The 60,948-nt window shown below is 42.9% G+C and overlaps 2 protein-coding genes and 1 long non-coding RNA gene across 4 annotated transcripts; all 3 read left to right on the top strand.

Annotated features, from left to right (window-relative positions):
* Positions 1-248: 248 nt before the first annotated feature.
* LOC311125829 (uncharacterized protein) lies at positions 249-30,512 on the top strand. The gene is made up of 9 exons (XM_084199858.1): positions 249-353; positions 14,153-14,437; positions 14,609-14,881; positions 25,715-26,010; positions 26,087-26,429; positions 27,653-27,937; positions 28,145-28,417; positions 29,712-29,993; positions 30,152-30,512. The coding sequence occupies exons 1-9, from the start codon at positions 287-289 to the stop codon at positions 30,475-30,477; spliced, it is 2,430 nt and encodes an 809-aa protein (XP_084055984.1). The 5' UTR covers positions 249-286; the 3' UTR covers positions 30,478-30,512.
* A 56-nt stretch (positions 30,513-30,568) lies between these two features.
* Positions 30,569-36,142, top strand: LOC311125827. Its single transcript, XR_014612916.1, has 3 exons — positions 30,569-30,650; positions 35,546-35,572; positions 36,082-36,142. It is a non-coding gene; the product is annotated as an uncharacterized lncRNA (long non-coding RNA).
* Positions 36,143-41,141: 4,999 nt separating this feature from the next.
* Positions 41,142-47,014, top strand: LOC311125832 (uncharacterized protein). Of its 2 annotated transcripts, XM_084199860.1 has the most exons (11): positions 41,142-41,509; positions 42,234-42,521; positions 42,632-42,886; positions 43,072-43,170; positions 43,271-43,291; positions 43,638-43,658; positions 43,863-43,895; positions 43,981-44,016; positions 44,314-44,370; positions 44,636-44,701; positions 44,831-47,014. In XM_084199860.1, the coding sequence occupies exons 1-10, from the start codon at positions 41,452-41,454 to the stop codon at positions 44,695-44,697; spliced, it is 930 nt and encodes a 309-aa protein (XP_084055986.1). In that variant the 5' UTR covers positions 41,142-41,451; the 3' UTR covers positions 44,698-44,701; positions 44,831-47,014. The 2 variants fall into 2 exon arrangements, 1 of the variants encoding a protein (XP_084055986.1); XR_014612917.1 differs by lacking the exon at positions 44,831-47,014 and having other exon boundaries at positions 43,271-43,658; positions 43,863-44,016; positions 44,314-44,382; positions 44,636-44,699.
* Positions 47,015-60,948: the final 13,934 nt, after the last annotated feature.

Raw genomic sequence — 60,948 nt, 5'->3', positions numbered from 1 at the left:
TGTTATTATAGCATATAAACTTAATGCCAGTTGTAGGTATACAGTGTGATTGTATTGCAGCCATTAAACATTATTTACAAGTCAAATGGAACATAATTTGTCTTCTCCAGCAAGAGGTCATGACTCATGCAGAGGGAGGAACTAAACCACATTTTACTTTCATGTTCACAGCCTCTGGAAATAAAGATCAGAAAGTAGGCTAGGCTGTGAACCACACAGTGTTTCAGCATATCTCATTTTAACTTACTTTTATTTATTATCTAAACACCCTAACTAACTAGCAAATATGCCGAAACTAACGCTCATCAGATTGTGCTTCTGGCTTTGTCTGGCGCGAATGGTGGTCTATGGAGGTAAGTTGAACCAACTGGCCCAGCTGAATGTAGTGTTTGGCATACCTAATATTTGTTAGGCTACTTGTTTGCTATTGTGTGCTAATTGTATAGCCTAGCCTACAACATCACATCATAATCCCCACCAAAAATCTCAAATTTGGACTCATCAGACCAAAGGACAAATTTCCACTCGTCTAATGTCCATTGCTCGTGTTTCTTAGCCCAAGCAAGTCTCTTCTTCTTATTGGTGTCCTTTAGTAGAGGTTTCTTTGCAGCAATTTGACCATGAAGGCCTTATTCACACAGTCTCCTCTGAACAGTTGATGTTGAGATGTGTCTGTTACTTGAACTTTGTGAAGCATTTATTTGGGCTGCAATTTCTGAGGCTGGTAACTCTAATGAATTTATCCTCTGCAGCAGAGGTACTCTGGGTCTTCCATTCCTGTAGTGGTCCTCATGAGAGCCAGTTTCATCATAGCGCTTGATGGTTTTTGCGACTGCACTTGAAGAAACTATCAAAGTTCTTGAAATATTCAGTATTGACTGACCTTCATGTCTTAAAGTAACGATGGAATGTTCTTTCACTTTGCTTATTTGCGCTGTTCTTACCATAATATGGAGCCAGTTTCATCATAGCCCTTGATGGTTTTTGCGACTGCACTTGAAGAAACGTTCAAAGTTCTTGAAATATTCAGTATTGACTGACCTTCATGTCTTAAAGTAACGATGGACTGTTATTTCTCTTTGCTTATATGAGCTGTTCTTGCCATAATATGGACTTGGTCCTTGATTTCTATTTGCCATATCTTTTTAAACTGTGCTGTGATGTTTCACAAAAGTTCTGAACCTTTCTATTCTCATAGATTTTACAGATTGTAAAATATATATATGTTTTGCTTTGAGTATTATTATATTATTGATCGATTGACTATGACTTTTGAAATCACCCTATTTGCAGAGGGGGACATAACTTGGCAGGGGGTCTGGGTGTCCTTCCATTGTTGGGGGCATCTAAAGCACATTTCCTGCATTTCTACACAATCTAATATGACCCATGGCCCTTCTAGATGTCTATTTAGAACAACAAAAAGTAAGCAAAAATGTCCACAGTCATCAAGCTAGGTAAGACATTATTAAATATGTTTAAGTGATTGATAAGACTGAACTAGATCCATGATAATTCAATAATCAATATTGTGTTGCACCTTTAACCAATAGCCTAACAAATGAACAACTCTTACAAATAAAGTACAGTCTTAACTTTTGATTGTCTTTAAGACATCCTCTATATCAAATTTCAGCCAGACCGCCTAGACAACCCGAGCTGCCTACACGCCCGACTCCCACCAGTCTAGTCAATAACCTCAACTCTCTCCAACACAACTTCCTTCCCATCTTTTTTTTTTGTCTCAAGGGAAATATTTGGATGAATGAAAACACACATACACCTACACATTAACACACAGAAAGGGTACCCCCTCCATATAATTCATATCTTAGGCCTAATAGTACTGTAGAGCTCTTTCTACTTGCACACAATATAGCTGGGTCACCCCGTCCTGTCCCTAATAACATACTCTTTGCCAGAATTCAGCCAGCCTTCACAAGACCACAACATATGCAAATATGTCCCCTTTTGTGCTTTACACCTCCAGCAGAATAATACAATGTCTTAGTGCATGATATTCAATTTCACTGGCATATAGTACGTTCTATGGATGGTCTTAAACTGCAGGAATTTATGTCTGAGATTATATGAACATGACTGGGCATTCTAACATATCTGTATCCATTCATCATCATCAATAGCGTCTCCCCAATCTCCTGTTTTGTGTCATTGGGAAAAGCCTCTATCAACCCTTGATACAGTTTGGAAATCAACTTTGGAGGTTTGTCAGACTACCTTAAAATAGCATCTGGCTTGTCCAGTGTTTGCTGGACAGAGGAAATAAAGTGTTGTATCTGCAACAATTCACCTCACCTCTGTCACAGACTGGTCTTCCCTGGCTGCCTGACCCTGCTGAGACCCCTGTCACCATCTGATCCTCCTAAAATGAGGCATGACAAATAATTACCTTGGTGTACATTTGTACATTATATTATCCAATAATAGAATAAATGGTTCAATAATTGAAATGACCATTATTCCCAGATCCCAGACTGTAGCTTTAAGCTTAAGCTGCTGTCATGTAGCTACTGTAGGTCTACCCATCAAATCAAGATGGAACTTTGCATCATTCACTGAATATACTGCAAAATTCACCTGAGCTCCATAGACTGGTCTTCCCTGGCTGTCTGACCCTGCTGGGAATCTTCCCACTCCTAAAAGGCACAGTAGGCTATAAAAATAGCTCAAGAGAAAGTGCAAGTCTCTCCAACTTCAAACTACATCAAGCATATTGGCTGATATAGCCCAGTAATACAATGTAAGGGCCATGTGAGAATCTCTGGTAATTTAACCTATTTCTTAAGTTATTTTTGCGCATTTGATATTGCCTATAGGGCGGAGAATTGCTGGGACCATGGCTGGCAATGAGTTGCGTCACATACGCCTAAAATAACATTGCGGGACTGCGGTTGGGTTTGGGACCAGTTCTTGTGGTAGCGGGTGGGAGTCGGACAGAAATCCAGCGGGTGCGGGATGAAGAAATCGGTCCCGCACAGACCTCTACTGTGCCCCATGACAGTGAAGCCTGTAACGTTAGAGCTGTTTATTACTTACTGTGTCAGTGTGAAAGTAGGGATTTGCTATGGAAACTGACAGATCAATGAAGTCACATTGCCATACTGACTAATACAACTCACATTGCAATGAAAAAACGTCAGAATATCAATCTTCAATCGTTTGGCCGATGGTTTCATCATTTGGTTCAGGTCTAGTTTGATTGAGGCAGAAATAATAGCTAATGTAAGCCATATTTTGCCCAGCTCTCTCTCTAACAGTACATCAACTGGCGAAAGCTTGCCAAGTTCATTTACTTCTGAAACAGGAGAAAACAACGGCTACAAAACATTTCCATACAAACAACTGCTTTTAGATAGTAATAATAGCCACCTCATATTGCTATCTGACAGATAACTAGAGGCTAGAGCTGACCTGGCTGTGGTAGCTACTCACTAGCGTAGCTTATTAATTCACCTCAGTCGAGAGGGGATGAAACATTAGCTAACATTACATGTCAGTTACAATACTAGCTCAGCACTGCGAATAAACACTAGTTTCATTTTTTTCCCGATTAAGTTAAACAGCAGTTACCTTGCCAGCTATATCAGTCAACTAAAGAGTAGCCAATTTATGTTCTGCTACCTTTTACAACTCGGTGAAAGACCGCAACACGAACACACTGAATCATGCTCAACTTTCCCGTGCTGGTCCAGCCAGCCTACCAGAAGCTTTGCCTTCACAGCCTGTCAGCCCGCTCTGTGGTGTCCGCGCAGTCCTAAATCCAGTCGGCTAAACACTCCAAACAGCCTACCCGACCGCTCGGAGGCGTCCGCATGGTCCTAAAGCACACTGTTGACGCATTTTGTATCACATTCCAATACTAAAACTGGGGGGGGGGGGACAAAAGTGCAATTTCAGAATGTGGGGGGGACATGTCCCCCTGTCCCCAGTGAAAGTTGCGCCCCTGTATATATGTAAGATAATGTGCCATATGAACACTATGTGCGCTGCAACTTCAAGTTAGAAGCGCAGCAGCCGAGTCGGAATGATTTTAAATGACGTCTATGTGGGTTTCGTTGCGAAATAAGGACCGCACCCTTCTTATTCCGTTTAGCTACACACAGAGCCAACTTCAGGAAGTTATCGGATATTGAGTCCTGGCCTAACCAAGGCTCAAACCTACAGAAGGGTCTGCATGATCATGGCAGGGCTGGCGTTATGGGCGGGCCATAGGGGGGCTGGCCCGCTCTACCTTACCTTCTTGCCCAGCCAAATAAAATATTGAAATATTGATCATTTATTTGACTGAGACGCGCACCGACAGAAAGACCCATCAAGCTCAGATAAAGAATCCGAGTGAGCGAAACAGCGCCCATCTGTCTCAGTATGTGTAAACAATGTATCTGATTCTGTCTGGACCAAAAGAGTATGGCATGTCATACTATTTCTGTCCAGACAGCATCAGATACATGGGCTATATATAGGATGCTGGCTTCCCCTAAAGTATTTACTAGGGATCCCCATTAGCTGCAGCTACTCTTCCTGGGGTCCAAACACATTAAGGCACTTACATTACACATAAAACAGAAGATAAATCAGTACATCATATAATATTATTACACCACTGTATATCTACAATACAAAATGTATAATACCACCATACAACAATATTACAATGTACGTGCGTGTAGTGAGTGTGCTAGCTTTTGTGTGTGTATGCGTGTTTCTGTACCTGTGTGTGTGTCTCTTCACTGTACCCGCTGTTCCATAAGGTGTATTTTTTTATATTTGTTATATCTGATTCTACTGCTTGCATTAGTTACATGATGTGGAATAGAGTTCCATGTAGTCATGGCTCTATGTAGTACTGTGTGCCTCCCTTAGTCTGTTCTGGACTTGGGGATTGTGAAGAGACCTCTGGTGGCATGTCTTGTGGGGTATGCATGGGTGTCCGAGCTGTGTGCTATTAGTCTCAACAGTCAGCTCGGTGCATTCAGCTTGTCAACACTTACAAAATCAAGTAGTGATGAAGTCAATCTCTCCTCCACTTTGAGCCATGAGACATTGACATGAATATCATTAATGTTAGCTTTCTGTCTACATTTAAGAGCCAGCATTGCTGCCCTGTTCTGAGCCAATTGTAATTTTCCTAAGTCCCTCTTTGTGGCACATGACCACACGACTGAACAGAGTGTTTTGCCACAATTATATAATTACTCCTGTCTAAATAAAAACATTTAAAATACTTCAACAGAGAGCATGACTTAGCCACAGAGGATCAATAAAATACTTCACCAGAGAGCATGACTTAGCCACAGAGGATCATTAAAATACTTCACCAGAGAGCATGACTTAGTCACAGAGGATCATTAGAATACTTCACCAGAGAGCATGACTTAGCCACAGAATATCATTAAAATACTTCACCAGAGAGCATGACCTAGCCACAGAGGATCATTAAAATACTTCACCAGAGAGCATGACTTAGCCACAGAGGGTCATTAAAATACTTCACCAGAGAGCATGACCTAGCCACAGAGGATCATTAAAATACTTCACCAGAGAGCATGACTTAGCCACAGAGGATCATTAAAATACTTCACCAGAAGCATGACTTAGCCATAGAGGATCATTAAAATACTTCACCAGAGAGCATGACTTAGCCATAGAGGATCATTAAAATACTTCACCAGAGAGCATGGCTTAGCCACAGAGTATCATTAGCTTATTAAAAAGAAAATATCTGTGGATTGCCTATGCCTATTTTGGAATCCCACAATTTGGGCAGTGGGCGTGGCAATATGTCTAGCTGATTGAGTTGCGGCTGTCAGTGAAAAGCATCAAAAATATGTGTTAAGAGAATGTGTCTTAAGTATAATTTTTAATGTGTTGCAACAAGAAGAAGGGGAGGGTTGTGCCGATTCATTGTTTCATTGTGTGAATTGTTTGCCCTTTAATTGTTTATTTTTTTAAAATAAATTCCTCATTACATAAAGTATTCAGACCTCTTGACTTTTTTTACATTTTGTTACGTTATAGCCTTATTCTAAAATTGATTTAAGAAAAACAAAATCCTCATCAATCTACACACAATACCCCAGAATGTCAAAGCAACAACAGGTTAGTAGATATTGTTGCTAATTTATATATAAAAAAAAAAATCCCATGCTGCCACCTCCATGCTTCACTGTTGGGATGGTGCCAGGTTTCCTCCAGTTGTGACGCTTGGCATTCAGGCCAAATAGTTCAATGTTGGTTTCATCAGACCAGAGAATCTTGTTTCTCATGGTCTGAGAGTCCTTTAGGTGTCTTTTGGTAAATTCCAAGCGGGCTGTCATGTGCCTTTTACTGAGGAGTGGATTCCGTCTGGCCACTCTACCATAAAGGCCTGATTGGTGGAGTGCTGCAGAGATGGTTGTCCTTCTGGAAGGTTCTCCCATCTCCACAGAGGAACTCTGGATTCTCTGTCAGAGTGACCACCGAGTTCTTGGTCACCTCCCTGACCAAGGCCCTTCTCCCCCGATTGCTCAGTTTGGCCGGGCGGAAGAGTCTTTGGTGGTTCCAAACTTCTTCCATTTAAGAATGATGGAGGCCACTGTGTTCTTGGGGACCTTCAATGCTGCAGACATTTTTTGGTACCCTTCCCCGGACCTCGACACAATCCTGTCTCGGAGCTCTACGGACAATTCCTTCGACCTCATGTCTTGGTTTTTGCTCTGACATGCACTGTCAACTGTGGGACCTTATATAGACGTGTGTGCCTTTCCAAATCATGTCCAATCAATTGAATTGACCACAGGTGGACTCCAATCAAGTTGTAGAAACATCTCAAGGATGACCAATGGAAACAGGATGCACCTGAGCTTAATTTCGAGTCTCATAGCAAAGCTCTGACTACTTATGTAAATAAGGTATTTCTGTTTTTCATTTTTTATAAATTTGCAAAAAAATCTAAAAACCTGTTTTTGTTTTGTCATTACTGGGTATTGTGGGTAGATTGATGAGGTTGGAAAAATAACAATTTAATCCATTTTAGAATAAGGCTGTAACCTAACAAAATGTGGAAAAAGTGAAGTGGTCTGAATACTTTCCGAATGCAGTGGGGTATTGTTTTTTTTTAAACAATCAAAATGGCAAAGAATTCACACAATGTAACAATGAATAAGCAAGAATTCAATTGATTAGTTCTAAGCAAGCTCCCTCAACGTTATCAGGACAGAGAAACCACACACATGCTCATAACTCACATGGCAAAAAACAATGAAAAAATGTACAACTCCTAAATGATGGTTATGAAATAAACCAAAACTTGTTTCTCACAAGTGTAGGAGGTTGTAATTTTTGAAAACAACGTTTCCACTCCGAGAATGAGAACGGTAAATGACTGTAATACATAATTAACAGTAATGAATGTAACCAAAGAGGGATTAACGGTACATTTACTAGGCCTACTGGTTGCATGTAATTGGGAATTTATAAAAAGTAAACAATCAAAAAGCAAACAATTCACACAATGAAACAATCAATGGGCAAGGATTGGTGGGAGACTGCTAAGTGCATTCTGGAGAGCTGAGTGCATTCTGGAGAGAGATGCCCATATCTTCGACACACACCCCTCCGCTTCTTCTTGTCTCAACATTTTAAGTTATTCTCAAGACACATTACCTTCACACATTTTAGATGCTTTTCACTGACAGCCGCAACTCAATAATCAGCTAGACATACTGCCGCGCGGACTGCCCAAATTGCTGGCTTCCCAAATAGGCATAGGCCTATGCACTTGTGATTTGAAACAATCCACAGATATATTTTTTAAAGAAGCTCTGTCGCTTAGCCAAGCTCTCTGTTATAGTATTTTGAATGATTTTATTTAGACAGGAGTAATTATATAATTTTGGCTAAACATACATTTACTTTAGGGGAAGCCAGCATTCGAACAGTGCACTGTGCACCCTCCAACTTTCCTTTCTAATTCATAAGTGGCTGAAACCAGAAATCGGTACATAATGACGAGATACTCATGTCTCCGCCCGTGCAATGCAAGTCACTGTCCCAAAGGCGGGAATGCAGGCGACACGCTTATGTCTGCATGTTTTTCCCATGAAAACGCATTGGGCTTATTCAGGACAGATTTTGGCGAGAGTGAGCCCTCTTGCTTCGCCACTTCCTCTCTGCTGAAACTAGCGAGAGAAACAGTGCCCCTCTGATTTGCTATATGTAGCCCTGATGCTGTCTGGCCAGAAAAGGTATGACATGCCATACTCCTTTTGTCCAGACAGCATCAGATACATGGTCTACACTTAACTAGACAGAGGGGCGCTGTTTTGCTCGCTCGGACTCTTTGTCTGAGATTGATGCGTCTTTCTGTCGGTACGCATCTCGGTCAAATAAATGATCAACATTTCAATATTTTATTTGGACGGGCAAGGAGGTACGGTAGGACGGGCCAGGCCCTCTAAGTCCCGGCCCATAACGCCTGCCCTGCTTTTTGGCAAATATTGATATAATAACCATCATATCGAAGTACATTTGGAGTCACGCGATGATATGTTGTGTGGTCCTCACACTACGACTCGGGAAAGCATGCAGTTTATTAGGCTACAGATTAAATAAATGATGATGAACTTCACAGGGTGGTGAAAGTGTAAGGTGATACATTTGATGCTCCTTTCCAATAAATATTGACAGTCTTATTCCGGTGACATGATAATATCAAATACAAATACAAATACAAATACAAATGACAAATAATATCGATAATAATCTCATAATGTAGATAATTTACCCACAATGTAGCTGCAAGCTGTTGGCTAGAGCGCATGTGCCAATACCAGAGTGGGCAGATTTGCTATATAACACAACAGTCTATGTAACACAGTCTATATAACACAACAGTCTATATAACACAACAGTCTATATAAAACTGTCTATATATCACAACAGTCTATATATCACAACAGTCTATATAACACAACAGTCTATATAACACAACAGTCTATATAACACAACAGTCTATATAACACAACAGTCTATATAACACAACAGTCTATATAACACAACAGTCTATATAACTGTTATGATGAGTTTCTGGTATTGAGAAGTTCATGATGCAAGAGAATATGGGACACAGATGGAGAGTTAATACAGACATCATTTAATGGTTACAATAATGGATTCAATGACAGGCGGTACGGACGTAGCCTCCTGCCATCTGAATGAATTCCATACAAAATCTCTCAGTTTATATAATGCTCTCCCGATCTACTTCTTGATTTATATTATCTGTCACTCATCTACCACAGTAGTATCCCCGTACTTGATATTGTGTCACCCTAGCCAGGCCATTCCCTCACGTACACCTTCTAAGATTATCACAAGTGGCCCCCAATCTATCTTGGCACGCATACCTTCTGTCCCTCACCAGTGACCTCTATAACCCATGACGTGTCGTTGTCCTCTCTCCTACATGCAGCTTAGGAGTTTACCAACATTAAGAATCTTGTATCAAAAGTCATTATAACAATAACACAACAGTCTATATAACCCAACAGTCTATATAACAAAGTCTATATAACACAACAGTCTATATAACACAACAGTCTATATATCACAACAGTCTGTATAACACAACAGTCTATATATCACAACAGTGTATATATCACAACAGTCTATATAACACAGCAGTCTATATATCACAACAGTCTATATAACACAACAGTCTATATATCACAACAGTCTACACTACCGTTCAAAAGTTTGGGGTCACTTAGAAATGTCCTTGTTTTCCATGAAAACATACATGAAATGAGTTTGAATAGGACAGCAAAATGCATAGGAAATGTAGTCATTGACAAGGTTAGAAATAATGATTTTTAATACAAAATAATAATTGTGTCCTTCAAACATTGCTTTCGTCAAAGAATCCTCCATTTGCAGCAATTACAGCCTTGCAGACCTTTGGCATTCTAGTTGTCAATTTGTTGAGGTAATCTGAAGAGATTTCACCCCATGCTTCCTGAAGCACCTCCCACAAGTTGGATTGGCTTGATGGGCACTTCTTACGTACCATACGGTCAAGCTGCTCCCACAACAGCTCAATAGGGATGAGATCCGGTGACTGTGCTCTCCACTCCACTATAGACAGAATACCAGCTGACTGCTTCTTCCCTAAAAAGTTATTTCATAGTTTAGCGCTGTGCTTTGGGTCATTATCCTGTTGTAGGAGGAAATTGGCTCCAATCAAGCGCCATCCACAGGGTATGGCATGGCGTTGCAAAATGGAGTGATAGCCTTCCTTCTTCAAGATCCATTTTACCCTGTACAAATCTCCCACTTTACCACCACCAAAGCACCCCCAGACCATCACATTGCCTCCACCATGCTTGACAGATGGCATCAAGCACTCCTCCAGCATCTTTTCATTTGGTCTGCGTCTCTCAAATGTTCCTCTTTGTGATCCGAACACCTCAAACTTCAATTCGTCTGTCCATAACACTTTCTTTCCAATCTTCCTCTGTCCAGTGTCTGTGTTCATTTGCCCATCTTAATATTTTCTTTTTATTGGCCAGTCTGAGATATAGCTTTTTCTTTGCAACTCTGCTTAGGTCAGCAACCCGGAGTCACCTCTTCACTGTTGACGTTGAGACTGGTGTTTTGCGTGTACTATTTAATGAAGCTGCCAGTTGAGGACCTGTGAGGCGTCTGTTTCTCAAACTAGACACTCTAATGTATTTGTTCTCTTGCTCAGTTGTGCACCGGGGCCTCCCACTCCTCTTTCTATTCTGGTTAGAGCCAGTTTGCGCTGTTCTGTGAAGGGAGTAGTACACAGCGTTGTACGAGATCTTCAGATTCTTGGCAATTTCTCGCATGGAATAGCCTTCATTTCTCAAAACAAGAATAGACTGACGAGTTTCAGAAGAAAGTTATTTGTTTCTGGCCATTTTGAGCCTGTAATCGAACCCACAATTGCTGATGCTGTATAACATAGCAGTCTATATAACACAGTCAATATAACACAACAGTCTATATAACACAACAGTCTATATAACCCAACAGTCTATATAACACAACAGTCTATATAACACAACAGTCTATATAACACAACAGTCTATATATCACAACAGTCTATATAACACAACAGTCTATATATCACTGCTTTAGCAGACATATACATTATGTTATCAGTAAGTGTTTCTGTGTGTGTGTGTACGTGTGTGTGTGTGTACATGTGTGTTTACGTGTGTGTGTGAAACAACATTTTTCGGTAAACTTTCCAAATGTCGACAAAACAAAAGGTGGGATCTTTTTGTGTCGGTAAAATTAATTGCGCTTTTATGCGCAAATATGGTTATAATAACCATCATATCGAAATAAACTTGGTCACGCGATGACATGTTGTGTGGTCCTCCTACTACGACTCGGGATAGCATGCAGTTTATTAGGCTACAGATTAAACAAATGATGATGAACTTCACAGGGTGGTGAATGTGCAAGGTGATGAGTTTGATGCTCCTTTCCAATAAATATTGACGTTCTTATTCTGGTGACATCAGTGGCGGCTCCTGAAAAAATTCTCAGGGGGGGCAATTTTTCTGATGATTTAGGTGACCTACACACATTTTTTAAAAGATATGTCCAGCAACAACATGAAGACAGGGGCAGCATATAAGTCAATACCAGAAGCATTTATTGACTGATCTCAAAAGTGTTGGCTTACAAAAGCAAAATAAGTTATCACAGTAAAAATAATCAAGGGTGTTCTTTCACATTCCTCAACACTGCATAAACAATATGTATGGCTTTGTAAAAATGAACAACCATATTCTGGCCAATTGTATAGATTTGTAAATATGAACAACCATATTCTGGCCAATTGTATAGATTTGTAAAAATGAACATGAACAGATTTTTTATTTTTTTGAATGGCAGTACATGTCTGCTTGCAGTAAGGTGGCACTCACAAGGTGGCCAGAGAAAGAGAACCTTTCTTTGGTGTGATCCAGGATGGTGTTGCAGACCTCTTCAGACAGCCTCTGCTTCTCCTCTTCTCTCAAAGCTGTTCTGGGTCTTTTGGCTCCTGTTGCTTCTTGCAGCTGCTGTTGAGAGGAGTCCCTGAAGGCAAACAGACCAATGTGTTTGTTGGCTTTGTACAGTATTGTTGTCTATGTGATGCACAGGTATATGCAATGTATCCATGTATAGTACAAATACTTCAGTTCCACTTAAAATGGGCAGGGATGCATAAAGTCTTTAGTGTTTAAGTTAGCCTTTGTGTCTCACATAGCCTGGATGTTCAGCACAGTATACAGTGGTGCTCATAAGCTTATGATCCCATGCTAAAGTTGACTAAAAAGAGGAATAAAAAAGAAAAGAAAATTGGTGTCCTTAAAGGTTGGATTTTCCAACTTTTTTAATTAAGTCATTAAGATCAATTTCCAAAAGATGATTTTTTTATTTTTTTATACCTCTTTTTAGTCAGCTTTAGAATGTGTTCATACACTTATGAGCACCACTGTACAGTACACATAGTATATAAAATAAGATAGATTACACCACTGGCCATATATAATGAGAATAATGTAATTTCAAACACAAATGCAGTCTCCTTTCATGCATACATTTTCAAATAAAGCTCTGCTTTGAGAAAGATCGAATGATATTGTTTAATCTTTATCTTACCTTATGGCCTGCACACTGCTTGCGAAGCTGTCGAGGGCACGTTTGATAAAGACAGCATCGATGTCCTTCTTCTGTAGCTTCTGGTACGGTGGGCTGGTCAAATGAACCCAATGAACCCGTCCGGATGGCTTCAAAACATTCTATGAGGTCGTCTCGATTCTCGTAGACAGTGTTCACGACTCTGCTGTTGCTAACCTCATCGTTGTGGCGGCGGACAGCTAGCCTGTATCCCTCATCCAGTTGAGTGGCAATATTCACTCTCCCCAAAGCAGACAATCTCAAACAGCTATCAATGTGGGTCTTTGACAGCTCATTTTTCTTAATCTTTTCTGAAAGATGGTGCATGTCGGTTACACCAGTCGCTGTCCAAGCGGTGCTGTCTGCCGTGCCGCCTTCAGGGTGAAAGAGTAGTTTCTTAGTTACGTTCATGGTTACGTTACGTTACGTATGACGAAAGCGCGTAAGTGCAAGCCCTCAGAAACCCATAGAGATTGTATTGAAAGCTCTGAAATTTGAAAAAAAAATATTTTACATTAGAGGCTAATAGAGACTTCTGGGCGATTTTCAACCTGACTGAAATCGCCCCAAAACGGGCGGGGACATTTGAAGCACGACTTTAGCCTGATTGGACATTTAGTGGCTGGCAGATCAGACATCTAGATTAGAACACTGAACTACTGTTGCCGTGATATAATTGATTAGAAAAAAAATCCCTTCCTTTTCCCGTTTGGCAGTGCGTCGCCCATATCGCCCTATTGAACACACCGCCCCTGGGTGACATGATGATCGATGCTTTGTTGCAATTTGATAAATACAAATAATTTCGCTCTTATCCATAATAATCTCATAATGTAGATACCTTAGCTGTAGATAACAGTTATGTAGATAACAGTCTATATAACACAACAGTCTATATAACGCAAAAGATTTGGACAAACCATCAGTAGAGTGTAAAATGCGATGGAAACCCAATTAAACTTGTATTTTTTATTCTGTACATGGGAATTTAATGGCATAATTTGTATTTTCACTACGTCATCATACAGCCTTTTATCCGCAAAAACTCAGTTGAATGGAAACATATCTCTGGTGGGAAAATGTGCATATTGTTTTAATGCAGATTTTTGAATATTCACATGAAAATCAGTCGCAAATTGGATGGAAACCTAGCTGGTGATATAATAGTGGACAGCCTCAGAGGCATGGTGTAGACAAAGATTTTCATCTATGGTGTAGCGTAGATACATTTCCGCTCCAGTGGTGGTGGTGAGGGGGCAAATACTGGCAAAGTGGGCAGACTAGATAGGCCAGGTACGCCCAGCAAGCAGAATTCTTGACATAAAAAGTAAAGGTTCATAATAATGTCACTTTCAATGCCAATAAGGTTAGGACCACATATTCATACCCTAACCATAATGTGTTACCCTGGATACATTGATACTCTTTTACATGTATGAAATGTCTGCTTTTCCAGATGATCTTTATCATAAAGTGGGAGGTGAGCTCGTGTTGAAGCCAGACAAGTCTACAGTGCCTGGCCCCATCACAGGCATCATATGGAAGCATGGGAAGAACAAGGTGGCAGAGTGGGACAAGGATTTTGGTATGGAAATCTATGCTCCCTTCAATGGCCGCACAACCCTGGACCAGACTACTGGAGAGCTGAGAATCAGTGGATTGACGAAAACAGACAGTGGAGTTTATTCTGTGGAGTTCAACAGCAAACTGCTTGACAAGACATATAAACTGTCTGTTATCAGTAAGTGTTTATGTGTGTGTGTGTGTGTGTGTGTGTGTGTGTGTGTGTGCATACATCTGTGTGTATGTACATGTGTGTATGTGTGCGCGTGGTCGTGCACGAAACAGCAGGTTATTCAGTGCCTCACAAGCATTTTCCCAAATTATTCCTGTTTCTTTCCTCTATTTACAGAAGCAGTCCCGAAACCCACAATCACTTCATCCTGTACCCCAGACAAAACCTCCTGCACTCTGACCTGTGAAGGTGACACCACTGATGCTGAACCCATCACCTACAGCTGGAAAATGGGAGAGGGGGAGTGGGAGGTCTTAGATAAACAGATGAATGTCTTTAAGAGCGACACTGGCAAACCAACCAATGGTTACAAGTACATCTGCAAGCTGAAGAATTCTGTTAGTGGGGAAGGGGAAGTCAGCGAGACAGTTGGAGAGGTGTTTGGCTCAGGTGAGTGGACACTCATAAGTGTGCTACTGTCTTATGTATTGATATGTCAGTAACACTGCCAGTGTTGTAGGACATTTTGAATGCTGCACTATGTTGAAAACAATCAGTGAGGTTTATTATGTGGAGTTCAACAGCAAACAAACTGCTTTAGCGGACATATACATTATTACATTTACATTTACATTTTAGTCATTTAGCAGACGCTCTTATCCAGAGCGACTTACAGGAGCAATTAGGGTTAAGTGCCTTGCTCAAGGGCACATTTACGTCATTTAGCAGACGCTCTTATCCAGAGCGACTCACAAATTGGTGCATTCACCCTATAGCCAGTGGGATAACCACTTTACAATTTTTTTTTGGGGGGTAGAAGGATTACTTTATCCTATCCCAGGTATTCCTTAAAGAGGTGGGGTTTCAAATGTCTCCGGAAGGTGGTGAGTGACTCCGCTGTCCTGGCGTCGTGAGGGAGCTTGTTCCACCATTGGGGTGCCAGAGCAGCGAACAGTTTTGACTGGGCTGAGCGGGAACTATGCTTCCACAGAGGAAGGGGAGCCAGCAGGCCAGAGGTGGATGAACGCAATGCCCTCGGTTGGGTGTAGGGACTGATCAGAGCCCGAAGGTACAGAGGTGCCGTTCCCCTCACTGCTCCATAGGCAAGCACCATGGTCTTGTAACGGATGCGAGCTTCAACTGGAAGCCAGTGGAGTGTGCGGAGGAGGGGGGTGACGTGAGAGAACTTGGGAAGGTTGAACACCAGACGGGCTGCGGCATTCTGGATGAGTTGTAGGGGTTTAATGGCACAGGCAGGGAGGCCAGCCAACAGCGAGTTGCAGTAATCCAGACGGGAGATGACAAGTGCCTGGATTAGGACCTGTGCCGCTTCCTGTGTAAGGCAGGGTCGTACTCTCCGAATGTTGTAGAGCATGAACCTGCAGGAGCGGGTCACCGCCTTGATGTTAGCGGAGAACGACAGGGTGTTGTCCAGGGTCACGCCAAGGCTCTTCGCACTCTGGGAGGAGGACACAACGGAGTTGTCAACTGTGATGGCGAGATCATGGAACGGGCAGTCCTTCCCCGGGAGGAAGAGCAGCTCCGTCTTGCCAGGGTTCAGCTTGAGGTGGTGATCTGTCATCCATACTGATATGTCTGCCAGACATGCAGAGATGCGATTCGCCACCTGGTTATCAGAAGGGGGAAAGGAGAAGATTAGTTGTGTATCGTCAGCGTAGCAATGATAGGAGAGACCATGTGAGGATATGACAGAGCCAAGTGACTTGGTGTATAGGGAGAAAAGGAGAGGGCCTAGAACTGAGCCCTGGGGGACACCAGTGGTGAGAGCACGTGGTGCGGAGACAGCTTCTCGCCACGCCACTTGGTAGGAGCGACCGGTCAGGTAGGACGCAATCCAGGAGTGAGCCGCGCCGGAGATGCCCAGCTCGGAGAGGGTGGAGAGGAGGATCTGATGGTTCACAGTATCAAAGGCAGCAGACAGGTCTAGAAGGACAAGAGCAGAGGAGAGAGAGTTAGCTTTAGCAGTGCGGAGAGCCTCCGTGACACAGAGAAGAGCAGTCTCAGTTGAATGACCAGTCCTGAAACCTGACTGGTTTGGATCAAGAAGGTCATTCTGAGAGAGATAGCAAGAGAGTTGGCTAAAGACGGCACACTCAATAGTTTTGGAAAGAAAAGAAAGAAGGGATACTGGTCTGTAGTTGTTGACATCAGTGGGATCGAGTGTTGGTTTTTTGAGAAGGGGAGCAACTCTCGCTCTCTTGAAGACGGAAGGGACATGGCCAGCGGTCAAGGATGAGTTGATCAGCGAGGTGAGGTAGGGGAGAAGGTCAGCGGAGATGGTCTGGAGAAGAGAGGAGGGTATGGGGTCAAGCGGGCAGGTTGTTGGGCGGCCTGCAGTCACAAGTCGCAGGATTTTATCTGGAGAGAGAGGGGAGAAAGAAGTCAAAGCATAGGGTAGGGCAGTGTGAGTAGGACCAGCAGTGTCATTAGACTTAACAAACGAGGATCGGATGTCGTCAACCTTCTTTTCAAAGTGGTTGGAGAGAGAGGAGGGGGGGGGGGGGGGATTCAGCAGGGAGGAAAATGTGGCAAAGAGCTTCCTAGGGTTAGAGGCAGATGCTTGGAATTTAGAGTGGTAGAAAGTGGCCTTAGCAGCAGAAACAGATGAAGAAAATGTAGAGAGGAGGGAGTGAAAAGATGCCAGGTCGGCAGGGAGTTTAGTTTTCTTCCATTTCCGCTCCGCTGCCCGGAGCTCTGTTCTGTGAGCTCGCAATGAGTCATCAAGCCACGGAGCTGGAGGGGAGGACCGAGCCGGCCGGGAGGATAGGGGACACAGAGAGTCAAAGGATGCAGAAAGGGAGGAGAGGAGGGTTGAGGAGGCAGAATCAGGAGATTGGAGGGAGAAGGATTGAGCAGAGGGAAGAGATGATAGGATGGAAGAGGAGAGAGTAGTGGGAGAGAGAGAGCGAAGGTTGCGGCGGCACATTACCATCTGTGTAGGGGCAGAGTGAGTAGTGTTGGAGGAGAGCGAGAGAGAAAAGGAAACAAAGTAGTGGTCGGAGACATGGAGGGGAGTTGCAGTGAGATTAGTAGAAGAGCAGCATCTAGTAAAGATGAGGTCAAGCGTATTGCCTGCCTTGTGAGTAGGGGGGGACGGTGAGAGGGTGAGGTCAAAAGAGGAGAGGAGTGGAAAGAAGGAGGCAGAGAGAAATGAGTCAAATGTGGACATAGGGAGGTTGAAATCCCCCAAAACTGTGAGGGGTGAGCCATCCTCAGGAAAGGAACTTATCAAGGCGTCAAGCTCATTGATGAACTCTCCAAGGGAACCTGGAGGGCGATAGATGACAAGGATATTAAGCTTAAATGGGCTAGTGACTGTGACAGCATGGAATTCAAATGAGGAGATAGACAGATGGGTTAGGGGAAAAATTGAGAATGTCCACTTGGGAGAGATGAGGATTCCTGTGCCACCACCCCTCTGACCAGATGCTCTCGGGGTATGCGAGAACACATGGTCAGACGAGGAGAGAGCAGTAGGAGTAGCAGTGTTTTCAGTGGTAATCCATGTTTCCGTCAGCGCCAGGAAGTCGAGGGACTGGAGGTTAGCATAGGCTGGGATGAAGTCAGCTTTGTTGGCAGCAGAACGGCAGTTCCAGAGGCTGCCTGAGACCTGGAACTCCAGGTGTGGGGTGCGTGCAGGGACCACCAGGTTAGAGAGGCAGCAGCCACGCGGTGTGAGGCGTTTGTGTAGCCTGTGCAGAGAGGAGAGAACAGGGATAGGCAGAGGCATAGTTGACAGGCTGTAGCAAATGGCTACAATAATGCAGAGGAGATCGGAATGAAATGAACTAAACATCTGGGAGAGGAGAGAGCAGGGCCTCCCTCACCAAAACTTCCACCTCAGAAACTATAATTGTTTCACTGAACCACCCGAACAAAAACTCTCCCAACTTCCACCTTTAGAAATCAGAATTCTTGTGAACCACAGCGGTTCAATGTTTAAAGGAATAGACTCAACCCACTTTATTCAGCTAGCTAACTATGACACCATAGCTAACTAGCATGCTAGCATCCAATAACACACAGTTTAGCACCAACACTTGGTGTCACGGTTTCGGCCGAGACTGCTCCTCCTCCTGGTTCGGGCAGGCTTCGGCGGTCGTCGTCCCCGGAGTACTAGCTGCCACCGATCTATGTTTCATGTTCGTTTGGTTTTGTCTGGATGTTGTACACCTGTGTCTTGTTAGTCCTCGTTAGTGTCCTATTTAGTTCTCATTGTGTGTGCTTGTCGTTGTGTGTGATTGCGCTTCTGTTTCGTGTTTGGAGCTACATTTTTCCCTCCAGTGTTTTGTAGAGGGTTGTTTGCACATGTTTGTGCGTCATTCGTTTTGTCGCCTGTGTGCGTCGTGCTTTTTGCCTTCGGGCTTATTGTGCTTCTGTTGTATATATATAATATATATTGCACTAAAGCCTTTGGACTGAGCCTCTGCGTCCTGCGCATGATTCCTACACCACACCCACCTTCAGCACGCCTTGACAGAATCACACACCATATAATGGAATCAGCAGGATCGGCAGTGACGCCTGTGTCGCTCGAGGAGCATCTCCGTGGGCAAGAGGACCAGATCCGACAACTGGAGACCGCTCTACAGGAGGTAATCAACATCATGCACCGATGGGAGGCCAGCAGGGTACCCACACCTCCACCTACCCTGTCCATTCCATCGGTCGGTCCACCAGTCCCAGGTTCGGAACCCAGGGGGATTCGGCTCTCGCTCCCGAGGGCGTATGACGGAACAGCTGCCGGGTGTCAGGGGTTCCTCCTGCAGGTGGAGCTCTACCTGGCCACTGTACACCCGGTGCCCTCGGGATACGAGAGCGTTTCCGCCCTCATCTCCTGTCTCACGGGCAAGGCGTTGGAGTGGCTAACGCCGAGTGGAGGAAGATGGACGCCAACACCATCACCTACGCTGAGTTCTCCCGCCGCTTCAAGGCCGTGTTCGACCATCCACCTGAGGGCAAAGCGGCGGGGGAGCGTCTAGTCCATTTGAGACAGGGGAGGAGGGATACCCATCTTGCAGGGATACCCATCTTACCTTCGACCAGTTGGTCGATATGTCCATCCGTCTGGACACCCTGCTGGCCACCCGTGGACGTCCCGAGGGGAGTCCGTCCATTCCGCCCTCCGGCACCTCCGAGCCGAGCCCTATGGAGCTCGGGGGTGCCGGCGCTAGAGAACGGAGTAGGAAGAGCCCGAGGGGGCCTGTCTCCTGCACCAAGTGCGGTCGTGGAGGGGAAACTACGGCCAGGTGCGGGGGAGGGTTCTCCGGGAGTAACGACAACAGGCCACGCACTGGGGGGGCCTCCCAGGTAAGTAGACGTCCCACTTACCCAGAGCTTTCTGTTGCACACTTTTGTATACCTGTTTGTTTTCCACAGGTTGCACCTCATTCCCAGCATAAGGCGCTAGTAGATTCAGGCGCAGCTGGGAATTTTGTTGATCGTAAGTTTTGTTTTGAGTTAGGGATCCCTCTCCTACCTGTTAACAAACCTTTTCCCGTTCATGCCTTAGACAGCCGCCCGTTGGGGTCGGGGTTGATCAGGGAGATCACAGCGCCACTTCGGATGTGTGCGCAGGGGGGTCATGAGGAGACTATACAGTTGTATCTGATCGACTCTCCTGCGTACCCAGTGGTGCTGGGGATTCCCTGGTTAAGCACCCATAACCCTGCTATTTCCTGGCAACAGAGGGCTCTCGATGGGTGGTCTGCTCAGTGCGAGGGGCGATGTCTGGGTGTTTCCGTGGGGGCGACTTCGGTGGAAAGTCCAAACCAAGTGCCCGCACTGCACATTCCGCCTGAATATGGGGATTTAGCACTCGTGTTTAGCAAAACTAGGGCGACGCAGTTGCCTCCTCATAGACAGGGGGATTGTGCGATTGATCTCCAGGCAGGAGCAGCACTCCCACGGAGCCATGTGTATCCTTTGTCTCAAGAGGAGAGAAAAGCTATGGAGACTTATATAGCCGAATCTTTGAGACAAGGATACATTCGGCCCTCCACTTCTCCCGCCTCCTCGAGCTTCTTTTTTGTGAAAAAGAAAGATGGAGGGTTGCGCCCGTGCATTGATTACCGTGGTCTCAATCAGATTACTGTGAAATACAGTTATCCACTCCCTCTGATTGCGACCATGACGGAGTCATTGCATGGAGAGCGGTTTTTCACAAAACTGGATCTCAGGAGCGCGTATAACTTGGTGCGCATTAGGGAGGGTGACGAATGGAAGACAGCGTTTAGTACCACGTCAGGTCATTTCGAATATCTCGTCATGCCATATGGGTTGATGAATGCTCCATCAGTCTTCAAATCCTTCGTAGATAACATTTTCCGGGATATGCAGGGACAAGGGGTGGTCGTGTACATTGATGACATTCTGGTGTACTCGTCTACCCGAGCCGAGCATATAACCCTGGTGCGTCGTGTATTGAGGAGGCTGTTGGAGCACGACCTATATGTCAAGGCAGAGAAATGTCTGTTTTTCCAGGAGTCGGTCTCCTTTTTGGGTTATCGGTTGTCCGCGTCAGGGGTGAGAATGGAGGTGGATCGTGTGTCCGCTGTGCGTAATTGGCAAACCCCAACTACTGTAAAAGAGGTGCAGCAGTTTTTGGGCTTTGCGAATTACTACCGGAGGTTTATCCGGGGTTTTGGACAGGTGGCAGCTCCCATCACGTCCCTTCTGAAGGGGGGTCCGGTGCGCCTGCAGTGGTCAGCCGATGCGGACAGGGCCTTTAGGAGACTGAAGGACCTGTTTACGTCGGCTCCGGTGCTAGCGCATCCGGATCCCGCATTACCCTTTCAGGTCGAGGTAGACGCGTCTGAGGCTGGTATAGGGGCCGTTCTCTCTCAACGGTCCGGCACGCCACCTAAACTCCGCCCCTGTGCCTTTTACTCTAAGAAGCTCAGCCCGGCGGAGCGTAACTATGACGTTGGGGACAGGGAGCTGTTAGCTGTAGTTCAAGCCCTTAAGGTGTGGAGGCATTGGCTTGAGGGGGCTCAACACCCTTTCCTCATTTTGACTGACCATCGGAACCTGGAGTACATCCGGGCAGCGAGGAGACTGAACCCTCGCCAGGCTCGATGGAGTATGTTTCTCACCAGGTTCGTATTTAAAATCACGTACATCCCTGGGTCCCAGAATGGTAAGGCAGATGCGCTGTCCCGGCGGTATGACACGGAGGAGAGGTCCGTTGAGCCCACTCCCATACTACCGGAGTCTTGCCTTGTGGCACCGGTGGTGTGGGAGGTCGATGCCGAAATCGAGCGAGCGTTGCGTACCGACCCCAGCCCTCCACAGTGTCCTGAGGGTCGGAGGTACGTTCCGCGCGAGATTCGGGATCGACTCATTTACTGGGCTCACACGTCACCCTCCTCTGGACATCCGGGTATCGGCCGGACGGTGCATTGCCTTAGCACTAAATACTGGTGGCCCACTTTGGCTAGGGATGTGAGGGTTTATGTCTCCTCCTGCTCGGTGTGTGCCCAGTGTAAGGCGCCCCGACATCTGCCCAGGGGTAAGTTACAACCCCTGCCCGTTCCACAACGACCATGGTCCCACCTCTCGGTGGATTTTGTGACAGACCTTCCCCTCTCTCAGGGGAATACCACCATCCTGGTCATTGTGGACCGGTTCTCTAAGGCCTGTCGTCTTCTCCCTATGTCGGGTCTTCCTACTGCCCTACAGACCGCTGAGGCCCTATTTACCCATGTCTTCCGGCATTACGGGGTACCCGAGGATATAGTGTCTGATCGAGGTCCCCAGTTTACCTCTCGTGTTTGGAGAGCGTTCATGGAGCGTTTGGGGGTCTCGGTTAGCCTTACCTCAGGGTACCACCCGGAGAGTAACGGGCAGGTAGAACGTGTCAACCAGGATGTGGGTAGGTTTCTGAGGTCGTATTGCCAGGACCGGCCGGAGGATTGGGCATGGTACATTCCCTGGGCCGAGATGGCCCAGAACTCTCTCCGCCACTCCTCTACTAACCTAACCCCCTTCCAATGTGTGTTAGGTTACCAGCCGGTTCTGGCACCTTGGCAGCAGAGCCAGATCGAGGCCCCTGCGGTGGATGATTGGATGAGGCGCTCGGAAGAGACGTGGAACGCTGCCCACGTCCACCTGCAGCGGGCCGTCCTTCGTCACAAGGCGAGCGCCGATCTCCACCGCAGTGAGGGGCCGGTGTACGCACCCGGAGATCGAGTCTGGCTCTCTACCAGAAACCTACCCCTCCGCCTGCCCTGCCGGAAGCTGGGTCGGCGGTTTGTGGGGCCCTTTAAAGTCCTGAGAAGATTGAACGAGGTGTGTTATAGATTACATCTACCTGTTGAGTATAAGAATATTAAACCCTCGTTCCATGTGTCTCTTCTCAGGCCGGTGGTAGCTGGTCCACTCCAGGACGATGAGATAGGGGAGACTCCTCCGCCCCCACTGGACATCGAGGGGGCTCCGGCGTACACCGTTCGGTCCATCTTGGACTCTAGACGCCGGATGGGGGGTCTCCAGTATCTCGTGGAGTGGGAGGGGTACGGCCCGGAGGAGCGGTGCTGGGTGCCGCGGAGGGACATCCTAGACCCATCTCTCCTGTCGGAGTTCCACCGGGACCATCCCGCGCGCCCTGCTCAGCGTCCTCCTGGTCGTCCCCGAGGCCGGGGTCGGCGCACGGCTGGAGCCGCGCGTCAAGGGGGGGGGTACTGTCACGGTTTCGGCCGAGACTGCTCCTCCTCCTGGTTCGGGCAGGCTTCGGCGGTCGTCGTCCCCGGAGTACTAGCTGCCACCGATCTATGTTTCATGTTCGTTTGGTTTTGTCTGGATGTTGTACACCTGTGTCTTGTTAGTCCTCGTTAGTGTCCTATTTAGTTCTCGTTGTGTGTGCTTGTCGTTGTGTGTGATTGCGCTTCTGTTTCGTGTTTGGAGCTACATTTTTCCCTCCAGTGTTTTGTAGAGGGTTGTTTGCACATGTTTGTGCGTCATTCGTTTTGTCGCCTGTGTGCGTCGTGCTTTTTGCCTTCGGGCTTATTGTGCTTCTGTTGTATATATATAATATATATTGCACTAAAGCCTTTGGACTGAGCCTCTGCGTCCTGCGCATGATTCCTACACCACACCCACCTTCAGCACGCCTTGACACTTGGTCACAACAAACCACCAATAGTGTGTTAACACACTAAGCAGATAATTCGTGTCCGTGTCTAGTTCCTTTCATAACGCAGCAATAATTAAACGTTGGCTAGCTAGCACAAATATATTGTATTTAGCTGCCACAGTACAGCACACAATGGCTACTGTGTTGATTCTGTTCGAAAAACGGCTAGCTAGCTAGCTTCGTGCTACACCCGGCACCGCCGAAAACAATGCCAACCTACAGTAACTACCCACAACAGCCCACGATGCCTAACTATGACACCATAGCTAACTAGCATGCTAGCATCCAATAACACACAGTTTAGCACCAATACTTGGTTACAACAAACTACCAATAGTGTGTTAACACACTAAACAGATAATTTGTGTCCGTGTCTAGTTCCTTTCATAACGCAGCAATAATTAAATGTTGGCTAGCTAGCACAAGTATATTGTATTTAGCTACTACAGTACAGTTAGCTGGTCGTGTTGGCTAGCTAGCAATGGCTACTGTGTTGACTTTGTTTGAAGAACGGCTAGCTAGCTAGCTTCGTGCTACACCCGGCACCGCCGAAAAACAATGCTAACCTACAGTAACTACCCACAACAGCCCACGATGCCTAACTATGACGCCATAGCTAACTAGCATGCTAGCATCCAATAACACACAGTTTAGCACCAATACTTGGTTACAACAAACTACCAATAGTGTGTTAACACACTAAACAGATAATTCGTGTCCGTGTCTAGTTCCTTTCATAACGCAGCAAAAATTAAACGTTGGCTAGCTAGCACATTAACATTGGAAACAACTCTCCACCGTTGCTAAACGTTACCAGTAGCTACCCGCTAGCTAGCTAGCCTCGTGCTTCGCCGGGCTCCGCCGTAAACAATACTTACCTACAATAATTACCTACGGAAACCTACAATAACTACCTAAATAACTACCTAAATAAACTACCTACAATACCTAACTACAACTACCTACCTACGATCTACATACATGGTTTAAGCTTTACTCAACACCATATAAGAAGCCAAGCTTACCTCCTGCTAGAGAAAACACAACCTCTCCCGACCACTGCAGAACGACCACGTAAGTGTTTATGTGTGTGTGTACGTGTGTATGTGTGTGTACATGTGTGTTTACGTGTGTGTGTGAAACAACATTTTAAGGTAAACTTTCCAAATGTCGACAAAACAAAATACGCTAGACAAGGTGGGATCTTTAATTGCGCTTTTATGCGCTTTTATGGTTATAATAACCATCATATGGAAATAAACTTGGTCACGCGATGACATGTTGTGTGGTCCTCCTACTACGACTCGGGATAGCATGCAGTTTATTAGGCTACAGATTAAACAAATGATGATGAACTTCACAGGGTGGTGAATGTGCAAGGTTATGAGTTTGATGCTCCTTTCCAATAAATATTGACGTTCTTATTCTGGTGACATGATGATCGATGCTTTGTTGCAATTTGATAAATACAAATAATTTCGCTCTTATCCATAATAATCTCATAATGTAGATACCTTAGCTGTAGATAACAGTTATGTAGATAACAGTCTATATAACACAACAGTCTATATAACGCAAAGGATTTGGACAAACCATCAGTAGAGTGTAAAATGCGATGGAAACCCAATTAAACTTGTATTTTTTATTCGGTACATGGGAATTTAATGGCATAATTTGTATTTTCACTACGTCATCATACAGCCTTTTATCCGCAAAAACTCAGTTTAATGGAAACATATCTCTGGTTGGAAAATGTGCATATTGTTTTAATGCAGATTTTTGAATATTCACATGAAAATCAGTCGCAAATTGGATGGAAACCTAGCTGGTGATATAATAGTGGACAGCCTCAGAGGCAGGGTGTACCCAAAGATTTTCATCTATGGTGTAGCGTAGATACATTTCCGCTCCAGTGGTGGTGGTGAGGGGGCAAATACTGGCAAAGTGGGCAGACTAGATAGGCCAGGTACGCCCAGCAAGCAGAATTCTTGACATAAAAAGTAAAGGTTCATAATAATGTCACTTTCAATGCCAATAGGGTTAGGACCACATATTCATACCCTAACCATAATGTGTTACCCTGGATACATTGATACGCTTTTACATGTATGAAATGTCTGCTTTTCCAGATCTTTATCATAAAGTGGGAGGTGAGGTCGTGTTGAAACCAGACAAGGCCACTGTGCCTGGCCCCATCACAAGCATCTTATGGAAGCATGGGAAGAAAAAGGTGGCAGAGTGGGACAAGTATTTTGGTCTGGAAATCTATGCTGCCTTCAAAGGCGACACAACCCTGGACCAGACTACTGGAGAGCTGAGAATCAGAGGCTTGACAAAAACAGACAGTGGAGTTTATTCTGTGGAGTTCAACGGCAAACTGCTTGACAAGACATATAAACTGTCTGTTATCAGTAAGTGTTTCTCTGTGTGTGTGTGTGTGTGTGTGTGTGTGTGTGTGTGTGTATATATACATGTGTGTATGTGTGTGTGTGGTCTTGTAGAAACAGCAGGTTATTCAGTGCCTCACAAACATTTCCCCAAATTATTCCTGTTTCTTTCCTCTATTTACAAAGGAAGTCCCCAAACCCACAATCACTTCGTCCTGTAACACCAACAAAACCACCTGCACTCTGACCTGTGAGGGCAACACCACTGATGCTGAACCCATCACCTACAACTGGAAAGTGGGAGAGGGGGAGTGGGAGGTCTTAGATAAACAGATTAATGTCTCTAAAAGAGACACTGGCAAACCAACCAATGGTTACAAGTACATCTGCAAGCTGAAGAATTATGTTAGTGGGGAAGGGGAAGTCAGCGAGACAGTTGGAGAGGTGTTTGGCTCAGGTGAGTGGACACTCATAAGTGTGCTACTGTCTTATGTATTGATATGTCAGTAACACTGCCAGTGTTGTAGGACATTTTGAATGCTGCACTATGTTGAAAACAATCAGTGAGGTTTATTATGTGGAGTTCAACAGCAAACAAACTGCTTTAGCGGACATATACATTATGTTATCAGTAAGTGTTTATGTGTGTGTGTACGTGTGTATGTGTGTGTACATGTGTGTTTACGTGTGTGTGAAACAACATTTTAAGGTAAACTTTCCAAATGTCGACAAAACAAAATACGCTAGACAAGGTGGGATCTTTAATTGCGCTTTTATGCGCTTTTATGGTTATAATAACCATCATATGGAAATAAACTTGGTCACGCGATGACATGTTGTGTGGTCCTCCTACGACTCGGGATAGCATGCAGTTTATTAGGCTACAGATTAAACAAATGATGATGAACTTCACAGGGTGGTGAATGTGCAAGGTTATGAGTTTGATGCTCCTTTCCAATAAATATTGACGTTCTTATTCTGGTGACATGATGATCGATGCTTTGTTGCAATTTGATAAATACAAATAATTTCGCTCTTATCCATAATAATCTCATAATGTAGATACCTTAGCTGTAGATAACAGTTATGTAGATAACAGTCTATATAACACAACAGTCTATATAACGCAAAGGATTTGGACAAACCATCAGTAGAGTGTAAAATGCGATGGAAACCCAATTAAACTTGTATTTTTTATTCGGTACATGGGAATTTAATGGCATAATTTGTATTTTCACTACGTCATCATACAGCCTTTTATCCGCAAAAACTCAGTTTAATGGAAACATATCTCTGGTGGGAAAATGTGCATATTGTTTTATGCAGATTTTTGAATATTCACATGAAAATCAGTCGCAAATAGGATGGAAACCTAGCTGGTGATATAATAGTGGACAGCCTCAGAGGCAGGGTGTACACAAAGATTTTCATCTATGGTGTAGCGTAGATACATTTCCGCTCCAGTGGTGGTGGTGAGGGGGCAAATACTGGCAAAGTGGGCAGACTAGATAGGCCAGGTACGCCCAGCAAGCAGAATTCTTGACATAAAAAGTAAAGGTTCATAATAATGTCACTTTCAATGCCAATAAGGTTAGGACCACATATTCATACCCTAACCATAATGTGTTACCCTGGATACATTGATACTCTTTTACATGTATGAAATGTCTGCTTTTCCAGATGATCTTTATCATAAAGTGGGAGGTGAGGTCGTGTTGAAACCAGACAAGTCTACAGTGCCTGGCCCCATCACAAGCATCCTATGGAAGCATGGGAAGAACAAGGTGGCAGAGTGGGACAAGGATTTTGGTATGGAAATCTATGCTGCCTTCAAAAAGCGCACAACCCTGGACCAGACTACTGGAGAGCTGAGAATCAGTGGATTGACGAAAACAGACAGTGGAGTTTATTCTGTGGAGTTCAACAGCGAACTGCTTGACAAGACATATAAACTGTCTGTTATCAGTAAGTGTTTCTCTCTGTGTGTGTGTGTGTGTGTGTGTGTGTGTGTGTGTGTGTGTGTGTGTGTGTGTGTGTGTGTGTGTGTGTGTGTGTGTGTGTGTTATATATACATGTGTGTATGTGTGTGTGTGGTCTTGTAGAAACAGCAGGTTATTCAGTGCCTCACAAACATTTCCCCAAATTATTCCTGTTTCTTTCCTCTATTTACAGAGGAAGTCCCCAAACCCACAATCACTTCTTCCTGTAACTCCAACAAATCCTCCTGCACTCTGACCTGTGAAGGCGACACCACTGATGCTGAACCCATCACCTACAATTGGAAAGTGGGAGAGGGGGCGTGGGAGGTCTTAGACAAACAGATTAATGTCTCTAAAAGCGACACTGGCAAACCAACCAATGGTTACAAGTACATCTGCAAGCTGAAGAATTCTGTTAGTGGGGAAGGGGAAGTCAGCGAGACAGTTGGAGAGGTGTTTGGCTCAGGTGAGTGGACACTCATAAGTGTGCTACTGTCTTATGTATTGATATGTCAGTAACACTGCCAGTGTTGTAGGACATTTTGAATGCTGCACTATGTTGAAAACAATCAGTGAGGTTTATTATGTGGAGTTCAACAGCAAACAAACTGCTTTAGCGGACATATACATTATGTTATCAGTAAGTGTTTATGTGTGTGTGTACGTGTGTATGTGTGTGTACATGTGTGTTTACGTGTGTGTGTGAAACAACATTTTTCGGTAAACTTTCCAAATGTCGACAAAACATGTGTGTTTACGTGTGTGTGTGTGAAACAACATTTTTCGGTAAACTTTCCAAATGTCGACAAAACAAAATACGCTAGACAAGGTGGGATCTTTAATTGCGCTTTTATGCGCTTTTATGGTTATAATAACCATCATATCGAAATAAACTTGGTCACGCGATGACATGTTGTGTGGTCCTCCTACTACGACTCGGGATAGCATGCAGTTTATTAGGCTACAGATTAAACAAATGATGATGAACTTCACAGGGTGGTGAATGTGCAAGGTTATGAGTTTGATGCTCCTTTCCAATAAATATTGACGTTCTTATTCTGGTGACATGATGATCGATGCTTTGTTGCAATTTGATAAATACAAATAATTTCGCTCTTATCCATAATAATCTCATAATGTAGATACCTTAGCTGTAGATAACAGTTATGTAGATAACAGTCTATATAACACAACAGTCTATATAACGCAAAAGATTTGGACAAACCATCAGTAGAGTGTAAAATGCGATGGAAATCCAATTAAACTTGTATTTTTTATTCGGTACATGGGAATTTAATGGCATAATTTGTATTTACACTGCGTCATCATACAGCCTTTTATCCGCAAAAACTCTGTTTAATGGAAACATATCTCTGGTGGGAAAATGTGCATATTGTTTTATGCAGATTTTTGAACATTCACATGAAAATCAGTCGCAAATTGGATGGAAACCTAGTTGGTGATATAATAGTGGACAGCCTCAGAGGCAGGGTGTAGACAAAGATTTTCATCTATGGTGTAGCGTAGATACATTTCCACTCCAGTGGTGGTGGTGAGGAGGGAAATACTATCAAAGTGGGCAGACTAGATAGGCCAGGTACGCCCAGCAAGCAGAATTCTTGACATAAAAAGTAAAGGTTCATAATAATGTCACTTTCAATGCCAATAAGGTTAGGACCACATATTCATACCCTAACCATAATGTGTTACCCTGGATACATTGATACGCTTTTACATGTATGAAATGTCTGCTTTTCCAGATCTTTATCATAAAGTGGGAGGTGAAGTCGTGTTGAAACCAGACAAGGCCACTGTGCCTGGCCCCATCCCAAGCATCTTATGGAAGCATGGGAAGAAAAAGGTGGCAGAGTGGGACAATGATTTTGGTCTGGACATCTATGCTGCCTTCAAAGGCCGCACAACCCTGAACCTGACTACTGGAGAGCTGAGAATCAGTGGCTTGACGAAAACAGACAGTGGAGTTTATTCTGTGGAGTTCAACGGCAAACTGCTTGACAAGACATATAAACTGTCTGTTATCAGTAAGTGTTTCTCTCTCTCTGTGTGTGTGTGTGTGTGTGTGTGTGTGTGTGTATATACATGTGTGTATGTGTGTGTGTGGTCTTGTAGAAACAGCAGGTTATTCAGTGCCTCACAAACATTTCCCCAAATTATTCCTGTTTCTTTCCTCTATTTACAGAGGAAGTCCCCAAACCCACAATCACTTCATCCTGTAACACCAACAAAACCACCTGCACTCTGACCTGTGAAGGCGACACCATTGATGCTGAACCCGTCACCTACAGCTGGAAAGTGGGAGAGGGGGAGTGGGAGGTCTTAGACAAACAGATTAATGTCTCTAAAAGCGACACTGGCAAACCAACCAATGGTTACAAGTACATCTGCAAGCTGAAGAATTCTGTTAGTGGGGAAGGGGAAGTCAGCGAGACAGTTGGAGAGGTGTTTGGCTCAGGTGAGTGGACACTCATAAGTGTGCTACTGTCTTATGTATTGATATGTCAGTAACACTGCCAGTGTTGTAGGACATTTTGAATGCTGCACTATGTTGAATACCTGATCAATTTCTTTCAATACAAAAATGTATATATATTCTTTTTCAGAGCCTTCCACAGTTGGTGGTGTTGTTGGTGGTGTTGTCCGTGGTTTACTTGTCGCAGGGCTTGCTATCACCATAATAGGTAAGAACAGCACCTCTATAGTAACAGAGCACTGCACATGTACATATTTCTGAAGCACAGATTGACATAACAGCAGCAACAACAGTGAGCTATACCCCCTGAAGGGGATACCTGTTCTACCTGTATTTACAGTAGTGTTCAGGCTACTGCTACAGACAAGACAGGGGGTTAGATGCACCACCTGCCGTAGGGCACAGTCTTCATAATGTGTCACAGTGAGGCACCAATTTGGACCTCGCACAGTATGGATTAGCCTAATCTGAATTAATTAATTAATCAGCAAAAAGGATGGTAATTACTTTGTGGTAACCTAAAAATATGTTTAGTGTTCAATGGATATTGCATAGATGTGAAATCGCTGGCTAGATTATTTTACCTTTGTCATAGGCTACATCCATCCTGTTTTTGTTTTTTTATCGAGTGGCTCAACAGGCAAGTTTTACTTTAACTTTTATAGCAAGCTCATGTCTGCTACGTAGGCTGAAGACATAGCCACAGTCAACATACTACACAACTGTTTGTTACAAACAAACTAGAACAATTATTTCAAAGAAAAGGCTCACAGTGCCTCATGAAAGCACTGAAAGCCATTAATTACCAATGGAAGAGTAGTGAAGTGTGCGGGGGACAGTTGGTAGCATGGGCGAGGGTCCTGAACAGGGCGGGAACAAAGTTGGGGAAAACTGAACTTTATGCAAATGCTTCCTGCCATCGCTGCATGCTTGAAGTACATCACATCGCAAGTCAATAAAACATAATGTTAGGAAACTGCTAGTAATAAGCCATGTGTAGAATTTCAATTGTTTACTCTTTGCTTCCTTCTCAAAAACCCATTGGAGGAAAATGTCATAGGGGAGGGACCTATGACTTTCTCATCCAATGGGTTTTGAGAAGTAGGAGAGAGGATGCAAGGAGTATGCCATTGAGATTCTCCCCTAGTCGCACAAGTATGCTATGTTTTCGATACCATATCGACCATCCACTATAACTGTACTATGTGACTGTGCATAAGGCCTATCTGCAGGTCCATACAAGGATGGTTCATTTTGGCTGTGTGTGTGTGTGGGTGCCTTTACCATACGAAATATGGAGTTTCCAGGGTTGGTAGGTTACATGTAATCAGTTATTTGTTTTCAGGGTCAGCATTTGAACTCGGCCTTGTAAGCTTTGTTGTAATCTGATAGCCAGGGAATTGGGAGGTGGGGGAGTCCTCCTTTTTGGTGACCATTGGAAACCAAAAGCTATTTTATTGCAATTAAAATATAGGTTGTGATAGCTGTAGCCTAATTGGTACCTTCATTCATTCGGCCCAGTAGGCTAGTTCAATTTTGGTTTCATGTATTGTTATAAAAATAAACACAACTGAACAACTTCCCCAAAATACAAGTCCTTTTTTTTTTATATAAAGCTTGGCTACTTATGGTTTTTAGTCCTCTGCAGTCGTTTGTGTGCTCTCCTCCTGTGTCATTGAAGACACTATAATGACTTCCCACCAACATTGTCTCGTGCTCTTCCCATTTCTACAAAGACGTTGGTGGAAAGTCATTATAGATCTACACTGTATGCACCATTCCACAAGGATGGCTATAGCCTAGGGGTCAAGGGTGGCTATAGCCTAGGGGTCAAGGGTGGCTATAGCCTAGGGGTCAAGGATGGCTATAGCCTAGGGGTCAAGGGTGGCTATAGCCTAGGGGTCAAGGGTGGCTATAGCCTAGGGGTCAAGGGTGGCTATAGCCCAGGGGATCGGCATCCTTTTTCATCTGGAGTGCCAATTTCTAAAGTTCAGCGTGCCAGTTATGATTTTCATATATGCATTGTAGGCTACCTAACCGTGCCCAGAAAATGTCTAACTGCCCAAAGACTGAATAATTCTATAGCTGTCTACTAAACAGAGGCACTGTCCATTTTGAACCACGCCACGGAGCTCCACTATTCCTACCTGTACCGAGGCACTGTCCATTCAGTGGTGCTGAATTACGGACACAGCCTTACACGCTGACTAGACCGGGCACGCGCGTGCATCCGCGTGCGCCATCGCGCACATGTTGATTTTGTACACACCAGATGCAATCAGGACACGCAGTTTGAAGTGTCAAAACGAACTCTGAACCAACTATATTCATTTGGGGACAGGTCTCCACAGAGGAACTTTGGAGCTCTGTCAGTGTGACCAGCGGGTTCTTGGTCACCTCCCTGAACAAGACCCTTCTCCCCCGATTGCTCAGTTTGGCCGGGCAGCTAGCTCTAGGAAGAGTATTGGTGGTTCCAAACTTCTTCCATTTAAGAATGATGGAGGCCACTGTGTTCTTGGGGAACTTCAATGCAGCAGACATTTTTTAGTACCCTTCCCCAGATCTGTGCCTCGACACAATCCTGTCTCTGACCTCTACGGACAATTCCTTCAACCTCATGGCTTGGTTTTTGCTCTGACATGCACTGCCAACTTTGGGACCTTATATAGACAGGTGTGTGCCTTTCCAAATCATGTCCAATCAATTGAATTTACCACAGGTGGACTCCAATCAAATTGTAGAAACATCTCAAGGATAATCAATGGAAACAGGATGCACCTGAGCTGAATTTAGAGTCTCATAGCAAAGGGTCTGAATACTTATGTAAATAAGGTATTTCTGTTTTCTTTTTTTTAAATACATTTGCAAACATTTCTAAAACCTGTTTTCGCTTTGTCATTATGGGGTATTGTGTGTAGATTGATGAGGATATATATTTTTTCATCCATTTTACAATAAGGCTGTAACGTACAGTTGAAGTCGGAAGTTTACATACACTTAGGTTGGAGTCATTAAAACTTGTTTTTCAACCACTCCACAAATGTCTTCTTAACAAACTATAGTTTTCGCAAGTCGGTTAGGAAATCTACTTTGTGCATGACACAATTGTTTACAGACAGATTATTTCACTTCTAATTCACTGTATCAAAATTCCAGTGGGTCAGAAGTTTACATACACTAAGTTGACTGTGCCTTTAAACAGCTTGGAAAATTCCAGAGAAATGATGTCATGGCTTTAGAAGCTTCTCATAGGCTAATTGACATAATTTGAGTCAATTGGAGGTGTACCTGTGGATGTATTTCAAGGCCTACCTTCAAACTCAGTGCCTCTTTGCTTGACATCATGGGAAAATCAAAAGAAATAAGGCAAGACTTCAGCATTTTTTTTGTAGACCTCCACAAATCTGGTTCATCCTTGGGAGCAATTCCCAAACGCCTAAAGGTACCACGTTCATCTGTACAAACAATAGTACGCAAGTATAAACACCATGGGACCACGCAGCCGTCATACTGCTCAGGAAGGAGAAGCGTTCTGCCTCCTAGAGATGAACGTACTTTGGTGCGAAAAGTGCAAATCAATCCCAGAACAACAGCAAAGGACCTTGTGAAGATCCTGGAGGAAACAGGTACAAAAGTATCTATATCCACAGTAAAACAAGTCCTATATCGACATAACCTGAAAGGCCGCTCAGCAAGGAAGAAGCCACTGCTCCAAAACCGCCATAAAAAAGCCAGACTACGGTTTGCAACTGCACATGGGGACAAAGATCGTTCTTTTTGTAGAAATGTCCTCTGGTCTGATGAAACAAAAATAACTGTTTGGCCATAATGACCATTGTTACGTTTGGAGGAAAAACGGGGAGGCTTGCAAGCTGAAGAACACCATCCCAAGCGTGAAGCACGGGGGTGGCAGCATCATGCTGTGGGGGTGCTTTGCTGCAGGAGGTACTGGTGCACTTCACAAAATAGATGGCATCATGAGGAAATAAAATTATGTGGATATATTGAAGTGACATCTCAAGACATCAGTCAGGAAGTTAAAGCTTGGTCGCAAATGGGTCTTCCAAATGGACAACGACCCCAAGCATACTTCCAAAGTTGTGTCAAAATGGCGCAAGGACAACAAAGTCAAGGTATTGGAGTGGCCATCACAAAGCCCTAACCTCAATCCTATAGAATATTTGTGGGCAGAAGTGAAAAAGTGTGTGCAAGCAAGGAGGCCTGACTCAGTTAAACCAGCTCTGTCAGGAGGAATGGCCAAAATTCACTCAATTTATTGTGGGAAGCTTGTGGAAGGCTACCCAAAATGTTTGACCCAAGTTAAACAATTTAAAGGCAATGCTACCAAATACTAATTGAGTGTATGTAAACTTCTGACCCACTGGGAATGTGATGAAATAAATAAAAGCTGAAATAAATCATTCTCTCTACTATTATTCTGACATTTCACATTCTTAAAATAAAGTGGTGATCCTAACTGACCTAAAACGGAATTTTTACTAGGATTAAATGTCAGTAATTGTGAAAAACTGAGTTTAATTTTTTTTGCTAAGGTGTATGTAAACTTCCGACTGTAACAGAATGTGGAAGGGGTCTGAATACTTACCGAAGGCACAGTATGTGTAAATGTATTTTGCAATGCGAGCAGTGTGGTCAGCATGTTAGCGCCCTTTAAAAAGGCATGTGTATATTTTGTGATTTTTGTCATTCTTTGAGTTTGTTTGTCTTCATTTGTCATTGTCGATTGGAGGCCTAAATAAGTCCCTTGATGTATGCCTTTTATTTTGATGCATGTGTAGGATTTATCTAGCATAGTTTGCATTCGTCATCAGCTGTTTTATGCACCGGTTACTTTCACATTGATGTTGGCATTTGAAGTCGGCCTTGTGCAGGTACTGTAAGCGTGCTCTCTGAAATTATGTCTTCTTGTTGCAGCTTAAGCATGTAAATGTGGGTGAAGACATACTCATTAGCTGATAGAATGGTTAATGCACAGACTTGTACTTTAAGAGGGGTTATTACTAACTCTGTTAAACCTAACACATAAGCTACAGAACCATGGATCAACCTGGAAAATAAAATATGTATTTTTTTACCCCTCAGGAATGTTGGTGTGGAAGAAAAAGAAAGGTAGGATGATTCTCTGTCTCTTCCTGTGTCAAAGGCGTCAGTGAAATGCGGTGGGCGAAGTCAAACGCAGGACACAGAGCTGATCCGAAAACTTACTTTACTTGAAAGTAAACTGAGAATACACAATCTCCACACAGGGAGGAAATAACCTGCACACTAACGACTGCCGATCACGAATACAATCACACACAACACACAGTGGAAGACAGAGGGTTAACTAGGGAAGACAATACAACATAATGGGAAACAGGTGTACACAATCAAGACAAAACAAGTCGAACACAGAAACATAGATCGGTAGCAGCTAGTACTCCGGTGACGACGTACGCCGAAGCCTGCCCGAGTAAGGAGGAGGGGCAGCCTCGGCTGAATCCGTAACATCCTGTCTCAATTCTTCATACTCACTGATTCACAAAACAATTAGAACATTTGGATTCCAGTAAAAACCAAGAACCATTTGAATGAAAATGTTAATAATGTCTTACATTTGTGTCTCTTTTTCATCTCAGAAAATCCAGATGACACCATGAGGGAAAGTTTGAGCAAGGTTTTTTGTGGAATTTGTGGTAAGTGTTACCCTAACTTGACTCTGGTCCCTATTCAACCTGCTAACAGGGTCCCCAAAGTAATACAAACACAACATCATTCATTCCTTCCATTATTCCTTTCATATTTTCAACCTTCCATGTGCTGCACACATGCTTCCACACAGAACAGGACAGGAGTGTTGTTTTTGTCCCAACCCAGAAATCCAGAAACCTCTTTTAATCGAATTAGGGCCCCTACTTAGTAACAGGTATCTCCTATCGTGTGCGCTTGAATGCGTGCCTACGTGTGTTTGTGTGAGATAAAGCGAGAGTGCGAGTGCACAGAAGTAATCCCACAACCCACAATATTTCCACGTTTTCTCAACATAATCTTATGCAAACTTAAAGGGCAAATACATCTTAAATTCAATGAACATCTTCTACTCTATTTGCTGTAAAAAATGTTGATGGATGGTGTAACTTTACAGGGGATGCCGGCAACAATCAGAATTCTGTTGCCCTGGATACTGTTTATAGCAATGTAGGGTAAGTTCAGGTCGCCAACCTTGGATCTTCAGGGGTTCTGTCTGGGGTCGGCATGGATACTGTAGGCACTGTAGGGGAGAAGTCTCCTAGAGATTACTCCATGAATCAGAATAATAACAATCAGCCCACTAACACAGGTAATAACACTAACATACCTTTTACATTGTACTTCTATGGGGCCATTTTGACAATACAGATATGTGGAGATGTAGCCAGAAATGTGTTTCTCATATTATTTGTGGTGGCATTTATTTGAAGAACAAGTTTTTGTTACATCTACATACAGTATGAGAAGGTGATTACTAGCGTGAGTTTAAAGTTAGCAGTCTGTGGACTAGCCTATATAAATGTGTATTATGCAGTTGGAATCTGCAAGGAAAATGTGCTTTAAATGAAGTGCCGTGATGAGTATTTGAAATAACCTGTTTGGTTTTGGTTTCTCTTCACATCTATGCATTTTTGCACTGTCAAAATGTCGCCTATAGAGGTAACACTGTGAATAAAAATTGTCACTGTCGCCCCTTGCTAGTTTGTACTGTTGAAAAGCCAATTATTTCACAATCTTCTGCTTTATTTGATCTGCTACATGGTTGTCAATCAGAACATTTTGAGTTCTGAGAACTGTTTCCATGTTGTTTTGTTTGATATGACTATTACCGGTTTAGAGATGTGCCTTGTTTCAGAACGTCCCAAGACCTTTGCAGGTTTTGTGTCTTTAAGAGCTTATGGTTAAAGCGTTCATCTACTGCAGGGGTAGACAACCCTGGTCCTGGAGGACCGCAGGCACTTCATGTTTTTGATTTAACCGACCTGGAAGACCAGGTGTGTTGAATTTAGGCAATCACTGAACTGATCAATTAACTCAGTTGATCTGGTGTGGTGCCTAGTTGGAAGAAAATCATGCAGTACCTCCAGAACTCCAGGAACAGGGTTGCCTATCCCTGATCTACTGTATGTTACAAATCAAAAAGTTGGATCATCATCATTCAAAATTGTCACAACAAAGATGTTTGAGAATGCTAAACTGATCTCTTCTCTCTTCTTCAGCTAAAGCCAGTGATGGAAACAACCAAACCACAGGCAAGTCATCCAGCTAATGTAAGACGTCATAAAGCAGAAGTAGCATAGATGCTCATCTGCATATCTCAGAATATCACGAGAACATAGATTGATTGCTATTTGATTTGAATTATGTTGTTGATTACTTTAAGTAGGAAGTCGCTGTTTAAGTCAATGAAACTTGATGGTAAGGCACAGTGGCATTCACATGGAATTCTGCCACTTAGCATCCTTTTAATTGTCATCCAGAAGTGAACACAACAAATACTAATGTGGTCTGTGTATGAGAATACTAAGCTCAACTTTTCTCTCTTCTCCTCAGCTAAAGTCAATGATGTAGTCCAGCCAAAACAAGGCAAGTCATCCAGTTAATTTAAGACTGTATAAAGCAGAAGTAACTTCTTTAAGTAGCATTTGATGCAGTAGGAGAGAGGCTGTAGTTGAGGTTTTCCTTCTGTGTGATTCTGCAGAGGGGGTTGGGATAGTGTCCATCAAAACAGGGGACGATGACGCCGACAAATTGCAGGGGAATGGAGGGGTGTATGAGACTTAAGCGGATAGCTTACCCCATAATAGAGCTGGAATCAGTGCTTTGGCAGTTACAGTACACTCAAACCATATTTGTCCCGGATGATTCCTATAACTGACATTTTCTTAAAAGCTAAATACAATATATTGTGTTGTATTACAAGTATAGAGGGTTCATCTAGAACAGGGGTGTCAAACTCATTCCATGAAGGGCTCAGTGTCTGTGAGTTTATTGTTTTTCCTTTCAATTAAGATCTAGACAACCAGGTGAGGGGAGTTCTTTACTATTAGTGACCTTATTTCATCAATCAAGTACAAGGGAGGAATGAAAATCCACAGACACTCGGCACTCTGTGGAATGAGTTTGACACGTGATCTAGAGGGTTACTAGAAATGATCTAATTAGCAGCTGAAGCCAGTGGATCCAACAGTCCTAAAGATGAGTCAAAGCCTGAGGGTAAGACACAGTGGCATTCACCTGGAATTCTGCCATCTACTAGGTTGTTGTTTACCTTGAGGATTGGTAGAGCCAGTTTGTGGTTCAGAATAGACAGGTATCCCTGTACTATTTGATTGTTGTAGCTTATGAGGGTGTGAAAGGAGACCAGGGATGTGTGTGTGTGTGTGTGTGCTTGCGCGCTTACCTGTGTGCCTACTTGCATGTGTGTGCACTTGCGTGCGTGCCTACGTGTGTGTGTCTGTGTCTGTGTCTGTGTGTGATTAAGTCCAACTGTGTTTTCTTGCCAGAAGCCACCCCGTTGATGGAGAAGAAATAATCCAGTGTTTTAGGATGGTAAGTATGAGTCTGAGAGACACCAACCACAACATTTATTAAGAAAGCATTTGGAAGTGCTCACATTGTTATTACATTGTTATTATGTTTGTGATGATCAACATGTGGTATTTGTCTTTTAATTTGGATGCAATGAAAGTCAAACAAATGAACAAGTCAGATTGGTGTTGGTATTCTTAAAGGAAAGGAAGGACACCTGTTGTTGCATTTATAACATAAGACCAAGAGTTTTTCCAGACCATGTGACCTGACCAGGAAAAACTCCTGGCCCTAATCATTAATAATGTTTTGTCTCATGAGCTCTTTCCTCTATTGCTTCTTTCCAGCTGGTGGTCTTCCTGGTGGGGAACTGAGGACCACAAAAATGGGGTTTGAAGGCTCTCAGTACATGCCTCCATATCTGTTACATTGAGACGAACAACCAAAAATAAAGAAACATGTTTGAACTGTTGGATTTTTTAAAAATGAAATATAAATTGTAAATTAAGGAAAACAGGCCAACATTGCACATAGTAACTTGCATTCAATCAGATGAAGTACAGAGCTACAAAAGTATTGGGACAGTGACACATTTGTTGTTGTTTTGGCTCTGTATTCCAGCACTTTGGAATTGAAATTATTCAAGGACTATAAGGTTAAAGTGCAGACTGTCAGCTTTAATTTGAGGGTATTCTCGTCCATATCAGCTGAACCGTTTAGAAATTACAGCAGTTTTTGTACATTGCCCCCCCCCCATTTTAGTACAAATTCACTTATGTGTATTAAAGCAGTCAAAAGTTTAGTATTTGGTCTCATTCCTAGCACGCAATGATTACATCAAGCTTGTGACTCTACAAACTTGTTGGATGCATTTGTTTTGGTTGTGTTTCAGATTATTTTGTGCCCAAAAGAAATGAATGGTAAATCATAATGTACTTCATAGTCATTGTATCATTTCAAATCCAAAGTGTTGGAGTACAGAGCCAAAACAATCAAATAATGTGTCACAGTCCCAATTCTTTTGGAGCTCAATGTATAACGTGTTGAGTTGTGTGCTTTATGAATTTACAGTACTTCAGAAATATGAAGGCAATATTTGTATCAGAACATTTTGATGATGGACAAAAACAAGAGATTATCTTATACTTGGAGGTAAATAGCTTTGGATTCTTACCCTTTCTCATTATTCATGACTCATCTTTACAAATCTAAATCAATTTGTGCATATTGTTTTTGTTGTTTGAAGCCATAGTATTAATCACTTTGTGGTTGTATGATACCTTTTCAGGTATTTTCCCCAGAGCGCTTTATGCCAACCCACTCCACTTTCTGTTTTAAATCGCAGCTTTTGAATTTCTTATATCATTTCATAATTTCATAATTCTTCAAGACTTCACTTGACTTAAGTCAAGAAATTTGTACAGGTTGTTATTGTTTTAGTTATTTTTCTCAGAGTATTTTATGCCAACCCCCACAATAGGCAAAGTCTAGTGTAGGGATAGAGTGTTGGTTGAGAGGAACCAGGCCTGAGAGGTAGAGCTCATCCTCATCTGCCTTGTAAAGGGATAGAGCTAGTTGACTCTAGACTTAAAGATCAGTCTCGTTGCATGCACTGGATGACTTCTCAGCCAGGTTCGCCAAACGGATCACACCACAGGACTGACGATTCCTAAATCAAGTGTCAGCTCCTTCCTTCCGAGACATGCTGCTGTGCAAAACAAATGCACTTCAAAACGCAGTGTGACGTCATCTATCTGCAAGGTGTGAATTCCGGCCTGTATATATTGCCAATCCTTTGTGAATTTGAGGTGTTTGATATTTAGATTTTTTCAATAAAGGAGTTGAGTTCTATATTGGATTTTGTTTTATTATTATGACCTCAAAGTGATAAAGTTGGACTCTGTAGCTCAGCTGGTAGAGCACGGCGCTTGTAACGCCAAGGTAGTGGGTTCGATCCCCGGGACCACCCATACACAAAAATGTATGCACGCACGACTGTAAGTCGCTTTGGATAAAAGCGTCTGCTAAATGGCATATTATTATTATTATTATTATTATTAAAGTGGATTTTTTCCCAAACCTGATTGGTGAAAGCCATTGTCATCCGGTCACAAGGAGCCGCCAAAGAGTAATATACACGACTAGGCAGGGACTCTTCCGGAGAAGGGGAATCTAAGGGCTACATTGTAACAATTAAAAAATGTGTGTAGCTTGTGATATAGGATACATTGTAACAGTTATATTAAAAAAAGAGTTGACAAATTCTTAGCCACACGATAGTGCAATGTCATTATCAAGAAGTGATCTAGTAGCAAGCTGACTCACTTCCACTTCATAGGCTACGAAAAGGGGGTTTTCTCAGAAAGATAAGCACGCAATATAGGCTAGGCTACTGCAATAGCAGCGGTAAACATATTTGACGAATTATCAATGAGACTTCAAATAATATGTCGACTACACTTCTGACTGTCTTTCTGGCGGAAGCAATACTCTACGCAGTTTCAGGTAGGTTTTGTTGCGCGTGGATTATCCACGTTTTTCGATTGTCATGTTATGGGTGGCGGCAAATTCTCTCGTTCTAGTTTTTATTAGGCTATTGTGTGCGCCTTACAACCACGGTGCATATGTCAACAACAACAAACCACAGGAAAAACAACGTGTGTGCTACACAAGCTACAAAAGTTGAAAGCATCGGGGTGAACTGAAACTTTTACAACGTAAAGTAGGCTACCTACAACCAGCATAGTCTTATGAAAGTGGTAACAATACGCTTTTTTAGGACTATGGATAAGAAAAACGACCGCACCCTTTACTGTAGGCTACATCCACTCGACAATTCAACGTCTAGTCCAAGTTGGTTCGACGTAATTTCATTGTTTCCAGTGGGATAGCTAAGCAAGTGTGTGCCCAGTGGGATAACGTTAGATAGGCTTAGTGTGAGCTGGTTACCTAGAGGCAAAGTAATGATCAAGAAGATATTTTGTTAATGAGGTATAACTTCTCTCTCATTTATAAATATGTGGCAGAAAACAGAACAATATGGTTGGAACGTGTTCATGCAATGGGATGAGAAGGCCACACTAATCTGCAGGCCTTGTGTATACATGTATAGATAGATATAGGCTATCAGACTCCTCCTAACCTGGATAGGCTACACCTCCTTGGTTCACCTCCATGGTTCATCTCCTTGGTTCTCTGTTACAAGTATGAGATATTGTCTGGTTTTCAGCTCAACAGCTCAACAGAAAAGTGGGAGTGGATCTTGTGTTGATGCCGGACAAGTCCACTATACCTGACTCCATCACAGGCATCCTATGGAAGCATGAGAAGAACAAGTTGGCAGAGTGGGACAAGGATTTTGGTCTGGACATCTATGCTGCCTTCAAAAACCGCACAACCCTGGACCTGACTACTGGAGAGCTGAGAATCAGTGGCTTGACGAAAACAGACAGTGGAGTTTATTCTGTGGAGTTCAACAGCAAACTGCTTGACAAGACATATACACTATCTGTTATCAGTAAGTGTGTGTGTGTGTGTGTGTGTGTGTGTCTGTATGCTTGCCTGCCTGTGATTACAAGCATTTCCCTTTTTATTTATTTTTTCTGTCTTGATCTTCTCCGTTTACAGAGGCAGTCCCCAAACCCACAATCACTTCCTCCTGTAACTCAGACAAAACCTCCTGCACTCTGACCTGTGAAGGCGACACCACTGATGCTGAACCCGTCACCTACAGCTGGAAAGCGGGAGAGGGGGCGTGGGAGGTCTCAGGACAACAGAAGATTGTCTCTAGGAATGACAGCACTAAAATCATCTACACGTGTCAGCTCAAGAACCCTGTGAGCGAGGCCAGTGAAGACTTTGATAAAGACCTTTTTGGGACAGGTGAGAGGACTGGACACTCATAGTTTTTACGCTGCCCAGTATGTTGTTATACTAGTAGTAATTATATGTTTGGGTATAAATCAGGGTTATTGTTGATAGGTGAGGTATTTGGGTAGATAGGAAAGCATCTGGAATGGAATGTTTTATTAAATGTTCATGTTAAATGTATTCCTTCCTAACTGTAGGTGGCTGGTTGACCAAGGCCAGGTTATTTGGTATTTCTCTCTTTGTTCTGGCTGTTGCCGTTGTTCTATTGTTCATTTTTGGTCATAAAGCTAAAACAGGTAAGGGCAAATTATGTTTATTTTAACGTTTACTTACTTACACCCGTATGAGGTGGGTTGTCTTGGACAATAAATGTATTCTTCTTTTTCTACATCACAGGAGTTTGGTTCTATGAGAAAGGTAGGATGATTCTCTGTCAGTTTTTCACGTTTCACATTTTATTAGTCGTGTGTACAGGATACACATGGTATACACCGTCCAACGAAATGCTTACTTGCAGGTTCCTTCTCGACAATGCAACACCAATAAGAAATAATAAAAGATACGAATATGAACATAAAGTAAATGGCTCAGTAGAATAGAATAAAGATTTTAGCATAAGTATAATTTATAGTCCAGTGTTTTAGGGAGCAAGTGTTTAAATTGTGGAGTATTTAACAATAATAATAATACTGTCTGTCTGTAATCTTGGGTAATAGTTGTGATTTGATGAAAGTATAGTAATCACCTTTTGCTTTTTTTTCAGAAACAATGCCATGGAATGGAGGTAGGAAACATTCATTACTTCTGTTTTGTAGAAATGTTCATTTATGTTCCATTAATTGTTTTTGCTGCCATCACGATTCCTCACGATCATGTCCCTTTGCTCCGGTGAAAGGGAGATGAACATGTTACGTGTGTGTTACTTGTATTAGTCACTATTGACTTCATTGACTTAACTGAATATCTCTTTTCTGTTTTCCATTACTAGAATTTTGGAAAAAACAGAGAGAAGTGGGAACTAGTAAGTGTTTCCTTTACTTGACCACAACAAACAGGATCTGTGTATGATAAAGCTAAGCTAAACTATTCTCGCTTCCTTGTTTCAGCCACTGACGCATCAACTGGAGTTTCTGCATCCACAGGCACGTCATAAAGCTACTTCTAGACTGCATAATGCAGAAACGGCATCAGAAGTATCATTAGATGCATATCTCAAAATATCTGAAAATCTTGATTAGTCTATTCCGTCATAGATGGGATATCTACAGTATTACACCAAGTACTGAGTGTAAAAGTCACAAAGCAGACATGATCTTTATTTGATATCAATTATTGTGCTTTTTAGCTTGTTTATTGGTCGTTTATAGACTTATATAGATGTTTATAGATTCTTTATAGGGGGGCTGTAGTCAACGTGTTTCTCCTCTACGTTTCCTCAGGTGTCTCCTACTCCGTTGTTAACACACCCGCAGCTGAAGAGGGGCGGGGGAAGGATGGTATGATGCCCAGTATCTTCCACTTCTATGTTTGATCTGAAGGGACCAAATAGGAGTTAGGAATATAACTTTAACCTCATGGGCCACCCAGGTGAAAAATGTATGCACGCATGACTGTAAGTCGCTTTGGATAAAAGAGTCCATATATGCTAAATGGCATATACAGTATTATAGTTAGGTGTTAGCAATATGGTGGTGGCTCTATCTGGCTTGGCAATGGGACTTTGTGCGCTCCAACTATACTGTTTTGTGTGTTATTTTGCAGAGGAAGACCTGGCGAGGAAAAATGATCATAAAGATGATTCAGTAATGAATTCAGTATTGTAGGACGGTAAGTTTGACTGTAAATATAATATATACTGCATCCACCTCATTTTCTTCATTGTGAGCCAATTTAGGCCTGGCTCTGGCCAACTCTACCACTGTGTTACCAACTGTTGTTCCTACTGATGTGTTTTAGCTGTGGACCTGTGGGCCAGAGTATCACTGTGGATCAAGAGAAACGAATCTAGACAACGAGCACTGGATGAAAAAGGGAATGCTCTACCACTTTATTGTACCCATTAAAACAATGTTACATCCCGATCTGAGAAATAGAGGTCAATTTGAGTTACAGATGTAGGATCTTAATTTGAGCTAGTTTGTTACTGCAGGAAAATAGTCCTGCAGCAACAGGAAATGTAAATTATGTGGATTATAATACATTTTTAATTTATAATACATTTTGTAGGGGTTGCTACATTTTTCGGACAGGAAAATCAAGTCAGAAATTTCAAAGTGGAAATTACAAACTTCAGAAGCCTCTTTAAGCCCTGAGTACACTACAGGTTGTACATGCATTGCAGGAAAGTTCTTAGGATGATCAAATTAAGATCCTACATCTGCAAGCTTACAAAACAATTTGCAAACTCAATTACAAGTTGCAAAGTAAATTGATAAGCCTTACAAATTCTTAGGATCATAGACAAACCTATGACACCAATGACTACTACATTGAGTATGTTTACATGCACACTAATTATTCAATATTAAGCTAATTAGGGTAATACTCTTGAGTTTGGCAATAGTCATGTCCTCTGTAGCTCAGCTGGTAGAGCACGGCGCTTGTAACGCCAAGGTAGTGGGTTCGATCCCCGGGACCACCCATACACAAAAAAAATGTATGCACGCATGACTGTAAGTCACTTTGGATAAAAGCGTCTGCTAAATGGCACATTATTATTATTATAACACCTTACTCAGATTTTCTTAATTGGCGTAAAGGTCATAAGTGAAGTAAGCATATGCCGATTAAAACACCTAGACATAGATTGTTTTGATTATATTGGCATGTAAGAACCTTAATATCTCTTCGGGGGACCAGTATGAAGAAAAAAAAATATATGTATTCACTAACTGTAAGTCGCTCTGGATAAGAGCGTCTGCTAAATGACTAAAATGTAAATGTTAATCTGAGTTTCAGTGGTGTATTTGATCTGCGCATGTTCTGGAGCAGCGCGAGCCTCCCTCTGGCACAAGTGAAGTGAGTTTGTAAAATCTGAAAGTATGCATCTTAGAAATATTTTTCACATGCAAACTTTATACAGTATGTCCAAACTCTGAATCAAATAGGCTTCCCAAAAATTATATGATCGATGTGATAGAACATGTATTGTGATTGGTGATTTTCAGGTTGCCTGATTATGGCCTGTCCATGTAAACCGGATTGTAGGGGAAATCGTTCTTCTCGCAAAGCATGTAAACATTTTAATCAAACTATTATAATAATCAGAGTATTCACACTAATCATATTATTGAATTCAATAATATAAACATACCCATTATTACATGAAATGCAGTCGTTTGTAAAAAGACTTAACTTAAAGTTTGTGCTTATATAGAAATATGCAGTTAAGTGCAATTGCTCAAACTAAAGCCGTGTGCCTTTAAAGCCTGCACACACTTCTGCTCTGCCAGTGTGTATCTCTGTGTGTATCTCTGTGTGTATCTCTGCTTCCACCTCTGTTCTTTATTAAGCTTACTGCAGTACTAGCAAACTTTACAGTGACAATCTTAAGATGTGTGATGTGATTGCAAGATCACTGCCTTACCTTTCATAATCAATAATAGCAAAGTCAATTTTTACCCAGTGCTGTCTAATTGGAATGTAAATATCCTATCGTTTTACATGTTTATTTCCTGCAGCTTAAACCAATGTTGATTTTGTGTTGAATGTACCAGTATGTTTTATGTACAGTACCAGTCCAAAGTTTGGACACACCTACTCATTCAAGGGTTTTTCTATATTTTTTACTATTTTCTACATTGTAGAATAATAGTGAAGACATCATGTAGTAACCAAAAAAGTGTTAAACAAATGTATTTTATAAGTGAGATTCTTCAAAGTAGCCTCCCTTTGGCTTGATGACAGCTTTGCACACTCTTGGCATTATTATTCTACAATGTAGAACATATTAAAAATAAAGAAAAACCCTTGAATGAGTAGGTGTGTCCAAACTTTGGACTGGTACTGTATATATTTCCATAGTGGCCAAGGTCTCAGTTTTGTACATGTATTTTGTGGGAGTGAAGCCTGTCTTTTTAACATAATTGTAAAACTGTCACTCTTAGAACAGTAGTAATAAAGCAGTGGTTTTCTTTTTAATCATTTGAATGTGCCTGATACCATAGACATCCTACAAGCCTGTTCTGTACCTGGCATTGCGTGGTACACCAAAGATACTGGTAACTAACCCAAGATATCCCATCTGCGTCGTTTCCAATGAGAGCAAATGAAGCATAGTGGACAGAACAAGCAAGGAGGTGGGCAGAGCCAAACACGAGCTAGCAAGATCCTATTGGCATGTGTTTGCATGTATTTACATATTTCCGTTAGGGAATTCCTTCTCTGTAAAGTGCGTTGTGTGCAATAACTCAATTCGCCCTTGCACTCCTAAACAACACCATTTTTTGAAACTTTGGCAAAGGGTCAAGTCTACAAAACTTAGTGAGTGGAACTTCTAAATGGATGCTTCAGATTTATAAATCCTGTGAGACATCTGGCTACTTCTATCTGTGGGACACTTTGTGACAGTTGAACAAATGAGTCTCTATTGCACCCCCTAGTCAACTCACACGATCACTGCATCATAAAAAGAGGAAGAGTGTTGCTTAGTTGTTACTATCTGATCATGCTAGAAACAACGGAACTTTCCAACCACAGATTCTATTTAACCGCTACCCCTAACCTTAACTATTACCCAAACCTTAACCCTAACTCTAAAACGAGTACCAAAAATGTACGTACTTACAAATTTAGTTCTGACAAAATCGCAACTTTAGTTCTTTCTAGCATGGCCATCTACATTAGTAATAACTACAAAGTTGTTTTTCTCTGCACTCTTTCAGTTACTCACAGATGCACCCTTCTGGATGTATAGCCAAAACCACTATGGACACCGTTGTGGCCAGTTTGTGCTGTTAGAGTATGTCTAGTAGTGTGTGTGTGTGTGTGTGTGTACCCACAATGCCTGCATGTGAGTTTGGAGCCCCACTTGTTGTTCAAGTCTCTACCCTTGAATGACACTCACCTTGAGGTTCCGTTCCCTGCCCTCAGCAATCGATTAATAAACTACAAATGTCTTGATCTTCTGAACCTTCGGTTTCACCACACCTCCTGTTCAGTTTTAATAGTAACCCTTTCTGCGCTTGTCAACTGCTGACCCATCTCATTTACCCTTCAAAGCTAAATGACACAGTGTCCCAGAGTCCACTTGTTTATGACATCCTCCATAGTTAATCCTAGACTAAAGAACAAGGATTTTCTGAACCTTTCATGTCTAGGTTGATGAACACCGACCTTCACAATGTGTGTAATCTTTGTGCTATTGCCGGTTAGTGTCAGAGTCCTAATAGTGATCTTTTCAAACTGGCAGAATTACAGAACAGAACCCTGCAAACGGAATGTTAATTTCGGAGTAGAATTCATTGTCAAATGTTACAGGTCCGTCTCTCTTACTTGACTGTAGACAGCTCAGACTCAATTATTCAACTGGAAAATGTTCCTTTGAAGGCCTAATAATACTCTATATGGGTTTTTAATTGTTGATGGATGCCAGACGAGTTCTGGTCAGACAGACAGTAAACAATTGTACAACATGTTACACTGTAAGATCAAGCCCATTGACATGCTGTGTGATTCACAGTCTCACACATTGACCTAATGTACTAAGCGAACTGACTTCAGGGTGAATATCCTTCATCTCTGTGACATTGTTTATGACCTGGTAGTAATGGTCTTTATTAATGTATAACTATGGCAGAGGGATCGGCAGCTTTCATGGTACGTAGTTCCACTGACCCTGTTGTAATAAAGATAACCTTAGAGAGAGAGAGAGAGAGAGAGAGAGAGAGAGAGAGAGAGAGAGAGAGAGAGAGAGAGAGCCGGCTTGTGGACGAGAGTACAGTAAAGATAACTTGATAAGACAGAAAGAGCTTAAACAAGCGCTGTGTGTGCATGAAGCCCTGACAGTGCTTCCCACTCACAGAACCATGCGTGCCAAGTGTGTGAGTACATGCTGTGTGTGTGTAAAGCCCTGCCAAAGAGCACAAAGTGCTGCCCACTCACATGACCATGGCATCTGGTGGCTCTCTAGAGCAGGACATTTTCACTGCAAATAAAGAGAGATAGAGGGAGGATATTCAGTAATGGTAGAGTCCAAACTGCACAGTTGTATTGTTAGTAATGCCAAGGCGTGAGAGAGAGGTGTATTTCTTGTTTCTACCAGGAGGAGGCAGTACTAAGCCAAGCGTTTTGCACTGCTGGCTGCACCCATCAGTACACACAGTGACTGGGAGTAGTGTGTCAAACACACCACAGAAATAAACACGTTTATTTACCCATTAATATTGTATACTGTAATGTCTTGTAATGATCATAGGATTTCCTGGAATCAGACTAGATTCTAGAGAGACATAAAGAAGGATTATGGAAAGATTATGTCCTATAAGAAACCAGGAAGTTCACATGGGAGCCAACTGATCCATTTGTGTCACTCAGTGGGAGTTGGTGTCTAACCTCTTCCCCTTCTCATTATAGGAATCAGTATGACGGCTATGAGCCATTGACCAACTCATCATTTTCAGCTGCTGACGCCACAAAATCTACACTAGTGTCCACATCACAGTTCCACATGAGTGACTGCCATGTCCGCTCTGTCTCAAAATGTTTAACCCAGAACCACTGCATTATAACTTGCTTATCCTCTCAACATGTTGCTTCCTCAACAGTTTCTTCAAACTGTTTTGTATATATTTACTGTATATATTATCTAGCTATTAAACTGTCTTAATGACATCTCTCATTTCCTTATTACTGTAGTGCCTCCATGGTAACAGCGTGAGCATCCTTAGATTATTCCGCAGCCCACTAGTGAGCTAATCTAAAACCAGCATGGGGGAGGCAGACCTCCTATTATAACCCTTTGTAGAGGGAGTTTTTAGAATGTTATTCTCAGAATTCTACCCCACTCACAGAATTCTGCATTCTACCTCCCTTTTCCAAGTGACGCTAGATAAAATAATGCAAGGAATTCTCTTTCCAAAACTGTCAGGTTCCCCCCACCTCCTCAACATTATATGTAAGCTGTTAGAAGCTGGTGTTTTCATTCTGTGTATCCATGGAGCTCACATCTGACCATGGTCACTGAGCGATGGGCTGTACATGCCATGGTGATATAGGGGGACCATGGTTTAGGGGAATGCTATTGTAGATTTTGATGTATTGGGGTTTGCTTTATGATGAGTGGTGAAATGATTATCCCAGACAGTGTCGAAATGTAATCCAGATACCGGTAAATTAATCATTAGATATGCACATTTTTCATACCAAGTAATTAATTAAGCTTTCATTATGTGTGTGTGTGGGTATGTGTGTGTGAGGGAAAAAGAGAGCAGGGAAGAGTGAGAAGCAAGAGAGAGGGGTGAGAGAAATAAGGAAGAGAGAGGGGGATAGAGGAGTAGAGAGAGAGAGAGACACACACAGAGAATGCATAGTCTGTATAACCTCACAATTTACTATATTTGTTGATAGTGTTTTAGAGATGATAAGACCATTTCCCACACATTTGGAGTGGCCCTTTCTATCACCTATAGCCACCTCCTACAGTAACATTCATCTCAAAATCATCAAATCTCATTTTATTTGTCACATGTAAACAGGTGTAGACTAACAGTGAAATGCTTACTTACGGGCTCTTCCCAACAATGCAGAGAGAAACAAAGAGAAATCATTGAAAAATAATAACACAAGGAATAAATACACAATGAGTAACAATAACTTGGCTATATACATGGGGTACCAGTACCTAGTCGATCTGCAGGGGTACGATGTAATTAAGGTAGATATGTACATATAGGGAGGGTTAAAGTAACTAGGCAACAGGATAGATAATAAACAGTAGCAGCAGCGTATGTGATGAGTCGAAATAGTTCGTGCAAAAAGGGTCAATGCCGATAGACTGGGTAGCTATTGGTTAACTATTTAACTAACTATTTAGCAATCTTATGGCTTGGGGGTAGAAGCTGTTCAGGGTCCTGTCGGTGCCTCTTGCCGTGTGGTAGCAGAGAGAACAGTCTATGACTACGGGTGGCTGGAGTCTTTTTAGGGCCTTCCTCTGACACCGCCTGGTCTAGAGGTCCTGTATAGCAGGGAGCTCGGCCCCAGTGATGTACTGGGCTGTACGCACTACCCTCTGTAGCGCCTTGCATTCGGATGCCAAGCAGTCGCCATACCAAGCCAGTTAAGATGCTCTCAATGGTGCAGCTGTAGATCTGTATCATCTCTCACAGAATATACTGTATATATCTAGTTATCACCTATAGCCACCTCCTACAGCAGTGTTCATCTCTCATAGAATGTACTGTGTGTATAGAGTTCTGATCTGGCTGAGGGCTGTGGGATTATGCAACCTGATTAGGCCCCAGGAATCTGAGAGAGACCTCCCATTGTTCACAGCCATGTGACAAAGGTCAGGGTCAACTGTAAAGGCATGCCAACACAGGGGCCGGCCGGACTGTAGAAACACACTGAGGAGATTGGAGAGGAGATGTTTCACGTCGGTGCAGCTGAGTTGAACTGGCAGGTTGCTCAGAGAACACTGAGACAAGTGCCGTGGCAAGCAACAAGTGATTGAATGTTCTTGAGAGTTAGCCACAGAGATAGAAGTTTGTCTGACATTTGGTTTACTTTGACTGTCAGTGAGAATGTACATTTCTAGGAGATAGAGTGTGGGAGGTAGAGAGGGTCTGGGAAGAGAGAGAGAGAGGGAGAGGGAGCGAGAGGGAGGGAGGGAGAGAGAGGGAGGGAGAGAGGGAGAGAGAGAGAGGGAGAGAGAGGGAGGGAGGGAGAGAGGGAGAGAGAGAGAGAGAGAGAGAGAGAGAGAGAGGAATGAAAATAAGAAAGTGTGCTCTACATTACTCATTTATATGAATGGTATTAGGCTGTAGGGGAGAGTAGGAGGAAGAGAGAGAGAGAGGGAAGAAGGAGAGGGTCCAAACTCCACAGAGCTTTCTTGTTAGTGTTGCCAAGGTCAGGTCATTTAGAACCCAACCTCCCTCACCAGGCACAAATGGTTAACCCTTTCCTTGGTCCAGTTCCCACTTCCCAGCCCTGTCTATGGCTATAGGCCTGGCAATGATATTACATATATGAATGTGGAACTCGCTCAACTACTTTCTAGACAAAAAATATAATTATGGCTGGTTGCTAGGAGCTAAGATACCTTCAGTTATGTCCATATACAATTGTAAGGGCCAGCACTCATTTGATGTAGTTGGAACAATTTGCTCTAATGCTTCCTCGAATGCAGCATGTCATGATCACTGTTGCGATATAAAGGGAGTGCCCTTTTTTACACTGTGCATATAAAACTGACAAGCAAGGATACCTCTATCCCTCCCTTTCCTCACCAGCCATTTTGTGACATGCAACCATCTATCAACAGATTGTAGATCAGCGAAGAGACATATTAGCTAATTGCACTAACGGGTATGGCGACCCTTGCATCAGGGCGACAGAAATCATAGTGTGGCGTCAACAGGGTTGGCACTCAACTGCTACAATATGATATGTATAGTGTGTGTGCGTGTTTGTGTGTGTGAGTGTGGTGGTGAATTCAGCAGCACTGGAGAGAGTAATCTGATCATATAATGTTATCAATAATGAAAAGTCTTTCTAAACAGATCTCGCTGTACTCAAAGCTCTCTTCAAAACTCACGAAACAGTATGATTTACAACACAGAGGACTCAAATAAAATGAAGAAGAACAAGTATCACTTCTTTCCCTGCGGGTGCAATATAATGGTTCTTACATGGATCTCGGGCCAGCTCGACCTTTCTCTGATAAGCGTTCAGCTAAGAGTCTGCAGTATCTGAACACTTTGAGTATTTCATTATTAATCCTACATGTCCATAACAGCCTTAGCTCAGCTACACATACCAGTGTTTTTGCCACACTCTCCCTAGCTCTGGAGCCCCTCAGCTCACTGGAAAACATGGCACCGGATTCTAGACCCTGAGTGGGTGGAGACTGAATAATGTAAAACATGGTACTGGATTCTTGGCCAAACTGGATCAGGTACCAAGTCTGCTGGATCATTAACAAAAGTGAATGATTGGTTCAGTTGGCAATGGGATGGGAAATGGGAGAGGGGCCATTGTGTTTGCAATAACGACCTTTATTATGGCTAGCTCTGCATGTTAGCAACAGAACAGTTCTGCGTTGGACTCAGATGGACTTTATGGCTTTACTGCTATTACTGTATATCAGCTGCAGCTAGATTCACTACATGTTGCAGGGCCAGTGGATCATTAAGGATGGTTAACGACTGGCTAACGACTATGTTCCAGAGAAAGAGATGGGGATGGAGGGTTGACAGTGGAAGCAGAGTTAGCAGCAAAAGGCTTGATTACAGCTATATTAGCAGCGAGGGCAGTAATTGAGTACAGGGGCGGTGGTTGGTGTTGATGAGCTCGTACATCACCAGACTAGCAGCAGCTGCAATGTTTTTTTTGTCTCGTGATGTCTTCTACGACTCTCAGGGGAACCCCTGGCCCTCTAAGCTAGACTTCTATCGACCAAACGCACGATGCATAACGCCCCTGCTCCCCCTGTTGCACTGCTCTAATGTCTGAAAGTTGCGTGTCTATTTGAGAGTTAGTGGATGGTAGATGGAAGGAAGGGACCTGAGGGGTTAGTTCAAGTGGGAAGAAAATTACCATCTGCAAGATTCAGTTGATTGGCTATTTACAATTTACAATTCATACATATCCCAGTCAACTTCTTTTTTTTTAAGGTAAAGGTAATCCATTGATTCTACTTCACTCTGAAAACAAGACTTTAGAATCTGAGTTATTCCTCTTACCCATGACTGTTGTTTAACACTGAAAGACAACAAGGGGCAGATATACCCAGCCTCAGTGTCAGTCTTATGTTACACAGAGAAGCCACATTAACTTTATGGTATCCTCTTGGCATGGAGGTTGTTCCCCACCCACCCTGTCTCTCTGCTCCCACCAAAACAGTCATTAGCACTAATGATAGTAATTGTTGAAATCCGTGGGAATCCTAACAATATAGGTACCCAACACACAGCATCATAATTCCTAATGCAGAGGGGTATCAGTGTGGGTGTGTGCGACTGTGCTTTACACAGGGCAATAAACTGCCACAGCCCTATATTTTCTGACGAAGTAGCTATTGATTACCCTCAGCGAACAGCACCGGATAATTCAGCTGATTTACATGATGTATTGGTGAATACTGATCATCACCTCAGTGGAAAAACCCCAGTTTGGTCAAACACACGTCCCTATGATTCCTCCTTAAATGAGCCAGTGGTGGGTATAGACTGTGGTGTGGAAGGGCTCAGCTGTAGCCTTCACCGTCCATTATCTGATCCTTTCATCCATATGGTGAGCACACCTGTGCAATCTCAGGAATACAATACAGGAGATAGGGGTGTTAAATGCAGACGTTATGGCTCTATATCAATGCCTTGTATGAAATGGTGGGAAATGGTGAGATGAGTAGGAAATAAGTAGGATAAAGTAGGAAATAAGTAGGAATAAGTAGGAAAATGATGGGATGTTTTTTACTTTTTTTAGTACATCCTCATCCACTCCATCTCATTCTGCCTCTCAGTTTCAGCTCGTTTCTTTCTCTCGTTTCTTTCTCTCGTTTCTTTCTCTCGTTTCTTTCTCTCATTTCTTTCTCTCATTTCTTCTCTCTCTCTGTTTCGTCTTTAATCTTCATCTTTCTTCTTTTCTTTAATTGAAATGTTCTTCCTCATCACCATGCTTATCCAAATGATGGGGTCTAAATAGAATATTGATTGAGCTGGCGATGCGTTCATCACCATTTACAGAGAACAGAGGCGAACAGAGACTGGTTTGTACTCATTTCCTGAAGAGCGGGAGAACAAAGCGTCTCATTTCCTGAAGAGCGGGAGAACAAAGCGTCTCATTTCCTGAAGAGCGGGAGAACAAGGCGTCTCATTTCCACTGTAGAGGTGTGTAGGTGGAGATGAGAGACTATGGGTACATCACAATAGTTCCAAAAGGTCTCCTTTTATGTTCACGCAGAAGAAGGAAAGGAGATGAGGATACAAGGAGAGGAAGCCACTGTGGACTATTGAGAAGCACCCTAGACTGCTGCTGCCTTGGGGGGGGAGAGAGAGTGAGAGGTGTATTTCTTGTTTCTACCAGGAGGAGGCAGTACTAAGTCAAGCTTTTGCACTGCTGGCTGCACCCATCAGTACACCCTCCCTCCATTTCCTCTTCTCTTCCTGCCTTTCTCTCTTTTTCCTCCTGTCTGTTTTCCTTCTCTCTTTCTGACTCACTTTCTCGCTCTAATCTTTTTGTCAAATTACTCTGAGGACACAGACTTTGCATCTTTGTGTTGTGATAGAATGACGGCCGATGGGGTTCAGAGTTGCAGGAATATTTCATGTACAGTAGGAATGTAAAGCGAACACCAGACCAATCCTTTCTGCTTATCAGAGATGTTGTGGTGAACTAAAACATCACTCATAAGGCCTCATTGCCAGTGCATGTTTACTCCAGAGAGAGAGAGTGTGAACGAGAGAGAGAGAGGATTTGCCAAGTAATTTAGTGAGGAGAGAAGGGGATTGTCAGGGATGGCTGGGTAGGGATCAAACCCTGTGTGGTGCCCGGTTTGGAGCGAGGTGGGTGGTCTGGTCTAGCACCACACAGCACAGGGTAATGAGACAACTATGACTGTACGATAGAAGCAAATTGCTCAAATTAAGCATGCTGTTGTATTCTATCTAATCTATTCTGTTTTGGGGCGTACCTGGGTTCAAGAGTGCAATACTCAAATCAAAAACTAATAATAATTGTCACGCGCTGAATACAACAGGTGAAGACCTTACCCTGAAATGCTTACTTACAAGCCCTTAACCAACAATGCAGTTCAAGAAAGAGTTAAGAAAATATTTACTAAAAAACAAAAGTAAAATTAAAATAAAAAGTAACACAATAAAATAACAATAACAAGGCTATGTACAGGAGGTACCGGTACCGAGTCAATGTACTGGGGTAAAGGTTAGTCGAGGTAATTTGTACATGTAAGTAGGGGTAAAGTGACTATGCATAGATAATAAACAGCGAGTAGCAGCAGTGTAATAACAAAGGGAAGGGGGAGGTGTCAATGTAAATAGTCCGGGTGGCCATTTGATTAATTGTTCAGCAGTCTTATGGCTTGGGGGTAGAAGCTGTTAAGGAGCCTTTTGGTTCTAGACTTGGCGCTCCGGTACCGCTTGCCCTACTGCACAATGGTATGCAACAATTCCCACTTCACTGTTTCAATTCCCGCTTCACTGTTCCGCAAGTGTTTTGTATCCACAGAGCCAATCCAATTCAAAATAATGTTGTTTTAAAATCATTTACAGTTTTTCAGCGATGCTGAACAGAGTCCAGAAATCGGACTGTCAGCAAAACCTGCAGCCAATATACTGCAGCCAATATATTGCAGCCAAAATACTGCAGCCAACATACTGCAGCCAATATACTGCTGCCAATACTGCAAGAACAAAGATATATCAATGGGGATATTCATGGCTGCGTTTAGACAGGCAGCTCAATTCTGATCTTTTTTTCCACTAATTTGTCTTTTGACCAATCAGATCAGCTCTGTAAAGATCTGAAAAGATCTGATGTGATTGGTCAAAAGACCAATTAGTGGCAAAAATATCAGAATTGTGCTGCCTGTGTAAATGCAGCCACTGAAGCCTGGAGACTGTCACAGAACAGCAAGCTGAACAAAAAAGGAATATGATGGTCAGTCAAAAGATAGATGAGGTGGCTATTAAATGGGAAACGTCTCAGAGGACAATAAGATAAGAAAACTAGAGCCTACAGTTACTATCCTGCAGGGGATGAATTCAAGAGATTCAATTCTCTAAATTGAATGTGCAAAGAGATATTCACTCAGCCATTCTTGGAGGAAAATGGAAGCTCAATAAAACAAGTTTATTTGTCATTAAAAACCAATCTCTTTCAGTATTGCACACATCATCAGCACGTGATGGATCCTAACGCTGAGCGGCGTTGCGCTGAGCGCTAACTGTCAGAACCATCTGTGGTGCCACTGAGCCAGCAGGGAGCTATCCTAGCACATTACATGAAACGATCAGCAACCAAACTCTAATGTTGCCACAACGCTGTCATAACCATACAGTAGTGAGATGGGGGAATAGATGTACAATGAAACGTAACTGTTGGCAAAGTGAAGTTGGCAGATTGGATTACCTGAGTATTCTTTATGTAGCTGTTCTCTGTCTCAGTCTATCTCTCCTTCTGTCTTTCCCCTCTCTCTTCATCTCTCTGTCAAACTGCTATAAATGTCTCATAACAAAGTCATGTAATATTGATGATGTATGATCTTAAAATGTGATTCGTTGATTTACCCCCCCCCCCCCCCCATTTCCTTCCCCATTTCTCTCTTCACACACACACACACAAATAATTATGGCAAAACAATCCAATCAGAACCAGTACCAGAGCCCTGGCAGCCCAGCTTTTCCAGTCCAGACATCACCCAGAGTTATTGTATTATCCCCATTAGTGAGGAGTCTAAGGATGTTTTATTGTGCCTCCACATTGGACATCAACAGGATTTAAGACAGAGAGACGGACGGAGAAAGAGAGAATGTTTTAATGGATGCTTTCATCAGAGGGAGAAAGCAAAGCAACGCACCATAATACCTGTCTACATACAGATTGGTATTTCCTTGTTGCTGTATGTTAATGATGTTTTTCCTCTCTGTGTGTGCAGGCCGATGCACTGTGCTGTTTTTCTGCCACTGGTTTTTACTCTCTTTTTTGTCTCTTTTCTCAATCTTTTTACTTCCTATGTTTCCCCATTAGTTTTCTTTTTCTCTTTCCCTTATCTATGTCATCCACTTATTGTTCTCTAAATCCATATTTATCTCTCTCTCTCTCTCTCTCTCTCCCTCTCTCTCTCTCTTTCTCTGTCTCTCTCGCTCACTCTCTCTGTCACTCTGTCTCTCTCTTTCTCTGTCTCTCTGTCTCTCTCTCTCTCTCTCTCTCTCTCTCTCTCTCCCTCTCTCTCTCTTTCTCTGTCTCTCTCGCTCACTCTCTCTGTCACTCTGTCTCTCTCTTTCTCTGTCTCTCTGTCTCTCTGTCTCACTCTCTCTCTCCCTCTCTCTGTTGTTGTCACCGAGCATCTTATTCATGAGAAACTAGTCAGACCCCTGCTTCCACCAATCATTTATTATTCATGACTCTGGCACACATAGAAATGAACACACATCTCTATGGTGGTAGAGCATGGAGTCTAGGGTGGATGAGACTGGGTATCAGAGCTGTTGTGGCTCTGTCGTACCCTGCTGCTACGTGGGCGGTGCTCACAGGCTTTCAGATCCACAGCAGGTCCTTGTGTGTTGGTAGGAAATCAATTTGGTAGCACTTTACTTAAAGTCAGCATGCATAATGCAATATTACAGTGTATATGGGCCATTTTATAATGTTTTAGTATCAATGCAAACGCTGCCTTTCTATCTGGCAATGGTCCAAAATATTAGAAATGTCCTCCAATTGATTATGATTGCATACTATTTCATTATACATGTTAAAACTTTAATAGCAAAATATTACATTAATTCTCAATTCGTAAATGGCTGCCAGACTCAACAAAGGAACAAAATATGAGAAATGGGAGGCAAGTTTCTTTGTTTATTTTCATTTTAAAACAGATTCAGTCAGCCAGTTGGGTAAAGGCCACACAGTCCCAGCTCCTGCCATGCTGGCATGCCGCTAACTAACGACCCTGTCCAAAACTAGACCTCCCATCACCACACTGGGCACCCAACAACACACACACACACACACACACACATCCGCATCAGATGGCCTGGTATAAACAAAGGTCTATATAGTAGCTTCTACAGTATGTGGAGGATGGATGTAATGATGCTATTGGTAAGCCCTTCTTATGGTGCCTGAGGACATTGAATCGTCTTGTATTGTCTTTTATTGTCTTGTATTGTATCACATGAGTGTGTGAGCTGAGACGCCACTACAGAATATCAGTTCTTCAATGTGTCTTTGTATTCCCCTGTTAGTCCTCATCTATACACCCAGCCAGACAAGGTGAGGCTCTGTGAACTCCCTGGGCAGGCCATACAGAGCTAAAAATAACTATCTTTCTTTCTGTCTCTACTCCCTCTCTCTCCTACACGTTCACAACACCCAAGCACAGACGCGCGCGCTCACACACTCCCCTGTCCCCCTTCCCCCATCACAAATACACACACACACTCCCCACTCGCTTTCTCTAGAACATAAAACAGTTCCACTGCCACAATCTCTCAGCTTTGGCCCAGATACACACACACACTCTCTCTCTCTCTCTCTCTCTCTCTCTCTCTCTCTCTCTCTCCTCTCTCTCTCCTCTCTCTCTCTCTCTCTCTCTCTCTCCACCTTGTCATATGCTTGATGGTAACAGATGGTGGACGTGATAATTACCAAACACAGACCAAAAGGGAAAGTCTCTGCGGGACCTCCTCTCTAAGATAGCACTGCTTTCAACACCATGTCTGCTCCCAGGCTCTAAGGAGCATAAAGCGAGGATATTTCTGTCTCTCAAACCAACCTGATTTCTGCCTGCAAGCCAACTGGCTGGTGACGGGCAATGCTGTTCTGGGAGGGTTATTAAGGCAATGGAAACATGCATGTGCACACACACACAGCTACACACATTCGCAGACACACACGCACGCACCCAAGTAAACACGCAGACACGCGCGTGCAGAGAAACAGAGCGTAAAAGCTGGCCCTCCTCATAGAGATTCAGCTGCCCTCTTCACAAACACAGAAATGTATCCGCATCCCTATACAACCAGCCCTGAGCTGGTGGATGATTGTGATGATCGTGAACCATCTAATAGCACACAGGGTATAAACTCCAGAGACGCTTCTCTAACTCAACAAAAATATGTCCCTTGAGAAAACACTGATTACTTAAAGCCTCTACAACAACACGGTTAAAACCCACTCACCTGGAATAAGTAACATGATGTCTTGTGTTGAATCCGCACTGTGCAACATCGTAAACATGTGAGTGATTAAATGTGGAACTGCCTCACTGACAGCGTAATCCAGCATGGTGAATTACACCAGTGGGCTATATATATCATCATTATATCTTAACTAATAGGAAAACTCCTGTATAATACAAATGAGGTGAGAGTTCCTCCTCCCATCCCCCCGAGCAGTAGCCACTACGCTATCAACATTTCCTTCATCTATGAGAAATGAGCACCAGTGTGTGTGTGTGTGTATAGGCCCTGTATGTGAAGGCCTATGAGTGCCTTTGTGGCCGTTTGTGTGTGTGTCTATGTGTGTGTGTGTGTAGTGTGTGGCCCCCGGGGGCTGGTTTACCTGCCTGCTGTCTGCTCCTCTGGCTCAGTGACTTTGTGAGCCACCATTTAAATACAGTGATCCATCCCATCTCTCTATACCCTCACACAGCACTGCCACCTACATAGGTGTGTCGCTCATGTGTTTCTGTGGGTGTGTGTTGCGGTGTGTGTGTCGATTTGTATTGTGTGTTTTCCTATCCGTGCATGATGGACATTTAAATAAATTACCTGTTTCACTCCACGCAATCCTTATTTTGACAACTTACCATCAATAACATACCGATTTGCTTTCAGCACATTGCTGTCTTTTCGAACATCTAAAGAAAAGTTATCTTTGACAATACCCATTATCATATCATCATACATTATCATTGTGGCGACATTTTGTCAAGGGAACTTTTTGCTTTCAAATGGCCCCTGTAGATTGCAGTTTTCTTGTATCATATTTATCCTCCGATAGTCCTACTATATGACCTACATCAATAAGGTGTGAATATTTTTATGATGTGGGATTACTTGCCTTTATGTAAAGCCTACTTGTGAGGTGATATGATATGCAGTTTTCCATAGAAAAGGCTATATTCTTTTCTATCCATGTGATGTTGTTATTACTTAGGCCTACTTGAATTTCTGTTT

Source organism: Coregonus lavaretus, assembly GCF_964263955.1.
Source record: "Coregonus lavaretus genome assembly, contig: HAP1_SCAFFOLD_533, whole genome shotgun sequence".
NCBI lineage: Eukaryota > Metazoa > Chordata > Actinopteri > Salmoniformes > Salmonidae > Coregonus > Coregonus lavaretus.
The sequence above is the reverse complement of the archived record's forward strand: the minus strand, read 5'-3'. Positions and strand labels throughout refer to the sequence as shown.

Bases quoted from the DNA above. Each gene is read 5' to 3' on its own strand.
- LOC311125829 (XM_084199858.1), top strand. From the start codon at position 287: ATGCCGAAACTAACGCTCATCAGATTGTGCTTCTGGCTTTGTCTGGCG. The intron at 14,438-14,608 runs GTAAGTGTTTAT...CTCTATTTACAG, and splicing joins ATATAAACTGTCTGTTATCA to AAGCAGTCCCGAAACCCACA. The intron at 28,418-29,711 runs GTGAGTGGACAC...CTGCTTTTCCAG, and splicing joins TGGAGAGGTGTTTGGCTCAG to ATCTTTATCATAAAGTGGGA.
- LOC311125832 (XM_084199860.1), top strand. From the start codon at position 41,452: ATGTCGACTACACTTCTGACTGTCTTTCTGGCGGAAGCAATACTCTAC. The intron at 43,292-43,637 runs GTAGGATGATTC...CTTTTTTTTCAG, and splicing joins AGTTTGGTTCTATGAGAAAG to AAACAATGCCATGGAATGGA. The intron at 43,896-43,980 runs GTAAGTGTTTCC...TCCTTGTTTCAG, and splicing joins ACAGAGAGAAGTGGGAACTA to CCACTGACGCATCAACTGGA.